Source organism: Mustela lutreola, chromosome 8, assembly GCF_030435805.1.
Source record: "Mustela lutreola isolate mMusLut2 chromosome 8, mMusLut2.pri, whole genome shotgun sequence".
In the NCBI taxonomy this organism is placed as follows: domain Eukaryota; kingdom Metazoa; phylum Chordata; class Mammalia; order Carnivora; family Mustelidae; genus Mustela; species Mustela lutreola.
Window position 1 is genome coordinate 124,741,352 of NC_081297.1, and position 67,076 is coordinate 124,808,427.

General features: G+C 40.2%; 2 protein-coding genes across 8 annotated transcripts; one reads left to right on the forward strand and one right to left on the reverse strand.

Annotated features, from left to right (window-relative positions):
• The first annotated feature begins 251 nt into the window (after positions 1–251).
• On the forward strand, positions 252–14,877 carry NUDT4 (nudix hydrolase 4). 6 transcript variants are annotated; one of them, XM_059186513.1, is made up of 5 exons: positions 252–364; positions 8,637–8,747; positions 9,896–9,940; positions 11,606–11,693; positions 11,982–14,877. In XM_059186513.1, exons 1-5 carry the CDS (start codon positions 266–268, stop codon positions 12,182–12,184), a joined length of 546 nt encoding a protein of 181 aa, XP_059042496.1. In that variant the 5' UTR covers positions 252–265; the 3' UTR covers positions 12,185–14,877. The 6 variants fall into 6 exon arrangements, with proteins under 6 accessions (XP_059042496.1, XP_059042497.1, XP_059042498.1 ...); XM_059186514.1 differs by having other exon boundaries at positions 11,609–11,693; XM_059186515.1 differs by lacking the exon at positions 9,896–9,940.
• Positions 14,878–18,212: 3,335 nt separating this feature from the next.
• UBE2N (ubiquitin conjugating enzyme E2 N) lies at positions 18,213–57,983 on the reverse strand. 2 transcript variants are annotated; one of them, XM_059186517.1, is made up of 4 exons: positions 57,618–57,983; positions 22,869–23,115; positions 22,549–22,689; positions 18,213–21,913 (listed from the first exon to the last, which is right to left on the reverse strand). In XM_059186517.1, exons 1-4 carry the CDS (start codon positions 57,645–57,647, stop codon positions 21,873–21,875), a joined length of 459 nt encoding a protein of 152 aa, XP_059042500.1. In that variant the 5' UTR covers positions 57,648–57,983; the 3' UTR covers positions 18,213–21,872. The 2 variants fall into 2 exon arrangements, with proteins under 2 accessions (XP_059042500.1, XP_059042501.1); XM_059186518.1 differs by lacking the exon at positions 57,618–57,983 and adding an exon at positions 24,431–24,463.
• Positions 57,984–67,076: the final 9,093 nt, after the last annotated feature.

A 67,076-nucleotide genomic window follows, 5' to 3' on the forward strand; every position in this document is an offset into this window, starting at 1 on the left:
GGAGAGCGGCGGACGCCCGGGCAGAGGCGGCGTTTCCTCTCCGGCACCCGGGCTGCAGTGACCCGCGCTTGTTCCCTGCCCCGCGTCGAAGCGGCCGCCGACTCCGGGACTGACCGGCCTCGCTGCCACTCCCCGCGCCGCCGTCTCGCCTCCCGGCGCCCCCCTGTGCCCCGACTCGCCCGCGCCCCAACTCCCCGGCGGGGTGGCGGCGGCCGGGCCCCCGCGGCGGCGGCCGGAGCAGCAGCGGCAGCAAGAGCCCGCCTCTATGATGAAGTTCAAGCCCAACCAGACGCGGACCTATGACCGCGAGGGCTTCAAGAAGCGGGCGGCGTGCCTGTGCTTCCGGAGCGAGCAGGAGGACGAGGTGAGGGCCGCCGGCGCGCTGGGTACCCTCCGCGGCTGGGGTGCCGGAGCAGGGCGGGGGCGTGGGGGGCGCGGCCGGCCGGGGTGGGGGTCCTCGCCTTCTCCCTTCCCTGCCCGACTCCTCGTCTGGCCCCGGGGCTGGGAGGGATTAGCCCCCCTCCCTCCTTCCCTCCTGCTCGCCCTCCCTCCTTCCTTCCTTTCTCTGGGTTGATGGAGGAGACAAAGGGGTTGGCCCAGCCCAGTGTTCTGGTGGGCGGCGTGAGGACCTGAGGCCCAGACGTCTCCTGGCCCGCGGGAAGGTCCCGGGCGGAATAGGTCGCTTCTGGCGGGAGTCACCGTCTTAACAGGCGAATTGAGTGTAAAGCCAGATAAACCTCGAGTGTTAACAGAGGCGGCAGAAATGGCGTGAGTGTTGCAACCCAAGCTCTCCTGCCGCTGCCACTGTTACATTTTCCTTTAACGTTACAGCAGTTTGCGTTTTCTGATTAAACCTAGGGATGTTTGTGGACTGGCCAAACAGACCCCGTGCTTTAAAATAAAGCCCCATTCAGTCTGGTTTTTCAAATCGGACTCGGATGTGGACCCTTTAACCCGTAAGCACCTGGCATAATTACCCGTGATATATGTATTTTTTAAGGCCACCTTTTTTTAAAGTTTTCTGACAGCAGGAAGATGGCTAGTGAAAAATGTGGAATAAGGCCAGAGGGAGATGGGCAAAGTTGCCATTTTCAGAGCGTAGTCTCTAGTTCTCAGCGTTATTTACCAAGGCTCCTTTACTTTGCTGTTTGGTTTGACATCTGGAGAGGAGCATCCTTCCTTGTTCTAAGCGTAAGCAGTCAGTCTTCTGTAATTCATACTCCTGCGTTGGGTTGATAGGAGGCCCTTGAGGTTTTTCCTGGAAAGCAGTTTTTCCTTATTTCAATGTTACATTTATTTAATTTTAAAATGGTTCACTGTTCTAAATTTGCTTAAGGCAATACTAGTTGATTGGTAGCCATGAAAATCTTTTATAAAGCATTGCCATTCCTATAATGATTAGGCAGAGAAAAAACTAAGAGTTCTGCTTCCATAACCAACTGTGTCCAATAAAATACCAGGCTAAAGCTGGAGATAGGAAATGTAACGGCTTCCTTACTGCTGATCCCTGTAGTTAGGCTGAGTATGACACAGTGTATACAGTTAGTAGCATAGTTCTTACTATGCTGAGGAAAATCAAAGTGCTTCAAATGATGCTCTTCAAACTCTTGTTTTGCCTTTATTTATTTATTTTAAGAAACCAAGCCTTTTAGTGCTGATTGGTGCTTAGTTTGGGGCCTGTAAGTGTTTTTAGCCTAAATTTTCTTGAGTTTTCAGAAGAAAACTATGACCTGGGCCCAGTTAGGAAAGCTAGAAGGTGGGAGGGGAAAGATTTTTTAACATTCACAGAATAAATAGTCAATAAGCATTAAGTATATTCCATTATTTAAAAAGATTAGAACATTGTTGAGGGAGGGCCATGTTAGGAAAAAAGCAAGCTTTGAATATAAAAGAAGAGCCCAAAGTGATCAAGAAAGGTCGAGGATCTTGTCTGATTTGCTCACTATTGTGTAATCACATTCTTAGTTGAGTGCTTAGGATACGTGGGGCTTGCTTGCCTGAAGACCTGTAGGTTTGTTACATTTCATCCTCTGAGTGCTGGTTCATAGGTGAGGAGACAGTTGAGATTGTTAGTACTTTCCCCAAACGACATAACTAGGAAGTGGTAGATTCACAATTCAGGATCCAGCCCTTCCTTGCTCCTGATGCTGGGCTCTTGGCACAGGGTTCTTTAGCAGTTGGGTGCACACTATTTGCTGAATGAGAGATTTTGTGAGGCTAAGCTTGGAAGACTCTCTGGAAGTGATAACTTTGAAGTCTTGCCATAACCTGAACTTGGAATTCATGCTTTGGAAAAAAAATAAAACAGTTCCCAGGACAAAATACAGGAAATGGGAGGAAATTGAAATGATCTGTATTGTGTGAGTAGTAAAAGCAAAGCTTGAAGAATGCTTCAGAGATAACCTTAGTAGATCAATGAATTATTTTTGTGCTTGGAAATTGTTCCCTACTGTAATAAATGCTAAATTTCTAGCCTCTAGTTGAGTGAAGGTGCTACGGCCATTACATAAAATGAAGTAAGGAGCAAGCTCTGGAGTATTAGAGAAATCTGTTATGTAAAACTTGGCAAATCTGGTACAGTGCAGATGAAGAAACCAAGTCAGAATTTATGTTCTAAGGGAAGGCTCTAGAATTTTCTAAGTGAAATGCACAGCCAACTTTCACATGTATCTCTCTAGGATCTTCATTTCTGGAGTTGTGAGTTTTGGGGGCTCTTTCCATTATATGATAGTTACAAAATGACCCCTGTTAGCTTTCCAGGACATCTTGCTGTTTTCCTATTAATTTATTCCCACGTTACTAAAATTACACTGGTAGCCTTCCAAGGATAGAATACAAAACAGCCTGAATCCACCTCTTTAGCTAACAGGTGAGAATTCCCCACCACACACACTGGGTTAACACCACTTAGGTCCTGGTTGGGAGATTTAAATGTATGCCTTTATTTTAGGATGAAATGTTACAGAGTGTCAATTGAAATAAAATAATAGTAATTGCTCTTTGACCACAAAAAGTTACAGTGTTCCAGTATGGTTCTTCTCCTGGAGTTCTCAGCCCATAGTTGAGAACAGGTTGTTTTAGGATTTAGGAAAGAAGGTTGTCCTAACAGCAGTCTTTATTTGGGGGGGGGGGGGGTATATATTTGCCCATTTTATCATCCCTGTGAGGTAAAAAGCATTAGCTCTTGTACAGGAGGAAATAAGTCAGCAGACATAACTTATCCCAAGGTCCCAAAAGCTGGCAGATAATTTTGAGCCCAGGTGCTTTATTTCTAAATCTTCTGTTCATTTGATTCTTGGTCAACTAGTTATTTCTATAGGGAACGACCCTATAGAAGTTTTGGCAGTTGGGCTTACACAGAATCCCACAAAATAAGCTTCCCGTTGATTAGCTGGGATACTGTGCTTGTACAGTGAAAAAGAACAATACATTCACAAAAGGTAACCAAAAATAGATTATTTTGAACTTATTGGTATATGAGAGTTTGAACAGGGCTGCAGAGATGGAAAGTGTCAACTCCTAAGAAACATACCCTCCAGTGGGAGGGTAGACAAATGACCTACATAAAGGGAAATAAAGTAAGGGAAGAGTAACTTAACATGCTCCAGGGTTAAGATCCACTGGAGCTCGATTTCAGTGAGAGAGGAAGGACCAAACATCACAGACAGCAAAACTTGGGGCTGTGGGTTAGTTGAGCTGCAGCTTAGGATGGCATAGGACAGAGAACTGCTGGGAAAAAAAGCACCTTAAATGTAAGGCTAAGGAGTTGCTAGGCAAGAAAGGAACACTTAGGGGCGCCTGGGTGGCTCAGTGGGTTGAGCCGCTGCCTTCGGCTCGGGTCATGATCTCAGGGTCCTGGGATCGAGTCCCGCATCGGGCTCTCTGCTCAGCAGGGAGCCTGTTTCCTCCTCCTCTCTCTCTCTGCCTGCCTCTCTACCTACTTGTGATCTCTCTCCGTCAAATAAATAAATAAAATCTTTTAAAAAAAAAAAAAAAAAAAAAAAAAAAAAAAAAAAAAAAAAAGAAAGGAACACTTAGTTTTGAACAAGGAACATTTACATTTTAAATGTATGCAAGCTCGTGGATGATCTGGCAGCAAAATAGGATAGAATGCTAAAAAGAGAAATAGAAAGGACTTGATTTTGGGTGGAATCCAGGCACAGTTGTGAGGGAGAAACACTAACAAAACAGCCTTAAAGACTACCCACTACTCCCCTAATTAGCTTTTAAGCTCCTTGAGCCAGGGGCTGCATTCTACAGTCTGCTAAATGCCAAATGTGTATTAACTAAATGTCTGAATTCTACAAAATCATGCACTAAAACTAAGCCTTGAGGGAAAGCAGAGTTCTAAAAAGAATTGGTAGGGAAAGCAGAATTCCAAAACCAGAGCCCTAATAAAAACAAGTCTTAATAAGAAAGAGACTTCTAGTACAGGTTAAGTCTCTACCTACCACATTTGTCTGCTTGGATCAGTAGGTAGTCTGACTTATCAGATGTAAACTCTGGGGCTTAAGCTTTGCAGAAATCCTTTTAGATTTTAAGTCCTACAAGATAACTTGCCTCAAATGGAGACCACTTTTATTAAAATTAACTCTCCAAAGGCAGCTTTTTCTAAACATCGGAAATGTCACCTATGCCTAAAGCTCTCCCAAACCTAAAGGGCTTCTTAGGCCACTCAGCCAGCCACTTTCCAAAGGAAAGGCACTTCTGCAAAATTTGCATCTGTTTCAGGCTCTTGGTATGTATTACTAAGGCTTTCTGTAAATGGTGAAAGAAAGCTTACCTAGAGCTTCAGAACATTGACATACTAGGAGAAAATGTCATTAGCGCAACTTGGCATTCATCCATCTACCAATCTCATACAGATGGTCCCTGACTTCACTGGTTTCAGCCTGTGGTTTTTTGACTTTCTGGTGGTGCAAAAATGCATTCAGTAGAACCCACACCTCAGATTTTGAATTTTGATCTTTTTCCAGGCTTAACAGTAATCTCATTGGGTTAAGCACATTTTCCCAAAATGAGCCCATATTTCTGATCCTCCTCTAGCACTGTGCCTCTGTAGTGCACTGTAGTATAGTCCAAAAAGTAGTACTAATTTGTTTATTAATAACAGTTAATGGATACAGTAATCATTGATCTTTTAAAATGTCTGTGTGTACACTGGTGTTCCTAATGTGCTGCTTGCTGGCCTAATTTTGGCTAAATACCTACAACATAGTTACTACAGTAGAGATGGTTTAATCATTCATGCATCGTGGTTCATGATAATGTGGGAAGAAAGTACAAAAACCCCAATACAGCTTCTAAATAACTATAATTCACAAAATATAACTCTTCATTCTTCCATTTAGGGATCACCGAGTTTCTCCAGATAGCTTGCCCCCACTAGAAGTAGTCATTTGTAATGACTAGTTGTTCCCAGAAGCTGACTGTGACCAAGAACAGTTAATAAGGGTAAAAGCTGAAACACAAATGACATTTGGGGGCCACGTGGTGTATAGGAATTTCAAGTACCTGCATCTTCTGAGGGCATAACTGCATTACATAAACCTTACACAGCATATCCCCCGCCCCCCGCCATTTATAAGCTCTTACACACCCCCAGTGAGGAGGACTTACACTAGGTGATACAGAGTATAGAGATACTCCCAATTCATTGACAGACCTTTGTCCAGTAAGACTAAGGGCTGGTTCCAAGTAGACCATTATAATTACTACTTACATTCCAAATGCTTAAAACGTTGTCTAACAAAAAGACAAGTGTGAGAATTGACTTCTTAACTGTGATAAGGAAATGGTGGTGTGTTCTGATAATTGTTCAATACATGGAAGGAGGGGTTGAGGTTTGATAGTACAGCAGCAGGAATGCTTATATGAAGGTGAGCGGGTTGAATCAAGGAAATGTCTTCACTTTTCACAATCTAACAGCACTGGCTTTGAGGTTGAGTTTGATTCAAGTCTAATTCTGCAGCCTGGTGGGTTGGCTAACCTCTTTTTTATAAATCTTGCCTTTGGTCTCAACTCTGGCTTATCTGGAAGGCTGAATGTCCTCTTCACAGCTGTCACCTTGTCACTAATGTGGCAGACTATTACCTTGTTGGATACCCAAAATGTAATAATGCCCAGAAAAGTATTTGAAAAGGAATTTAAAACCTATGAACAACCAGGGATGGATTTGCCAGCTGTTGGTGTTTTGGTGTATACTCCTAACTGAATGAGATATCAAAACCTCTGTTACTTCAGTAATAATGTTTTCAGAGCATCAGTGAGCATGCTAAACCTATATTACAGATCTAGTAGATTGGGGATGTTGTAGAAATGTTAAGATGGCTTTTTCTTTTTTTTTTTTGAGGATATTGAGTAATTTGTAATGGGAGTTCAGTTGCCTTGGCCAGGACTTAGGGTGTTTCATTCTCATTAACACTAAACAGCCCTACAAGGACAGACGCTTGATTTTAGAGAGGATGGTACTGGTGTACTGAATGGTAGATCAGCAGCCTTCATTGTGTGCATCCAGAAATGAAACACCTTGGTTGTGATCTGTACAGTTGGAAAAAACATCTTCAAGTTCAAACCAGTGTTTTCTACTTGCTGGATTTGCTTATTCTGGCTCTGTAATTTCTAATTTTGGTATGTAAGCCCTGTTTGCTAATATTTAAGAAAGCTTAAATTTAAGGCTTACATTTCATTTTACAAGAATTGCGATATTTGGACTTGGTGGTGTGGTACCTTCAGTGTCAGCCATTAATATTTTCTTTTTAAAGATTTTATTTATTTGACAGCACAAGCAGGAGGAGCAGCAGGGAGAAGGAGAAGCAGGCTTCAATGAGGGGCTCCATCCCTGGGCCCCAGGACCATGACCTGAGCTGCTTAACCAACTGAGCCACCTAGGCGTCCCAGCCATAACTATTCTCTAAGGTTTTACCAGCTGTTATCTGGTAGTGCTTCCTCTGGATTTGCACTGTTTTGCCAGTTAATTTCAAGTCCCAGTAGAAGCAATAGAGTCCTCTCCAGATGAGGAATGAGGGAAACAATGCTCAGGCCCCTTGAATGTTGATCGATCATTTTGCAATGATGGTGTGTCCATAGGCCAAAATTTGCTGCTTAGTTTTCAGATTGAGGGAATATGTGCCTGGATACGTGTTCCCTGAACTCCCAACTCCGAACTTTAGAGTTTTTTTGGGGAAAGGTGGGAGTTGCTGAACTGTTTACTGTCAGCCTGGCACTTCAAGTTGGGGAAGGTTGCGTTCCTGGTGGCCTCCTCGAGTAGGAGGCAACTCCCATCCTGGCTGTGAGCTCTCTACTCCAGCAGCTGCTAGCAGTAGGGATGGAGCTGAGCAGATAGAACTACTGGCATGCATGTGGGACAACCAGTACACACCTCACAGATTGAACTTGGCTCTGAATTGATTGATGTATCTGGTGAGAATGGTTTACGTTCTGAAGGCAGTATACCAAGGTAATTTGGTGAACATTTTTGTTCAAGTTGATTAAGGCACCTGTTACTTCACAAATACCTTTGGTTATTTATCATAGCTTTTGTGTTTTAATTAGGGTGAATTTTAACCTACCCTAGCTCACAAATTTTCATTCATAAGATAAATACATAATTCTTATTTCAGGCACTGTTAAAATAATGATCCTCTAGGATAATCTGATAATGCCATCCTTTTTTTTAAAAAAGTGCTTGCATATTTCAAGGTTAATGCTACTCTTGATTGAGGTCTGCAGACTTTCCCTTTAGAGCCAGATATTTTGGGGCTTTGTGGGCCACACTTTCTGTCACAGCTACCCAGGTCTACTGTTGGGAGTATGAAAGCAGTCATAGACAACATGTAAAAATGAATGAGTGTGGCTAGATTTTTCTAATTTATGAACATTGGAATTTGAACTTCATATAATTGAAAATGCAAAACCATTTTTAGCTCCCAGACTGTACAGAAACAAGCTGTACACACACTGTAGCTTGCCAGCCCTCTTCTAGATTGTAAGTTACAGCTGCCTGTTAGAAAAGAAGTGACTTTTGTTCGTTTATACTTAGTTCGGAATATGAAGGTTACTTCTTTCCACCCAATTGTAAGCGTAAATACAATAGGAACTCTCTATATACTGAGCATTGGCTTTACCTGAATCTCCCTACTCCTTTCTCAGTCTTAGATACCTTTTAAGTATTCATACATTCCATAGGTGAGGGAACAGAGTGATGAGCCTGGGGTCACATACTCTTAAAATTTGGGAGAATGATAAGATTTTGTAATTTAAAAAACAGATATTATGACCACAAACCTAAGCGCATACAGCTCTGAGGCTAGTAAACCAAGTCTTGGCTTCTATCTTTTGTTAGTCTCCAAGAATTGGAATGTCACGAATTGAATCTGGTAGTTAAAGTGATTTCATTAGGTTCATTCAGATGGTGTAGTAATGTGAGCACAATATTGTTGAATTCTGAAAAACTGTGTGTACAAAAGCTGTCATTGCTTGTTTGTGATAGACTCTGCACTCCTCTTATTTGAATGACTCTGAAAGGTGTGTTAATGTGGAAGGGCTTCCCAGCCCAGTGGAGGTTTGAGGGTGGTGTTGGGGGGCTGCGGTGCTCCCTGGGCAGCAGGAGTGTACGGTGGTGGTCCTCCTTGCAGGTGCTGCTGGTGAGCAGCAGCCGGTACCCTGACCAGTGGATTGTCCCTGGAGGAGGCATGGAGCCAGAGGAGGAACCTGGTGGCGCTGCCGTGAGGGAGGTGTACGAAGAGGTGAGATAAACTGCAGTAGCTTATTGGCTGTCCTTGCACACAGGCTGTGCTTGGGAAGTTTTACAGTGTCTGTGGGGCGCTTGGGCTACATGTGCACTGAGAAGACAACAAGGCAGGTCACATGGGTTCTCTCTTTGTTCAACATTTTTAAGCAGGCAACTAAGGTAGCATTTTGCTAAGAAGATACATTTGCTAACTGGTAAAACAGAGCTAAAAGCAATGTAGACATCCCCCAGAATTGTTTAACAGACGACAAGCTTGATGAGTGATCAGTAGATAATATGGGGACCTTGTCTCTGAGCAGCTAGTAGTACACTGGAATGCACAGAGACATTCATGTGCTAGACTTGTCAGAGGAATAAGCAGACTGCTTTTGTTTTATCCTAAAGCTGAATAAAATGAGGCACGCACAATACACAAAAGCATACATGGCCTGCTTATCTTCTTAAAGTTGCTCATAGATAGAATTTTCTTTGTTAAATTACTGAGCAGCAGTTAGGGTATAAACGGGAAGCAAATTCTAATGCTCTCATTGGGTCTTGGTTATCTAGTTAGAAAGGTTTCATAGAGATGGGTCTTAAAGGATGAACGCTTCCTGAGAGAGGAACATTTCCTAGATAGAGGATATAGCAGGTATCAATGTGTTAGTTGTGGTGCGGATATGATGTTCCAGTCGGTCTGTTACAGTAATGGGTAAAAGTAATGAGGACTCTGAATTCGAAGAGTAACATTAGAAAAAGAATTGTACCTCCTGAGCCATGTGAAGAAAAAAGGAGGTGGGGCAGAAAGAAAGTCCTTAAAGTAAGAAGGGTCATACTTGTACAGAAAAGTCGTCTTTTCATTCATTAAATTTGTCCCACATTGGTAGAAAGTCTAACTTTTGGTCAGTCCCTGTCATTTCTTTAAAAAAAAAAAAATGACAGTCAATCTGGTCAGTCTGAACTTGCATATGGAATAAATTAAGCCATGTTTTATAGCAGACCACAGGTCGTGAATCTTGCCATTGCTCAAAAAAAACCTTCACAGAAGCAGGCTTAGTATAGGAGGGCCTGTTGTGCTTAAATCCAAAAGTTGAAATAGTCAGAAAATAACTTCAGTATAAATTTTCTTAGGAAAGGTAACAATTTTACTTCATCCTTTTTTAATAGGCTGGAGTCAAAGGAAAGTTAGGCAGACTCCTGGGCATATTTGAGGTGAGTAGCTAAAGTAATCCTTTCAAATAATAGAATTATAACCATTCTTTCCTAACCAGCCAAATAATCTGGCACAACCTGAGCAGACTAAAACTATCAGTAAGCAAGTAAGTTAAAAGGATTAAGAGGGAGGGAATTAAGCTTTTTTTTCCTTCAAGGTACTACTTAAGGGTTAGTTTTGTCCTTCTGGTAGAACCGTAAACATTTTATTTTTAAGGGGGTGCCTGGGTGGCTTTGTCAGTACATCAGCCCACTCTTGATTGTGGCTCAGGTCTTGATCTCAGGGTCCTTGGTGCTTAGCAGGGAGGTCTGCTTGGGATTTTTCTTTAAGCCTCTGCCCCTGCTCACGCTTGCATGGGCAGGCCTCCCTTCCTCCCTCTCAATTAAAAAAAAAAAATAATGGAAAAGGCTTTCCACGGAAGTCAGAAATTGTGCAGTAGTTGGTAGAATTGATGACTCCTGTAAAGTTCTCAAATTTTAGTATTCAGTCTTTCCCAGAATTCAGCACTTGCTTTACCCAATTGAAGAGCACCATCTCCTGGTTAAAGTGAAAAATGTATTGAGGGTTTTCTAGAATTCAGAGTAGCCAAGGTACAAATAGCAAGCACATTTCAGTATGTTGACAGGATTTTTGAAGGGAACTTCTCACAGTATAAATAAAGCTTCTGTAACACAGGTAGGTGGTAATAGTAGTATTGGCATTACAAATGCTAAATTTCATAGAATCTGAGCAGAAAAAAGTAACCAATGTATCTTTCTCCTTAGAATATGTAAGGGAAAGTTAGAATTGTCCTCCTTGTTCACCCTGGTGATTTCAGTGAATTTGTGAACATAGCATAATAAATGTATTGATTTTCCAGGCATAGAAGTAAAACAATAAGTTCTTAAAAATAATGAACAGTAATGTTTTATGTGAGAGATGCCTCTCATTTTTTGTTGTTTCTGTTACTTCCCAAAGACGTAATGTGCTATTTGGATTGAGTGAATTAGGTTGTTTGTGGTAGAAAAAATTCTGGCAACTATCAGGCTGCCAGGCTGGCTCAGTTCATACAGCAAGCAGCTTTAGATCTCAGGGTTTTGAGTTCAAGCCCCGGGTCAGGCATAGAGTCCACTTAAAAAAAAAAATCAATAAAAAATTTTCAAATCCGTCAGTTACCTGAAGTCCTGGACTATAGTGGACAGGGCTAACTTTTAATTGAGATGAAGATGAGCCCCTTCATTTTAAAACCAAAGTATGTTTAATTTTGAATCTGGAAACAAGACAAGGTGGCAGTTTTAATGTGGGTAAAAAATCGAGTTTGAGCACATGGGACTAAAAGGTTAATACTTCAGAAATGAGTAACCCATTCTTAACTTTGGCCACGCATAGTTCACCTGGAAGCTTTTTAAACTATCGGTACTTCATGTCTCTTAAAAACATGTGTTGAAATCAAAGTGCCAAAAGTTTACTTGGGGGAGTTAATTTCCTCATTGTACATGTTTTTTTTTCCCCCCACATAAAATTCACTTCTGTGCCGGGTTATATGACTGGATTATACTTGCCTATGCCAAGCATAGTATGCGTAATATTGCTAAGCAGTAGTATGCCACAACTGACTTTTTTCCCTCAAAAATGTGTAATAGCTAGCTCCTGGAGATTAAAATGCTTTTCTTTTTATATTCAAGCAGAACCAAGACAGAAAGCATAGAACGTATGTTTATGTTCTTACTGTCACTGAAATATTAGAAGATTGGGAAGATTCTGTTAATATAGGTAAGTTCCTTTTCCCTTTGTCATCTGGATTCTCTTAATTCAAGTATTTCGTACTTGTATAGTTTTCATCTTGAATTACTTTTGGTTCCCTTTTTCAAAGAGGATCAGTATATGTATGTCCACACTTGAATTATCTTAAAATTCTTCCACCAGCATATTGTCCCAAGTCATTCCAAAAAAAACGGTAAAGTTATTTGGGGGGAGGGCGTGAAGGGCATTATAAAAGCATTGGCCTACTTTTTAAAATTGACTTTACTGTATAATGACCAATGTCCTGCTATTTTCTAGGAAGGAAGAGAGAATGGTTCAAAGTAGAAGATGCCATCAAAGTTCTCCAGTGTCATAAGCCTGTACATGCAGAGTACCTGGAAAAACTAAAGCTGGGTTGTTCTCCAACCAATGGAAATTCCACAGTCCCTTCCCTTCCAGATAACAACACCTTGTTTGTGACTGCCGCACAGACCTCTGGGTTGCCATCCAGTAGAAGATAGAACTGGGAGGACCTCCCATGTGCAGTCTTGTGGGGAGAGGTCTCTTTATTTTTCTTGGTAAACATCCGAATGATGCTTGCAAACTGTCTGAATTTGCCATGCAGGATTTTCAAACAATTTGCAAGTTTTTCAGATGTTTTCAGATCTTCTTTAAAAAAAAAAAATGTAAAATATTTTAATAAGCCAAAGCCATGTGGAATTTTTTTTAGATGCCTTAATTGTGCCCCTGCCCCAACCCACACTCCCATTCTAGTTGTCAATTTTTCACACATTTTGTTCAGTTTTTCGTCCATTTGACATCAGTCTGTGGTTTTTGTCAGATCAGCTTATGGGTAGATCTTTTCTCTAAAATTATTTCCTCATCACAGCATTAACATAGTCAACAAATTCTTATGTTGTAGAAATTTATAAAAATCTTGATATTAAAGAAATCTGTCTATCTGAAAACGTGTATCACAGGATCACAGTTCTAATTTCTAAATTCCAGATTTTGACTATTTCTGTATGGTCCAGTAACTACTTTGACAAAGGACTTAATTTGCTATTTTCAGGAATTTGTCAACTCATTTGTCTAAATTTTCACAACTGGTACGTCTCTAGCTACCTGATAGGGCCAGTTTCCCTCTATAACCCGAACTTTCTGTTAAAGGACTATTAACTGTATACAGTTGGTGATTTTTAGAGAGGTATGTTAAGAAAGATGCATGTAATAAATACATCATCATGAAAAACTGTATTCATGAGATTTAAGTTAAGCATGCTAGATTGCCAATTCCCTTTATCCATAATCTCTCTACACAGAATACTTGAGAACCATAATTCTCTTGAGGTAAATGTTTCCTGTTTTTTAATTTACCGACCCCTCTAGTTAAACTTACTGGTTACCAGTAGTGACCCACAGAATTAAGAGTCTAACCTCAAATGCTAGTCAATGGTGACGACATCACAGTTGAGAAATGGCCTCCTTGCTGTTCCACTGTTACAGACTTAGATTATTAAGACACCTAAGAATGTCTCATCTTTCATAGGTTGCTAGTAAGGTACTACTTATCCTATAACTATTGGGGCACTGGAACATACCTGAACCAAGAATTACTTTGTCTTATCTTTACACTCACTTGGAATCAAGAATCCACTGACACACACACAGGTACCTTGTCTGAAGCCCCTGTGCTCCCTTTCCCCACCAAAACAAAACAAAAATAACAGAAATGAGACGGGAGGACAGAAACATTTGAATAAGAAAAACATGGGGCGGGAGGAGTGAAAGATGATTCTGTATGTAGGCGTTAGCCTTGTAAATATTATAACTGGTGAGTATAGAGTAGAAAGTTAGTATAGTTGTACATTCTACAAATTGCTAACCTTTAAAAATATACTTGCTGCTAAAAAATAGAGTGCTGTTACACCTAAGGAAAACCGGTGCAGCTGTTTTGAAAAAGATTTGTGCCATAAATGCAGCTGAACTAAATACAAATATTAGTTCACAAATTAATGCTGTCAGAGGAATGAGTAAAATAGAAAGACTTTTAACCAATGACATTTCATTCTAAATTACGTAGTGTGATCAAACATGATCATCCAGAATTTTTGTATTTTTCTTTGTATAGGTTATGTTTCCTGGGTGTTTTTTAAAAAGGAAACATTTTAAATCCACAGATTGACACTTTCAATCTTTAATGGACTTAAGATTTTTTTCTCAGTAATCGCTGAAGTCTTTAAATTATATACCTTAACACAGCAGAGGAACTGGATTTTGTATATAAAACTGTCCACCTGAAATGCTGTCACAAGTACTGGGGGTGGGGGGGGATCTTGTACATGATATTCTTAGAGGTAATAATGCATGAACTTACTTTATAAACTCCTAGACTGTGTATTTGATATGTAAAATATGTACAGTATTGTCAGCCATCTCTTAAAAGTTGAGCCTATAAATATTGTTGTATAATTTTTTTTGGTCAAGAACATTTGGACTAAGTAGTGCCACTAGGGTCAGGATTTTCTTCAGTGCCATTTAGCAAACCAACGGTCTTCAGGTCTATGCAACTAGCAAAAATTGGTATGATGCAGAAGAATACTTCACAGTTGTCGCACTTTGAATTTCACATGAGGGATTCTTCACTATTCCTCTGGAACCCAGGCTAGCAAAATTAGAGGAAAGGCCCTAAAGAGATTTCCATTTCTGTTGAGGAGGAAAAGCCTTCCTTTCCAGGCTCAATAGTTGAATCTACTATGGATGACAGTGTCTACTATCTCAACCCTTGAAACTTCACAAAGTGTTGGGACCCATTCTGCTTTCTGTGGTGTAGATGGATAAAAATTGGGCAGCTAAATTTTTCAGTCCCATGTGCCTCCTAAATAAAAGAAGTTAACTAGGTTATAAGTTGACATGCAGACACAAAGTAGCAAACTATCCTGAATATTTGTTGTTGGGGGTTGTGTGTGTGTGGGTATGTGTGTGTGTTTCAATAAACAGGTGAAATTTGCCCACCAGGCATGTGCCATTCAACTTTCTGTCAAACAGTTGTATAAAGCGGCAAAACAAGGGGGGTGTGTGTGTGGAATGATTGTTGTATACACTCTAAATTGCTTTGCATGGTCTCAGAGATAATTGGTGTAAGAATCTTTACTTTTTTTATATTTGGAAACCAAATAAAAATGGAAATAATTTTTTTTAAACCATAACTGAACATCGAGTGGAAAATGTGTCTGGCATTCCACAGTAAATAATTTACTTTTCTCCCATGGGTGGTCATACACATCATTTCATAGTATATTTATATACTTTCTTTCATGATCTCTTACTAGTGGGATTAGCTGGTTTAAAAGGGATTGTCCACCAGTGAAGTGTTCCTGTTACTCTCGGAAATAGACATTTCTCTGTTAAGATACCAGTCTCAAGGTGGCCCACTATGGCTATCTTATTTCTGCTTCTCAATGGGTTGTGTTAATAATTACCAAGAGCTCTTCTATTCTGTAATTACAGTGTAACTGGCTAAGTTACCTTCCCCTACAATTTCTATTTCCCCAAAATACTGCCTACTGAAGACCAACTTACGAATTCTTACATAAAAATTCCATTCAAATCTCATCTGGTTTTTGACTGTTGGAGCAAAAACAAAAGCCTGGCATTTCCCAATGTTGTCTTCACACTGGAATGGAAGAATTCCTGTAGGTCCCCTTAAAATGAACTTCGTAGAAAAACGACGGGACTAAACACAATAAAATAAGTTTGTTGTTTCTAGTAAACTGGGTTGTAGCAGGAATGTTGTCATGTAGTTGATTGTGCCTCAAAGTTTCAGGCTAACACTTGTTTCCTATATTTCTAAGGTTTACCAGAAGCTGCACAGTAATCCTCCGCTTTATGCCCAGCATTGTTGCTCATAGCACACAGTAGGTTTCTGCCCTCAAGACAGAGTCTAAGAAAAAAAAAAAAAACAGTCTAAGAGCATCTGTGTGACTGAGTTGGTTAAGCAGGACTTAAGCTCAGGTAGTGATATCAGGGCCCCAGGATTTCAAGGTGTTGAACAACTTATTTGACAACAGTGAGAGGGGGAACCCAGGTGGAGTGGAGAGAGGGAGAAGCAGGCTTCTGCTGAGCAGGGCTTAATAACCAAGATCCAAAGCAGACCATTACTAGCCACCAAGAACCCTTTTTTTTTTTTTAATAGACTTAAGTGATCTTTTCTCTGGTACTATTTCCCACCCACCTTTTAAAAAAATCTTCCTGACCAGGGCCATTGGCTGAATTCTAACAGTCAAGTGAGAAGGCCTCTCGGCATTGCGTTATAGCAAAGACCCAAATTTATCCAAAGGCTTAGTTCTTTTTGCAAGAAGCCAGTCTTAAGTGACTCTGCTTTGTATGATTGAAATGACTTATGATCCCCCAAGTTACTCTTTAACAGTATATGGAAATACTACCTGCACATCACATTTCCTGGTTCTTAATAAATACCAGTGACACTACTGTAACTCCCACTGTTACTCTTAATTTTTAATCAAATTCATTCCTTAAAAGAATACTTTGACCATTAATGTGTATCAAGAACCTTAAAAAAACACATCTTTTGATCAAATTATACTGGGAATTCCAAACCCTCTCCAGGGATGTGGATAAAGATTTATGTACCAAGATAAGGCAACTAAAGGGGTAATAGTCAACTAATAACATATCCATATAAAGGAATATTATGCAGACACAAATGACATTCAAGTCAGGTAAGGATTTCTGCATGTAAATCAGTATAGCCTTTTGGAAAATAAGTACTACTTAGCAAAATTTTACAGCTCCACTTCTGGGAATCTAGTAAACTGAAATAGACAAACTGCACAATCAAAATATGGTTAAAAGATGTATAATGTAGACTTCATAAAACGGTAACAATTTAAATGTAATGGGGATTATGATAAATAGATATTACAGGGATAACAAATAAATGCCCCAAGGTAAACTTTCAGTAACATTTTTAAAAAGCATTAAATGCTAAGTCACTTTTTAAAAAGGAACCTGTATGGATTTCTTTAAAACCTGTATAATTTTAAAAATTTAAAATAAATACTCCCAGAAATTTTCAATGTGAAAATGTTCAGTAATCTTGCATGAAAAAAACTGAGCTTGATAAATGCTCAATCTCTGCATATTATCAAGATATGTATGTATTAACAGCAAAGGGGAAAAAGGAAACCTACACCATCTTTGTTACTGGAGTAACAGTAATGTATCACTTTTTTTAAGGAGGAGCGGGGAAGAGAGATCTGTTCCAATACAAGAGCAGTGAATAATCAATCACAGCCAAGGAGGCTACAGGCTACACCTTAGCCCCCACCCGTCTTTGCAATGCTCACAAACTTAACATTTTCTTAAATGGTTGAAAATACTTTGTGGCCTGTGAAAAAGTTTTATAGCACAGCACTTCCAGCCATTTAAAATTGTCTATGGATGCGTTCTCACCAACAAGTGCAGAGGTGAGTAATAGCACGGACAACAGAGCCCCAAATATTTTGTTTTGGGGGAGGGGGACCAGTTTAAGACTTTCACCCTATTCATTCCCTAGGCTACTCACAAACCAACCACCCAGTTCAAATCTAGTGCAACCAACCTACCTTATCTAAAATGTTTTTTTTTTTTTTAAGATTTTTATTTATTTGTCAGAGACAGGGAGAGAGTGAGCGAGGACAGGCAGACAGAGAGGCAGACAGAGGCAGAGGGAGAAGCAGGCTCCTGCCGAGCAAGGAGCCCGATGTGGGACTCGATCCCAGGACCCTGGGATCATGACCTGAGCCGAAGGCAGCTGCTTAACCAACTGAGCCACCCAGGTGTCCCTCTAAAATGCTTTTGACAAGTCTTTCAACTTGCTAGATTATACTGAAATTTAATTGGGATTTACTAACTTAGATCATAGAACTATTTCAAAAGAGTCATGGTGGGTGAGAATGGATCAGATGTAAAAAGGAAGCCTGCTAGGTACTCTCTACAAAGGTGGTGAGGTTACTAGTCTAAGACCTGTTTTGTCCCACAAATAACATTAGAAGGAAAATGGTAAAAAGCTCCTTAATGAGCAATACAAAATGTATTTTTAAATGATATTTCAGTTGTGACTCTGCTAGGAGACACAGTAAGCAAGGGTGAAAAATACTCTGGCAATTATTCTGCTTCTACAACCAAGTCAGAAACTGAAACAATTACATCAAGTCAGTAGAGGCTTGGCTGTGTACCAAGTCTCCATTCCCACAACTGAAATGCCACACCAACAGGCACAGATGAAATGAGACCAAATGAAAGATGTCCAGATGTAACTGGGGAGAAAAAGGAGTACTGGAACTCTTCATGTGGAGTTTCATACTCAAAAGGAAACTGTGGCCCAAATCCTAGTTTTGCAGCCAATGGGAACTTACCCAATTTGTAACAAAGCTGTAGCAAAGCTAACCCTTGAAACAAATCCTCCCAATTTCCAACATCAATGAGAAATGGAAATTAACACAGGGGCATATAGTTAAGGAAACAAAAGTATCACCAGGCTGGGTGGAAGATTACAGATTTTTATTCTTTATATTTCTTTTAAGTTAATACATTCAACATGTTTTGCTTTTGTGATCATTAAATCATTTAAAAAATAAACCCCTGATATAATTCCTTAAACTAAGCAGCATGCTAAATGAAATGTTACCCCCCCAGCCCAAAAATACATTATTCCAATGAGATAATTACATTTTTCTTAAATCAACTGATAAATTAGCTGCCATGAATAATGGCATTTTATTTAATTTAATTACTTGGGTTTTGGCCAGCTTTTCCAGATAAGGTTACCTTTTTAAAACCTTTGCAACTAACAAAATGTGATATGGCTAGAAGAGCTTAAAAAAAAATCCTGAATTGCCAAATAGAAAAATAAAGACAATTTCTATCATTCCTAGGACACCAACAGTTCTATCTCACTAACGTTGTGTTTATGGTGTCTTGCAGGATACTGGATTTCTTCCCGTACCCTCTCTGAACAGTGCTAAACCACAGCACCTGTGGCTTGTTCAAATACCAGTTCGCATTTTAAGCTTATTCTTAAATGCTTCTGAAATTTTGTATTTAAGTATATTCTTGGTCTAGAGCAGGGTTTAAGTTCTACACACTGCGGAGCCAAGATTTTATTAGGCATGACCAAGAATAACTAGTGTGTAAAAAAAAATCAAAACAAAGTAGACTGCAACAAAACAGAAAATCAAATCAAATAAAGCCCCAATCAATGCCTCTGGATTTCAGAAAAGCTCCTAAAGGGGGCAGAACAGATTTTCAAGAAGCCACTTACATACTCAGATTTTTTGCCTCTCCCCCAGGGCTTTGTACATGGTATTCCTCCAGCTTGGAGATGTTCATCTGGCTGGAACTCAGGAGAGCAGCCCTTTCCAAGTATTCCTTCCCTTCTCCATACAGAGCGGCAACTGCGGTTCTCGGTGCCCCTCCCCCATAAGAAGGTCCACAGGAAAAGCCGCATGCCAATCTCATTCACTTAATCATCCACAAGTGGTACAGTGCTGCGTACATAAAATACTTCTGTCGAATTCACTGTTCCCTTAAGCTTAGGAGTTAAAAATCAAAGGCTAGAGAGAGAGGACTACATAAAGGAGCAAGCAGGCTGGAGGGTCCGGGACTCACAGCCCACTGCGGAGTCTCTGAAGGAGGAGAGAGGGATGCGCGGCTCCGGAGGCGGCTACTCCACTCCTCCCAGAAGGTGCTCTGCACGAAGGCAGGCTGCACTTGCCTGATCTTCATACCATTCATGTTACCAGAATCGGAGATTTTTTTTTTTCATGTGAATTTCCTGATTTTTAAAAGTGCTGGCACGGAATTCAAAATATTTTAACCAACCACACACTGTGCGGGGCCAAGGAAAAGAGGCCTGAAAGCCAGAGGTGGCTGACAAGTTTTTGCAATCTACCTGGCCTCTCCCAGAGCCCCTTTTAATCCTAAACAAATTCAATCAACAGACTGACTCCTTTCATTCCACTGGTTGAGAAAGAGTCTTAATGAAACAATGGGGGCTCTTAACAAATTACAAAGGAAAAAATGCCATGAAGTCGGGAATTCATATATTTGAAACAAAAACAGTGTATTATTCCATTTTAGTACTTCTGCAACTCAGATCAGTAGTAGACATGAGTCCCATTCTAGACATATTCTTGTGGTACAATGGATTTAAATCTGGAATTTTAGAACTTACAAATCACTATGTGATACTAGCTACCATCATGAGTAGTGCCACCACCTACACTAAATAAAGCTCACTGCTTGAGTGTTCATTTTGGCCCCAGAATGTGATTCTGTTTCCTTAGTTGCAAAACACCCTCTACAGCACAAGAATTGTTATAAATGTCAACCCCTCTTCAAGAGCTTAAATTTACAACGTTAAGGTTATGAACAATTTTATTCTGAATTAAACTAACATTTGTTTCCAAGCAATGCATTTATTTGGAAGGATACCAGTTACCAGTCATCAAAAACTTTCATATGTTGAAAATGTAATTTTAATAGATAATTCTTCATCTTACATAGGAGCACAATAAAATACACCACATTCTGAAGAAACTCCAGAAGTTATGAGAATCAAAAGTGGGGGAAATTCAGATGGGCTACAATATCCATTACCTTAAATTGCAAGAGACAAAGGTTCCAACCCAGGGGGTGAGGAGGGTGTGGGGAGGGGGTTAACATTTACATACTTGGGACTGGCTATACTGATGACTTACAAAGAACAAGGATGGGGAATTTGATGCGGAGAAGGGTGGGAAAGAACAGTTTTTTGAGGGGAGGAACTCTGTCAATGCAGAAGAAAATTACTGAAGAGCAAACAATAGGAGCTCCCATAGCAAATCCTGAAGGATGAAAGAATCATTAACTGAGGATCTGATACTCAAAGGAAGAAACCTTTCAGATGACACTTATGCAAGCTGGTTGCTTGAGATCTGCTCATCAGGTCTATAAGGAAGACTCATAAATGCTTTAGCAACCCCAAACAATTATCAGATTGGTGTTTCCTAACAGCACACACCAGTGGTTACACGTGGTTTCCAGACAAGAACTAAGAAAAGGGTCATATCCCAAATGCCAGATACAAACAAATGTGGCACAACATGTGAGTCCTACACAAAGTCAGTCACAATGCTGCTTTGCTGTGACTCTCCTGTACATGGCAAGACACCAATGATCATCTACCTAATCAGACAACACCAACACATTTATTCAAATTTCTAGGAGGTTAAAAAAAAAAAAAAAAAAAAAAAAACAATGCTTTATGCATGCTCAGGGCCAGCTTATAAATACTCCATTCAGTGGTATCTTAACACAAGTTTGCATCAGTGAAAAGAAACTGGCAAAATCCACCTCTTGCCAGATCAACTTGTCAGATGGTGAAGACCAAAAGAGAATGTTCCATCAGTTTTAATTTTTAAATACGATTGTCACATTGGGAAAATGAAATAAACACAGTAAAATAAACTGTACAAAGGCAAAGTAGAATAACAAAAAATATTTTACTAAAACATAAGATTTACAGAAGTTTCCAGACAAGCCATACAAAATGGTCACAAGCTTTTTCTTGAAGGAAGGATTCTACACTTGACAGCAAAGTCACAATGTTATTAGTGAGGGCTGTGATGTTTGTTTAATGTTCCCATTTTGGTTCAAACAATCAAGCTTGTCCATCTACAGTGTCTAAATAAAGTTAGACTTGGCTAGAGAGCATATTCTAAAGAACTGGTTAGCTGCTTTTAACCAATGCAATTAGATCACCATAAAAAGGGGGAAAGGAGCCCATAAAATTAAAATAAAACTACCTCTCCCCCTCAAAAAAGTAATAAAGAAAAACACCCAAACCCCTGCAGCTAACCCTGACAACTACCTTCATTCACAGTGCTTAACCATGATGGGGGAAATGAATAAAAGCAGAGAAGGGCCGCTGCTTTTAAACGTTTCACAATAATCCAGATGGTACTTCTAGCCTCTGCTCATGCTTTACAACAGTGAATCAGGACAAGACATAGATTTGCTAATGTGCATTTAATCACCAAAGGACTGAAGATGTCTGGGCTTTTATTCTGTAATATTTCTAAGACTGTGTCCATTAAATGCAAACAAAAAAGGAAGAAGTCTTGGCAGAACAGGATAAGTGATGCACACTTGATGATCAGATCGATTTTAAATATTATTCATGGCATATAGCCTAGTCCATGCTCTAGCTGTAGACAAAAACAAACGTGCAATTATTATTTTACTTAGTTCAATATGTTACTTTCCAAACTCTATAAACATAAAGCAGTATTATGTTGAATGCATGCTATTTTCTATCATCTGGATCAGACAGAAAGACTGTGTGTATATCTAATTACCAAAACACTACAACTAAATCCAGAAATTCTACAAAATTCAGCAGGATGGAAAGAGTTGTCTCCTTCATTTCTAGATATGCTCTCCACTAATTTTGTTAAAATCTGTAACAGGAAGAAGCTTACTGATTTTCAAACTCCCTAGCTATAAACTGGCGTAGTTTTACTGATCAGATGAATTACAAAAGCAGCTCAAAACGTTTCAAAAGTTTTCTAGCATCTTCATGTACTGCTAGGTGAATGGTACACAAGGAGTATTTGATAAACCAATTATAGGCTGTCTTTACATTTGGGATCATGCAGCAGGCCCTAAGACAGAGTTTAAACATCTGCTGTTGAGAGGTGTTTACATAGTACAAACAGGATATGACTTATTCCTCTTAATGTATCTTTTCCTTTTTGTTAAGACTCGAAAAGAAGTTTTTATAACGGTAGTATATATTGTTTGAAAAAGTGGAGTGGTGTGAAGGAGAGTGGGTATTAAATACCTGTTTCTATGGCTTGGGCCTCGTTGGTCTTCCACTGCTCTGCTACATCGTTTGCTAACGGATCATCCGGATTGGGAGCACTTAACAAAGCCTGGATCGATAGCAGAACTGTGCGGATCTGCAGTGCTGGGGACCACTTATCTATGAAGGCAACAGGCCCAGAATGATCAAGCATGAAACAAAAGCCCCAGAACTACTGCATGGCATTCCCACAGACCTTTGTGGTCTTTATATAAGGCAATGTTCAGATTCTCAAAACAGAATGCTTAAGAGAAAAAGGAGAAATCTTAATAGCATATATTAATAAAGGTAACACTTACCTTTCAAAATATCTAAACATATTCTTCCCAACTTGTCTACATTAGGATGATAAATTTTGGTCATGAAACGTACTTTAGGGGCTGCCATCGGGTATTCTTCTGGTAGGAATAGTTCAAGCTTAAAAGTCCCTCCCTCAAAGGGGGAATCCTGAGGGCCAGCAATGACCACATGAAAATAACGGGCGTTGCTCTCATCTGGTTCTGCTTTAATGCCAGGAACTGGTTCTGCCAGCAAACGCTGGGTTTCCTACAACAGAAAAACATGACACATTTATGAAACAAATGTCACTTTGCTAAACACCAAATTAAAAATTAAGAAGTTCGTTTCTTGTGGGGCACCTGGGTGGCTCAGTGGGTTAAAGCCTCTGCCTTTGGCTCAGGTCATGATCCCAGGGTCCTGGGATGGAGCGGGCTTTCTGGGCTTTCTGCTTGGCAGGGAGCCTGCTTCCTCCTCTCTCTCTCCCTGCCTGCCTCTCTGCCTACTTGTGATCTCTATCTGTCAAATAAAATAAATAAAATCTTTAAAAAAAAAAAAAAGAAAGAAAGAAAAAAGAAGTTCGTCTCTTGTGACTGGACACAACAGAATTTCTCCACTCTCCCGAAGGGTTTATATTTATTTTTTTAAACTCGAAGTTCAAAGAAAACACTATTTAAATAATCCCAATCACCTGAATACAACTGCAAGTGAAGAGTAATGACATTTGCAGCTGCAAATGTCTGAGCCTATGCTGGTAATAAAAATTAGGATAATGAAACTGATTTTATACTAAGGAGAGAAGTGAGTGGAGTGGAAGAGAGGAGGCAAGAGAGAAGAGAAAAAAGAGAGGAGAAAAAAGAAAATAACACTGGGATTTTCACACAGGTAAAGGCCACTTACACTGTTTAAACTCTACCAAAACCTTTAAAAAGTAAAATTTAGGGCACCTGACTGGCTCAGTCAGTACATGAACTCTTGGTCTTGGTGTTGAGTTCCAGCTCCATGCTGGGTGTGGAGATTACTTAAAAATAAAATCTCCTAGAGAGCGCCTGGGTGGCTCAGTGGATTAAAGCCTCTGCCTTGGGTGCAGGTCATGATCCCAGGGTCCTGGGATCAAGACCCGCATCTGGCTCTCTACTCAGTGGGGAGCCTGTTTCCTCCAATCTCTCTTTCTGTTTGCCTGTCTACTTGTGGTCTCTGTCAAATAAATAAATAAAAATCTTTAAAAAAAAAAAAAAACTAATAAAAAATAATAAAATCTCTTAATTTTTTTAAAAGTAAAATGAGTTCTAAAAGTCACTGAAAAATCTTCCCTCTAAAAAACAGAAGGGAATGTAGGAGGGCCAAGTGCCTAGGCACCTAGACAGGGCTAGAGAATATATACAACCTTGACACTGAACCCTTATGCTGCTCCCCAACAATCATTAGTTCTCTTTCCCATCTTTCTCCCTCTCTCCTAAATATCTAGAACACTCTTCTCTCTCTTCAAACCTCCAGTATCTCTATCCTCACCCTCATTTTTGGCTGACGACTCTCCTGTCTATGTCACAAGAAAACAGATACTTCTTAAAGTTTGCACACCCACCTTCAACTGTGTGCCCATATGCTTTGTCTGTCCTCTTGTCACTGTGGATAAAAAGGCTGTCACTCTTGGCTAAAACTGACCTCTCCTCTAAAGCATTAAATCTTCTCTCCTTTCCACTTATTCAAGGACATTGCCGTAGGATCTCTTTCTTCTCCTGAACCAGCAGCCCCCCCCCTCCATTGGCTCTTTCCCCAAACTGTACAAACTTGCTGTAATTTTCCCAGTAAGAGGAGAAAATAACCTTGACCTAACTCTCCCACCACCTCCTCACCAGCTAATGCACCACTGCTTAGCTGCTTTTTCAAAGTTCTCTGTATCTGATTGTTTCCAATTTTCCTCCTCCCCTCCTATCTTGAACACAACTCTCCAATCAGGGTCTAGCCACTAACATGCCTGTTGAGGTCACCAGTGATTCCCACACAGTTCAATCAAATGGCCAATGCTTAATCTTCATCTTACTTGGCCTAAATGTAACATCTTACCCAGCTGCTCTGCCCTCCTCCTTGCCAAACATCACCCAGCTTCCTACAGCCGAGCTCTCCGGATTCTCTTCCTACTTGTCTAGCTGCAACCTCCTTGCTGGTTCCTTCCCTGACTCCCCAACACAGAAGTGCACCAGGGCTCTGTCCTAAGGCTTCTTTGACATACTTCTATAGTGATCCCATGTTGTCCAATGAATCTAAATACTAAATACACCCTGTATACGATGTCTCCCTAAACTCATATTCAGCACAGATCTCTCCCCTGGATTACACCTCTTCTATCCATAACAATTTGTTCAACAGCTCCTCTTGTGTGTCTTAATGAGCATCCCAACTTAGCATGACTTTCCCCACCTCCAATATGCTCTTCCCACAAAGCCATCTTCACTTTAGTTAACCATCCATCCACCCTTCCAACTGATCAAATCTTTCCCTTCATCTCTACCATATCTAAACTGATTGGCATATTTTGTTCCCTTGAATTTCGAAATCTACTGGACTGCTTCTTACTGCCCTGCAGCTACACTTCTGATCCAAGCCACCATCAGCTCTCGGCTGGCACACTGTAATAGCCAAGTTTTGTTTTTCCTGCTTCTGACCTTGTTCCCCACTCGCTCCTGGGTCTGTGTTCCATGGACCCCCCGCCAAGAAGAGGTTTTATATGATCCCCTTACTCTGGCTACGCTTAACTCATCTTCAGCTGTGTTTCCCCCAATACTCTTACCTGGCACTTTGCCCCAGCAAGATTAGCGGCTTTCTAATTTTCCAACCTGCTGGACATACTCCTCCCTCAAAAGCTTTGCCCTTGCTTTTTTTTTCCCCTGAAATTTTTACGTGGTTTGCTCCCTGAGAGCTCCTAAGATCTCCATTCAAATGTGTTTTCTTGGGTAAGGCCTCCATAATTGAAATTGCAAAAGCCCGTTCCACCTAATCCCACACCCTCCCTATCCCTGTTGCCCGATATCTCCAGAGCTCTACTAACACATTACATATCTCACTTATTTTGTTCAGAATGGAAGCGCCATAAAAGGAGATTTGTGCCTGTTTTATTTACTGCTATATCCTCAGCATTTGGAACAGTGCCCAGCACCACAGATGTTCAATAAATACTTGCTGAATTATGAATCTATTTGATGTTACAAAGAACAAAGAATAAACTATCAGAACTGCATCTTCAACATTAAAGCAGTGTTATTCAAAGCAGGATATGCACATCACAGGAGGATAACAAAAGGATCCATTCACGCATGGGAAAAAATAACCTAACTTTATAAACTTACTTATTTATAAACTTACTTTTTTAGCCAAAAATCGTTAACACTCAATAAAAGAAACTGGCAATTCCATGTGTAATTTTATATGTTAGCAATATATATTCAACATTTTGAATAGGCATGTGCAGTTGAAGTTTTAGAACACTGCTATATCTGAAGTGTTAGATATGAAAAACAATGAGAATACTGTATTTACGCCACCTTCACTTATGAAAAATCCTACACCTTACACCATTTCATTCTACAGCCTACAGGGTACATACTTAAAGAGATTTCCCTGTCTTATACTGAAATAATCATAAGATGCAGATAAAAAATTAAACCCTTTTCCAAACTGTGTTAAACCCATAGCCATTTAAAGCAATGCCTTTGGTACTTTAATTAACTAGAGACTGGGTTTTTTTGCTTTGTTTTAATCATAGCAGTGCAAGGGAAATGAGAACTGAAATGCTGTGAACTACTTTTAGCAAAATATTCTTTGGGTTCAAAGTAAAACATTTTCACTGCATAAAAAATCTCAGAGGGGCACCTGGGTGGCTCAGTTGATTGTCTGCCTTCAGCTCTAGCCGGGCACTGGGCTCCCTGCTTAGTGGGGAGTCTGCTTCTCCCTCCCTCTCTGCCCCTCCTCGCCCCAGCTTGTGCATGCACTCTCTCTTCCTCTCTCAAGTAAAAACAAATCTAAAAAGAAACAAACAAAAAAAAAAAACCTCAAGAGGCAATAATGAAGCCTCCCACTGTAGGAAGTCCACCAACATGGAATTAGAACAAAAGAGGCAGGTCTTCATTTTTAGCAAAAAAATAAAAATAAAATAAAATAAAGATACTAAGGATCAGGATCAACAGTAAGAGTAAAGAAATGAGAAAAAAACTAGATGATAAAATTCCTTGAATTCTGACCCTCACTTCGACCATCCTTTTGTTTTGCCCCAGGTCTTCCTATTTTTAGAAATCCAGAAGTTGGAAGATTGGGGGAAAAAGAAAAGGCTGGGGTCTAAGGGCCCCCAAATCCCACTCCCTGATTACACAAAGTAGTAGAAGCTCTATTCTAGGCTATAAAACGCTGCCAGAAGGGCCTCCAAGATCATATCCCAAAATAGTCTCAAAATCACACTTAGAACACATTGTCAGATTCATCATTCCTTCCTCATCCTCAGTTCCTCCTCAAAATAAGACTCTTTCTAAAGAATGTACATATTAAACATACCACATGGCCTGACCAATTAAATTTAATCAGAACACATTCTAGCATAATCCTTTACGTATGGAAAACATTTTGAAAGTTTTTATATGCTCTCAAGTTCTCATGGATTTTGATATAATGAAGAGATGCATAATTATTTGACTACATGGGACTGATTTCCCAACAAACCCACAGCATAAATTATGGGAGGAAAAAAGAATAAAATCCAAACCAAATGGAACAAGTCTCACCCACAGAACTTAGAGTCCATTTTTTTTCCCAAAAAAGGCAAAAGTGGGTCAGAAATAAAATCCTTCCTGCTAGTACTCACACATGGGTAACTATGAAACACATTCTAGTTTTATATTATTCTTTGGTAAAAAGACGGTGAAGTACAGTATGATTTCTTCAAGTCTAGAAATAACAGGTTCAAATTCCTTCTGCATTGCTTATGTAACTATTACTTTTGAGCAAATAATCTGCACTGCTCTGAGTCTCAGCTGACTTATCTATATCATAATTAAGATGACCTCTCTTGTAGAGTTGCTATGAAGATCAAAAGAGGAATACTGCAGAAAGACTTAACAGATGAGATCACATAGGAAGGTCATAGCCATACACAACTCAAAAAGAATTAAGAACAAAGCACAGTAACAAATCTTAAGATTTATTAAACAACAGTACTTGTTTATTTATTTTTTTAAGATTTTATTTATTGGGGCCCCTGGGTGGCTCAGTGGGTTACTCTGCCTTCAGCTCAGGTCATAATCTCAGGGTCCTGGGATCGAGCCCCACATCGGAATCTCTGCTCAGCAAGGAGCCTGCTTCCCCCTCTAAATCTTTGGTGGGGGAGGTTTTATTTATTTATTTGACGGAGAGAGAGAGATCACAAGTAGGCAGAGAGGCAGGCAGAAGGTGGGGGGAGGAAGCAGGCTCCCTGCTGAGCAGAGAGCCTGATGCAGTGCTTGATCCCAAGACCCTGAGATCATGGCCAAGGCCAGAGGATTATTAACACACTGAGCCACCCAGGTGCCCCCAGTACTTGTTTTTAAAGAAAACAGAATAACCATTAGTTGCATTATAATCCTACTTGTTTAAAAGCTAATCCTTGGACCCAATCCCAGGCAGAACTGAGTTTAGGCCATACAGAACAAAAAGTATTATAGACTATTTAGGGAATTAGTTACTAAAAAACAGAAAAGGAAGTACATAAAAATAGAGTATAAATTTAAGTGGCAGGAAGATGAAGTCTCAAGGAAACTATCTTACAGAGTATACCTTAAAAAGGAATTAAGTATCAAACTGATCTGGTCATCAATAGATCTACTGGGACTTGAAGAGCAAATTTTAGGATTATACTACAGTAAACTGCAACACTTGACAGTCTGTCAACTAAATTCCATTATCTAGGTCTTGTCCCTCTGTAAAGATCAATAACAACTTGTGCTCACTATCAAGAAATGTTAAGGTCTATTATACATCTATTTAAGGCAGTGAATGAGGTATGTACAGTAAAATTTTAGATAATAAACAGTATTCTTAGAAAAAAAGTGGCAGGGATGCCTGGTGGCTCAGTCAATTAAGTGTGTTGATTCTGGTTCAGGTCATGATCTCAGGGTCCTGAGATCTAGCTCCAGGTCCAGCTTCATGCTCAGCAGGGACTCGGCTTGAGATTCACTCACCCCTTTGCCCCTCCCCCCCCCAAGGAAGGAAGGAAGAAAGAGGGAAGAAGGGAGGGAAAAAGTGGCAATCTGCATATGAGAAAAGTTGCTCCATTTAATAACTTTCTATACACACCTCCAACTTTCTATATACTTCACATTACATTATATACATATATACATGATTACACTACATACATTATATACTTTACATTAATATACTAGGTATATATAGTTGGAGGTGTACATAGAAAGATATTAATGTAAAGTATATAATGTATGTAGTATAATATATATATACATATATATGTATGTGTATACGTGTATATCTATATACTACCTCCAACATATACCTACAGCCATTAAGTTTTTTTTCCTATTTTGAATATCCTCTGGTGGCACCTGGATGGCACAGTCAGCTAAGCACCCGACTTTTGGTTTCAGCTCAGGTCACGATCCAGGGTCCTGATATTGAGCCCTGCTTCTCACTCAGCACAGAGTCTGCTTAAGACTCATTTTCCCTCTCCCTTTGCCCCTTACCAGGACCTCTCTCACTCTCTAAAATTAAAAAAGAATTATTCTCTGAAACACAAAGATGTTTACTAATGTATTACTAATAATGTCAATTGTGGATCTTTAGATCATCTCACCCAAGAGCCATCTGATTACACTCGGTTAACACCATCAATTCTGTTACCACACTAGTCTTATCAAACTGAGAGGTGCCTCAATGATGTCTGCTCTGTGTACTCCAGCCTCTTTAACCACATCTACAAGCAATTTAAAAATATTACCAAGCAGGGGCTCCTTTGTCTGGGATTACTGATAAAGCAAAAGCCTATTTTTCAATTGTAAACTACTTCAAGGGCATCTACAATTTCACCATCTAAGATAAGTGGGAATTTTTTTAAAAACATTACCAACATTTTGAGTGTCATGTCCCTAACATTTTATCCATGAGGCTTGTCGTTTTTACTACACAATTTTGGTCTGTGAACACAATGAATTTTAGGAACGCATAGATCTCATCATTATAGTAGAACTGACCTGTATTTATTCTGGCTGGGATTAGAAACAGAGCCAAAATTGTGCTCAATTTAACTACTGCACCACTTCCTTACAAATCATTAGGGTGAGCTAGAGGTGCATACAGCATGATAAAAATGGTTGATGAATGCTTTCTCTACAGCAGTGCTGCCCAACAGAAATATAAGCTGCAAATATAATACTAAATTTTCCACTAGCCACATTAAAAAGTAAAAAGCAGTTAAAATTAGTATTGTATTTAACAGTATATTCAAACAGTATCATTTCAACATGTAATCAACATAGAAGTTATTAATATAACCTTTATTCATACAAAGTCTTCAAAATCCAGTAATTTATACTTATATACTTACAACACATATCAATTCAAACTAGTCACACTGCAACTGCTCAATAGCCACATGGGGCTAAGCAGCTACCATACAGGACAGTGAAACACAGGACAATACTGTTATAATGTTACTTACACATTACCAATATAATTTACTTTATATAGTGAGTAAAAACTGGTAGAGAAACTTTAAAGTATCACTTTTTTCCCCTCAAAAGTTCTATGCAACAGTAATGTCAGAATATCTGAATCACTAGGATTAGGAATGTTGCTGTTAACGTTTGGTACAGTCACAAGCCTGTGCTCGAAAATAATGACTCGTAGCCATTTCAAAAAAACACAGCATGGACAAAAATTAACTGAAACAAGGCAACTGCATGAAAAAATAAGGGTTAATCCCTCAGAGATCATTTTAATTTTTACAGTCCACACTACCCCCTAGTGGATAAAAGACATAACTTACTCATTTGAACCCCTTTTTCCTCCTCAAATAGGGGATCAACTATTTTACTCTAATTCACTAAGTTTTTAAAAAATGTTTACCCTAAAGTCAGAGGAGACTAACAATTCTCAAGGCACACTCTCCACCTTCCATTTTTCCCTCTACTCCCACACACATAAACCTCACATTTTCCTTTGCTGAAAATAAGAAAAAATGGAAGAAGCCCTTTCAAAGGCTCTAGGCAGGGGCGCCTGGGTGGCTCAGTGGGTTAAAGCCTCTGCCTTCGGCTCAGGTCATGATCCCAGGGTCCTGGGATCGAGCCCCACATCGGGCTCTCTGCTTGGCAGAGAGCCTGCTTCTTCCTCTCTCTCTCTCTGCCTGCCTCTCTGCCTACTTGTAATCTCTGCCTGTCAAATAAATAAATAAATAATCTTTTAAAAAAAAAAAAAAGGCTCTAGGCACCAAGGACTAAATCTTAAGATCTTAGACCAAGGTATCCCTGTGATGAAAAGCTTTATTTCTAGTGGACCAATAAGTAGTAAGAAAGTACAGCTGGCCCATGAACATACAGGTTAGGCGAACCAACCCCCGCCCCCCGCACAGGTGAAAATCCACATACAAATACTGACCCCCCAGAATTTAACTACTAAGAGTCTACTGTTGACCAAACACCTTACCTTTAAGTCAATTAGTACATACTGTATGTATGTATTATACACTGTATTCCTGTAATAAAGTAAGCTAGAGAAAAGACCATGTTAACAAAATGAGGGGCACCTAGGTAGCTCAGTCAGTTAAGCATCTGCCTTCAGCTCAGGGTCATGATCTCCCCATCTTGGGAATGAGCCCCATGTCTGGCTCCCTGCTCAGCAGGGAGTGCTTCTCACTCTCCCTCTGCCCCTGCTTGCACATGCTCGCTCTCTCTCTCTCTCTCAAATAAATAAATAAATAAATAAATAAATAAATTTTTTAAAAAAGAATCACAAGGAAGAGAAAATGTATTTAATAGTTCTATACTGCATTTTAAAAGATTTTATTTATTTATCTGACAGAGAGATCATAAGCAGGCAGAGAGGCAGGCAGAGAGAGAGAAGAAAGCAGGCTCCCTGCTGAGCAGAGAGCCTGATGAGGGGCTCGATCCCAGGACCCTAAGATCATGATCTGAGCCTAAGGCAGGCACTTAACTCACTGAGCCACCCATGCGCTCCAGTTCTGCATTGCATTTATCAAAACTAAAAAATCCACGTACAAGTGGACTCACATATAAACACACCAGTGAGCACAGTTCAAACCCATGTTCTTCAAGGGTCAGCTGTACGCTGTATTCCATTTTGTAGTAATATCCAAGAGATGGAATGGAATAACCTAGTCTAGAACTCTCTGTTTTTTTTCTCTCAAACCAAGACCAAATCAGTACCTCCGTTAAGTTCAGTGAAAAGGAAGAGAGACCTGGAAGCCAGGGAAGGACTTCTGAAAAGCTAAGTATCTTCAACTGATTTGTTTCTCAGGTCTGAATTAGTCTGGAGTTTAGACCTTAACACCACCCCTCTTACTACAGCTGGGACAATAATTATTTGAAGATGAGAACCCCAACTAGCAAATGGTGGTGGTGAAGTGCTAAATACATGCTTGCTCAATGAATGAATAAATGCATGTGTGCTTAGGCACCACACAGTGCCGATAAGAAGAATTACTATACTTAACTATTAGTAGAGGGTAACTTCTATCCCAGGAATGGCATTTACAATTATTCCAATCACTGGCAACAGACAAAATCTGAAAATCCTACTAACAAAGTATGCCTCCAACAGGGAAAACCATTAGGCTGAATTCCTTGTCTACCACCCCCAAATTCTTTTGTTCCACTAAGCACCTCAAGTTATACTGCAGTCTGTCTCTTTTCCTGCCCCCACTAGTCTGTAAATTCCCTAAAGGCAGGGACTCTATGCGATTATTAAGCACTACACCCAGATGGGCAGAAAAGCAATAAAAAAAATCAAGTAACAATAACTGTGCCAAACAGTGATTTAAGTGCTCTACATGTATTATTAACTCAATCTTCATACCCATTTTACAAATGAGGGAAATGAGAAACTAAAACTAACCACTTATATTATAACCAAAGTTATAGCAAGTGGCAGAGCCAAGACTGAAATCCAGGTAACTGGGCTCTACTCAGACTGGCTTCAGAGCCTGATTTCTTAATCTCAGTGACCTATAGAAAGACAATTAACAATATGAACAGTAAATCTCAAATGTTTGTCAGGACAGTAAATAGCACAGAAGTTAAGGAAGGGCTCCTTTCAGTCCTTCATAATCACGAAAAAGTGCTTCATCAAAGAGATAAATTAATTTAAGCCATAATGTCACTTTTTTCCTTTTTTTCCTTTGGGACTGGCAACTGAAGAAGTATACAGTCTTAGTAACATAAATGAAGTAGAAAAAACTCTGCTTTATTTAATGGAAAAATCAGTATATGTCATTTTGACGAATTATCCATTATATGATAAGCCACTTTGCCTATCTCTGTTATTACATGAAACTACTATGATCTAAAATGTTGTGACTCTGAAATATGAATTTACAAACAAATGTTTATTTTGTACATGGCATTGTGGTACCAACTACTTCAAAGGAAGAATTTTTTAAAAGTCCCTTTATCCTTCAAGAATTTCACTGTGAGTATAAAATATATTTATAAAAGTCAGTTTTTGAAAGATGCATTTTCAAATACGGTATGTCAAGGTCTTAGAGAAGGTACAAGCAATTAGGGATACTAACTACAAGACCAACAGGACTACACTGGGAGTACATTATGGTCTTGCTTATTTCTAAAGACATTCCAAAAGTTTTCTCGGGAGATAACTTTACATCTCCATCTTTTTCTGTTTTTTTGAAAGACTTCTAAATACTGGCATCACTCATGAAAGTTAACATCTCCATTTTTTCTTAGATTCTGATTCCATGGATAATATAAACACTTTGTTGCCTGGACTTTCTTTAGCACCAGCTCAAAAATTTAATATATGCCTTTACTGATCTAAATAATGTAACTGTCCTTTGGTCTTAATGAATTCTGTGTCTTAGGAATTATGTCTTGGAACTCTGAATGAAGAGACTATCTAGCTTAGTAACACTTCACTGAGATTGCTGCTGTAATAAGGTCATTAAGGCACCATTAGCAAACCCATCAAAAAGCATTTTTTTAAAACCTGAATGCTTCAAATTCTGGGAAGAAGTATATAACTTAGTAGGTGAGGGAGGAAAGGTCTTCTGTATTCATCCTGAATGAAAATAGACAATTTTTTAAATGCCTGTTTCTGTATAGTGAAAAATAAAAGTATGATTGATGCCTTAGCAAAAACCAGTAAACCTGTACTTTAAAAAAAAATTCAGCATTTAAAAGTTAGAAATCATCTAGACTGTGGGTTTCTTTCTTAAAATTTCAAGTGGTTGAAGTTGGTAATTCATTTTAAGGCCTTTACATGTTAATTTAAGCCATTCATCTACACATTTGACTACAATGAAACAATAGTAAAATTCCACCATTCATTCATACCTTCTCTTCCTTAGTATAATGCTGGAATTGGGAGCTTAAGAATGTGAAAGTTTGAAGTAACTGTTGTTTGAAAACAGAAAAAGTTATCCATAGTCACACAGGATTATGTCGGTGGCATAAGAAAAATTAGGTTCATAATGGGTGTTCATCATTCCTTTAGACCACCTAACAGGCTGAACAGCGTTGATGGGGAATAATACCCCCAATCTTTATAGATCCCCACCTCCCTCAACAGAAGCTTTAGTCTTGGGAAATTTCCTAATTCCTAAGCATGTGTGAGATTTAGGTTCAGTCAAAACCTGTGCATCAAAGGTAAAATACAACAGAAGGATCCATTCTGGAGATAATAGCAGTAGTTACCTCTAGACAGCACGGAGGAGGTTCTAGTGCAGCATTCTGTACTTGGCATTAGCAGTCGAACTGCAGAGTAGGAAGCATACAATGTCAGCAGTAAAGCCTCCACCATGTTGTGATTCTGAGCCCTGTTTCCTGAATGCCTCTTTCTTTGGCACCCCTGAAGATTATGTGCGAGACTTTTAACTCAATAATACTATTTCTACTTAAACTAGCCAAAGTTGAACTCCATTGCTTGCTAAAAATACAAAGCTTAATCTAGATAGAAAAGAAAGTGAAAAAAAGGAAAGAGTTAATAGACCCGGGGTTGGGGGAAATGAAAAGGTTAAGAAGCGAAGTATCTCTTTGGGATTAAATAAGGTCAAAGGAGAGCAGGCTAACCTCACTATCAAAGAACTTCTATCTAGTTTAACTGCCTTTAAAGAGGGAGCTAACTGAAAGAGCTAACTTCTAACTAATCAGTCTGGTATACCTCCTAGGGAAAAAACCTGGAGCTAAAACATCTCTATTTAATCCCAATCTTAACTGTACCAATTTGTCATACAATCACACAAATTCACTTAACCTCCCCAACTTCTAAAATTTAGTCCCTCCAACATTTCAAAGATTCCCTCTAACACTAAAACTAATTATTTAACATTGAAATCGGTTAAGTCTTACTGTTTTATGCTCCCTTCTGCTAAAACGTCCCCTTTTATAATACTCTTGTTTTTTAAGATTTATTGTGTTTGAGAAAGAGCAGGGGGGAGGGGAAGAGGGGGAAGAGAGTCCCAAGCAGGCTGTGCTTATTAGAGCAGAGCTCCAGACACAGGGCTCAATCTCAAGACCCTGAGATCACGACGTGAGCTAAAACCAAGAGCAGTGTGCTTTAACCAGCTGCACCACCTAGGCACCCCTATAATACTCTTTAACGCTGTTATTACTGCTCACTGTTTCGCCCTATTGAGGGAAGAGGTATTATGGACTATATCCCCAGCATCTATGCCAATGCTTAATATCTAAAGAAATTTGTTGCTAATGGTACCTGCTTTTTTACCCCCAATTCTTTCCTACCTGCTCATTAACGAAAAATACCATGTTGACTTAAATAGCTATACTCCTAATAACCAAAATCTGGTTAACATCTTAGTATGTTTGTATTTATTCTGATAAATACAAAGCCCTTTTTAAAAACAGTTTAATATTTTTACAATTTTTTCAATTACTGTGTCAGTCTACCCCACTTTCCTGGTTGTTTTACATGTAAATTAATCAGTATTCCTTGCCCAACTATGGTATAAATAGGCACTTTTACTGCCCTGCAAGCTAGTGGCTTCTCTCGTACAACTACTACCATGGTATACCTTTTTTTTTTTTTTTTAAATTTTATTTATTTATTTGTCAGAGAGAGAGCGAGCGAGAGCGAGCATAGGCAGACAGAGTGGAAGGCAGTCAGAGGGAGAAGCAGGCTCCCTGCTGAGCAAGGAGCCCGATGTGGGACTCGATCCCAGGACGCTGGGATCATGACCTGAGCCGAAGGCAGCTGCTTAACCAACTGAGCCACTCAGGCGTCCTCATGGTATACCTTATAACCATGTATTACTTATCCAATCCTTGATCACTAGTTACTTCAGGTTTCAAATGTGGTAATCAAAACAAAATTTAAGCACTAAATGCCTGAGGTCTTCATTAATAAGAAAGGCCTCTGCTTATATTAACAGACAAGACAGAAGCAGAGCAGATTAAATTTTCAGTGAGGGAAACAAAAACAAGTTACAGTTAAACCAGATTTGCATTCTCAATCCAATTGTGCCACTGACATAATTCTGTCCAAAATCCAAACCACAAGAAGAAAAAATACTGCACACTAAACACTGAGACAACCTAGGAAGCAATCAGATATTAGGGATCCTGTCTCCCCCAAAATAAGTACCCTTTAACAAGGCTGCCATACTGCACCACTCCAAGAAAGGCCCATTCACATCACAGTCTATATGAATGGCACCCCCTGAAGTTGTACAGTGCAAGATCCCAAATACTTTGGATTCAAGAATAAAACTTCAGTTTAGCAGCAATACAAATCAACTTCATTATTGTTTAACTCATGGAAAACTTATATATGGTAATTCTAATAAAATCAAAACAATAATTTCAATAAAATCAGATTACTGACCCCAAACATCCCATTTTCCTGCCCACTGTTGGTAAATGGGCATCCACTATGCTTTAAAAAAAAAATCTATCCCCCATTAAAGATGGCTGTGTTTAAGGTTATCCATTTTGTGGGACTAATGCATAAATGATGAACCAAGTACACTTACACTGAGAAGGAATTCGTTTTTTCCAGATTTACAGTGAAGCAGCATCTTTGCAAAATCAGAAAACAGTAAGAACATTATAAGGCTCACTGTATTATGGTAAGCTCTATTCTCTGCACTATAACCCTCCCAACCACCTTAGAACTAGATTAGTGCATTAAACAGATGAAGTAGAGGTCAAGTGGGCTGTACAAGCTAGTACTTGGCATAGCTGCAAGTTGAGTCCAGAAAGCCAACCCCCACATTCTGTGCTCCTGCCACACAGAACTCACACAAGCTCCACATATCCAAAATCTTTTGGCTCTTCAGAATTAGGAAGTAGATCTAAGACATTTAAGATACTAAACATTATTTTGCCCACAAAGCAGCATTTCTACCATTTTGAGAAGTTGATTGTCATTTAAGAGGTAGGCAAGTGGGGCACCTGGGTGGCTCAGTGGGTTAAGCCTCTGCCTTCAGCTTGGGTCGTGGTCTCAGGGTCCTGGGATCGAGCCCCACATGGGGCTCTCTGCTCAGCAGGGAGCCTGCTTCCCCCCCCCCCTGCCTGCCTCTCTGCCTACTTGTGATCTCTCTCTGTAAAATAAATAAAATAAAATATTTAAAAAAAAAAAGAGGTAAGCAACTGAGTAAATGTTACTGGCTAAGAGTATTACTGGGCGGTAGGGGTGCACCTTCTGCAGAAAACTACCTCCCCCCTACAGTCTAACTCCCCAGCTACACTAGTCCCTATAGGTCAGGGTCCAGGTGTAGTGTTTGCAGCCTCAATACTGAGCACCACAGACTGTCACATTCCATATGGGCTTGAATGAACAGACCTAACTATTACAGAAAGAAAAATACAGAAAGGGTAAAGGGGGATTCAAGAACTTCCAAAACTGGTAGGTTCAAGGTTTTAAGGAGCCAGATAGTGGCCATAAAGGGCAAGAATATGGGGGGAAAAAAAGAAGAAGAATTTTTTTTCTTAAAGTTTTAAACCCAACATGAACTATTTCATACTTCTGCTCAAACGCTTTACCCTTGCTATTCTCCTTACAAGTTATGCACTTAAAGGACCAAATGCTAAGCACCAGAATATCACGCTTAAGTTTCTTTTGCCCCTTTAGTAGTTTTGATAATTTCTTAAGTTTAATAATGATCATTTGCTGGGGACGCCTGGGTGGCTCAGTGGTTTAAAGTTTCTGCCTTCGGCTCAGGTCATGATCCCAGGGTCCTGGGATCAGGCCCCACATCGGGCTCTCTGCTCCGCGGGGAGCCTGCTTCCTCCTCTCTCTGCCTGCATCTCTGCCTATTTGTAATCTCTCCCTCTCAAATAAATAAATAAAAATCTTAAAAAAAAAAAATAAAAAATAATGATCATTTGCTAATAAGAACTGGCTGCCATATTAAAGATTCAGTCTTCTACTTCAAGGTTTTGGAAGAATTTGAAATTAATCTCATTTTCTTGAGTACTTTCGAGATTTTTAATATTTTACACATTATCAGACTGGTTTGAAAGTTAAAATTTTTTTTTAAGATTTTATTTATTTATTTGAGAGAGAGTAGAAAAGAGAGAAAGAGAGCACAAACTGGAGGGGAGGCAGAGGGAGAGGGAGATGCAGACTCCCCAGCCAAGCAGGGAGCCCCCACGTGGGACTTGACCCCAGGGCCCTGAGATCATGACCTGAGCCAAAGACAGATGCTTAACTGACTGAGCTACCCCAGCTGTCCCGAAAGTTAAATAATCTTAAGAGATCCAGCTGGATGGAGTATATAACTCAGCAGATATTTCATTTTTCTGTAATTTTAGATGATTATTTTATCCTGTGCCACTGAACCAGACAGAGAAATGACCCACACAACTGAGATTTTAATATAACTGAAATTAAGCACAAATTTACATACTGAGGCTAACATATGAGAGAGCATCTGTGTACAACAGTACTGGGTCAAATTCAGCCTCTTCATGTGGGACAGCCAGTCTCTGCACAACATAATATAAATGCTGGACTTAGGGCCTGCTAGCAGTATGAACTAATATGATATGATGTAAAACTCTAAACAAAAATAATAAAATTTAAAAAAAAAGATTATAAAAGCTTACAAGATTATAAAATAGCAGATATAAATGATCCAATTTAGTGGTTTCCTTGAGGAAAGTGACTAGATGGTTGAGAGGTGGGAGACACTTCAGCTGAATAACTTTTTGCTGAATTCTGTAACATGTCCAAGTACCACTTACCCAAAAAAGCAAGAAAAAAATGTTTTTAAATAAAGTCACCCAAGGAAACAGAATAAGTATTGTGAAAGTAACTCTATTTTGAAAGTGACAATGTCTCATTTTCAAGACAATCCTTAAAACTCAGAATAGACAAAGACTAAAAAAAATAAATAATAATGCTATTTACTGTTACGGAGAAAACTGGCTCTCATAATCACGGTTGGTGGGATTACAAGTTAACCCAACCCTTAAAATTTCATGTCTTGGAATATATCCCAAGGAAAAACTGCGAATATGTTCAAAAGTACAGCTCCAAGAGAAAAAGATGTTGTAAAGGTAATGTGTAACAGTACAGAAAAACACCCTTCTACACAAGTGAAAACACACACTTCAAAACAGTATAAACAGTGCTGGGATGGAATATTCCAAATCTTAACAAGATGGTGGTTTCATAATTATTGTCAAAATGTAAATGATACATTTAAAATGGCTGCATTACTTGTATGTTGATTACACCTTAAAAGAGTTTATTTAAAAAGAGGGGGAAAAAAAAGCCTAGTGTAATGTCTTGAGCTTACAGAGGGCAGGAAGTGGGTCTTAATTTGTGTAGACAAGACCCCCATTCACCTGAGCTTATGACCATTAGCTGCTATACTCTCCAATAAACATCCGTAAACTTGCAAAATGCTTGCAACTACGTAGTGGACTCTTTTTTTTTGTTTGTTTTTTTAGATTTTTATTTATTTATTGAGAGAGAGGTAGTGAGAGAGAGTATGAGCGAGGAGAAATCAAAGGGAGAAGCAGACTCCCCATGGAGCTGGGAGCCTGATGCGGGACTCGATCCCAGGACTCCGGGATCTGACCTGAGCCGAAGGCAGTCGTCCAACCAACTGAGCCACCCAGGCATCCCCGTAGTGGACTCTTTATGGAAACCGCTTAAAGGGCTGAACTGTGTGTTTGGGTTAAAAGCATATACAATCCCAGAACCAGAGACAAAAAAAAACCTCAAGACATTGATAAATGGTAAAACCCTGGGAAGGACTTTTTCAGAAGCTAATGAATTAGAAAGCTAGATAAATTTAGCTAGAACTTCAAGGTGTAGGGATGACACAAGAATTAATCCTTAAAACTGACCTGGATGTTCACGTATGTTGTTTCAGTTTACCTCAGATCCACCTCTGGAAAGATAACATAAGTGGCAGAACACTTGGACTAGTGGATTAGAAGCTCACTGCAGTCAAGGGCTCTTTTACACTTACGAGCTGGTACCTGGACTCCTCAGTCTTCTGCTTAACATCAATATGCTCACGATAGGTAAATGACGGAGTTGCAACTGTAAGGTGTATCTGAGCTAAAAATTGAAAATGGGGCGCCTGGGTGGCTCAGTGGGTTAAGCCGCTGCCTTCGGCTCGGGTCATGATCTCAGGGTCCTGGGATCGAGTCCCGCATCGGGCTCTCTGCTCGGTGGGGAGCCTGCTTCCTCCTCTCTCTCTCTCTCTCTGCCTGCCTCTCTGCCTACTTGTGGTCTCTCTCTGTCAAATAAATAAATAAAATCTTTAAAAAAAAAATAAAAAATAAAAAAAAATAAAAAAAAAATAAATAAAAATTGAAAATGTTTCTTAATTTGTTCTAATAGTATATGAAGAAGTGTCCTCAGAGTTGAGGCAGTCACCAAGGATAGGGGCAAGAGTGAACCCCCAAGGTACCACTCGCCTGTATCCTCTGGCACTTTCTCTAAGCCTACTTTCTTCTCTAAAACCCTAGTTTGAATGCACACAGCTCTGGTCTGTCCTGAGATTTGAGCACTGGTTCAAAAAAAAGGGGGGGGGGGGATTCAACTCACTTAAACAAAGGCATTTATATGTTACTTACTTAAAAAAAAAAATTGTGACAAATGGTATGTATGGGGGGGGCAGTGGTTCCCTTATCCTAAGCTTAGCCAAAACAAAAATATTTTTAAAAGATCTCAAAATCCCTAATTCTGCAGGACTGAAGTCAAGCCAAACACTGCCACATCTTCAGGATTTTTTGCTCTTCCCTATCTATCATGGGCTGAGCTAAAAGGTCAGGCAGCTTTCTCTCTCTGAAACCTCTACACCAGGAAATTTGTATCTGTGTCACAAGTAAGATAATGGTTTCTCACTTATCCTTCTATACTTTGTAATTCCGGAGGTGGGACTCTGCAAACCACACTGCTGCTCTGCCACAGACTGAGCACTAAACTCTGCAGATGAGAAGTGCTGAAGGGGAACTACAAGATAGAACTTGCCTCTTCGAGGTTTCTGTGAGCATCACCCAACAGCCTGCAGCACATTCACTGAGTCTGCAGTTTACCCCACCGGACAGCACCAGCTTAATCGCCATGTGTGCCTGCAGAGAGGGTGGGACTCCCTTTAGAGTTCTGCATCCCAGATAGGGCTCTGCATCCCAAGTTCCTCAATTTTAATAACCTCTATCTTTTCTTGGTTTTCTTCCCAAACCTGGAAATGGTAGCTGCTTCCTATTCTACCTCCACAATACTTTAAAGCTCTCTTTTCACCCTTTCAGTCACCCACGGAACAACTTTATACATGTGACAGCTCCCAAATGTTCACAGAATTGCCACGGTAAGGATAAGCCTAGGTGCTACTAATACTAGTACCAGAACCTAGTGCTACCCCAAACCTCACTGCCCTTCACTCTGCAAAGGATAAAAGGACAGCTGGGAAGTAGAAGGGCAGTTATGCCAGTTAAGGAAATGCCAAACCCAGAAGGTGCCCATGCAAGCACCTCAGGTCCCTAGATGTCTGGGAATCTTTCCACTTGAACAAGTAGAAGGCACAATGCCCACATCTAGCAACTAAAATCAAATAATCAAATTCAGGATTCAAAGGGTGGCTTACACAAAAGCAGTAATTCAAAAAGATATATACATCCCTATGTTCACTGCAGCATTAAATAAAATAGCCAAGATATAAAAGCAACCCAAGTGTCCATCAACAGATGAATGGATAGAGGATATGGCATGTGTCTGTGTGTGTGTATGTACTGGAATATTACTCAGTTACAAAAAAAGGTGAGATCCTGCCATTTGAGACAACATGGATCAACCTAAAGGGCATAATGTTAAGTGAAATCAGACAAAGACAAATACCATATAATTTCACTCGTGTGGAATTTAAAAAGCAAAACAAAAAGCAGAAACAGACCCATAAATACAGAGAATAAAATGATGGCTGCCAGAGGGGATGAGAAAAATGGGTGAAGAGGAATGGGAAATACAGGCTTCCAGTTACGGAATGAGTCAGTCACGGGAATAAAAGGTACAGCATAGCGAACATAGTCAACAGTACTATAATAATGCTAGCACTTGTGAGCATTGCATAAGCTATAAACCTGTCCAATTCACTATGTTGTAACATCTGAAACTAATACAACACACTGTCAAAAATACTTCCATTTTTTTTAAAAAGTAGTTTTACTGGTATTCATAATGTTTCACAGGTATCAAGACCAATACTATACCAACTAAGATCCACTCTTCCTCACTTTACAATGCAGCAGACTACAGCTAGATGCTCTTCAGAGAACTATTTGATAATATGCTCACATTCCAAGTGTGAATGACCCAAACAGAATTTCATAATCTGGGAAAATTTTTGAGATTCCCAATCACCTTCTCCCAAACCAACTTCTCCCAAACCACACTTCTCCAGTACCCCTGACAGAAGATATAGGGTCCAGCAATTTTGCACACAGCTTAGGTAATACTTTGAGGCAACACTTTCACATACATGAGAATCAAATGATTCTAAAAAGAAAGGTAACCAACAGAAAACAAGATTAAGGAAGGGGACAATCCCTGGGACCTCCCTGCCTGAAGATACAAATACCCCTTCTCAATCCTTCTCACCCCCATGATAAAGCTCACTCTTCAGAGATAAGAATAAGGCTCTTGTTACTGAGGGAAATGGGTAACATTTCTATACTTTGCAACTAATCATATTTTTTCAAGATATTTCTATTTTCTAACAGAAGTTGTATCACTGACTTTATGATATAAAAGTGGCTGATATATACCAACCAGAAAGAATTATTTTTTTCAGTCTGCCATAGACAGAGGAACTGTCTATAATCAGTATAAAGAACAAAACAGATAATTCAACATACTAATACTTGTAATCTTTAAGAAACTAACATACATAGGGGCGCCTGGGTGGCTCAGTGGGTTAAGCCACTGCCTTCAGCTCGGGTCATGATCTCGGGGTCCTGGGATCGAGTCCCACATCGGGCTCTCTGCTCAGCAGGGAGCCTGCTTCCTCCTCTCTCTCTCTCTGCCTGCCTTTCTGCCTACTTGTGATCTCTCTCTGTCAAATATATAAATAAAATCTTAAAAAAAAAAAAGAAACTAACATACATAAATCATAACCATAACTGGCCTGATGATTCAACTCAAGAAATAAAGCAACATTTTGGAGTGTGTGTGTGTGCACATGTGTGCACACTCTGAAAGTATTAAAACTGCTGTAACTTGATTACTCCTAAGAGGGGACATATGCTAGTTTTACTTTCTCTTTTCATTGACAGGAGACCTAAATAGCTGCATTTTTTAAATACACACCTGTGGGGCAAAGGTACCAAAAGCCTGCTCACCAACTAGGACTAGGATCTTGGTTGTCAGGGTCCTGCTGCATCCTATCACAGGAAAATCTGCTTAAGTAATCCCTAAAATGAAGGAAGCCAGCACTGGAATTCTCCAACACCTTTGTTTATAGCCCTGTTATGGTTAATCCACTATTATCAATTAAACAGTAGAAAACAGAAAGGCTAGTACATATATGTGTGAACCATCAGAGCAAAGGTCTATAGACCTTTTTAAAAGTATATATGGTATTCAAAACTTTGACCCAGGCAGTGCCAAATATTTTATTTTCCAACAGTTACAAAGAGCAAATTAAAATATTCCTTCATCTGCTTTAAAAAATTAGGAAATCCTGCCATTCACAACAAGGAAATTATGCTAAGTAAGCCAAACACAGAAAGACAAATATGCACGATCTCACTTATGCATGGAATCTTTAAAAACAAACAAAGTAGAACACTATTAGGTGGAGGAAAAGGTAAGATACTGATCAAAAAGTAAAATCTTTCAGTTATACGTTATACAGTTACACATTCTGTATACCTGACGTAGCAGATGTGACAGATAATAATAATACCACAAACTTACATTACTGTCCATATTTCATATGTGACAGTTAATAATAATACCACAAACTTTTACCTGTTACTTTCCATTGTGATTTTTTTTTTGTTGCAAGGACACTTCAGATCTACTCAGCAAGTTTTAAGTATGTATGCTCCCTCTCTTTCTGGCCCTTTCCACCTTCTGAGCCCTGGCATGTTCTCTCTCTCTCAAAGGTGTGCTCCCCCTCTCAAATAAAACTTAAAAAAAAAAAAAAGGCAAATTACTTAAATTTTATCCCTGATTTTCTTTTTATGGAACCTGTAAAATAACAAAAAAAAAGTATTTCTAATTCTAAACCACCACCTACTTGTTATTAAGAACATAAACAAGAGGGGCACCTGGGTGGCTCAGTAGGTTACGCATCTTCCTTCAGCTCAGGTCATGATCTCAGGGTCCCAGGGTCAACCCTGTGTCAGGCTCCCGCAGGGAGCCTGCTTCTCCCTCTCCCCTGGTTCATGCACTTCTCTTTTCTCTCAAATTAATTAATTAATTAATTAATTATTAAAAAGACAAAAAAAACATAAACAAGATGATTTCTGCCTGTCAAGATTTTTCCCAGGAGAGTAGAGGAAACAAACCCAAAATACAGAATGCTGGACCATCATGTTTGATGAGGGCTGCTTTCCTGCAAACATGGCATAATTTGGAAGTTGGAAAATACATCATTTTGGCTGGTAAGCAGTAACACTATCAGAAGTTATATAAGAAATAGGAAACGGGTGCCTGAGTGGCTCAGTGGGTTAAGCCTCTGCCTTCAGCTCAGGTCATTATCTCAGGGTCCCAGGATCGAGCCCCACGTGGGCTCTCTGCTCACTGCTCAGCGGGGAGCCTGCTTCCCGCTCTCTCTCTGCCTGCCTCTCTGCCTACTTGTGGTCTCTCTCTCTCTCTGTCAAATAAATAAATAAAATCTTAAAAAAAAAAAAAAAAAGAAAAGAAATAGGAAACAGGAAGAGATGTCAATTAAGTAAGATGAAAAGACCAGCATGTATGCCAAGTTTTAAAAGTCTGAACCTTACCCTATATACAGTGGAGAGCAACATGATCACATCAGTGTTTTAGAATAATGTGATGGATGGGGAGAGAGGGATATAGGTGGGCAGTAAGTGAAGACAGAGAGATGAGTTCTGAGATTATTGCAGAAACAATCAGGAGAGGATGATTAAGGGCCTACATACAAAGACAACTGGAAGGAGAAGACAGGAACGGGTTAAGAAAAGTCAGAAACATTCCTGAGGCTGAATCCATCATGGGTTTATTAGCAAACTCAATGTGGAAGAGAAACACTGGGAGGGAAGAGAAGGAATAAATCTCAGACAACTGGGTTAATGTTGACATAACAAGGAAGAAACACTAAAAGTGCTGACACACATGAAGGGAGATCGCAAAATACATTCTATTGTTAAAAAAAAAAAAAAACAAACAGTTGACTTTAAAATGTCAGTAAGACAGCTAAATGAAGAAAAAAGGAGGCATTTGGAGACCTGAAATTCAGCACTAAATTTTGGAATCACTGATCAATGTGGACTGAAGCCAGGTAAAAGTAAATAAAGGTTTTCTTAAGACTATATAATGAGAAAAGGCTCAAGGTCTGAACCTCAGGACATAATATACATTTAAAGGTTTTGAAACTGTCAAAGCTGATAGGATACAGGCCTACCTACCAGTTATACTGGAAAACTATACATTTATTTTAGAATACTGCTACTCCAGCCTTTGTGGGTTTTGTTACTTGGTTTTGGGTTTTTTTAATTGCTTAACAGCCAATTTAAAAGCCAAAAGGGAAAATCAGTTCCAGGACAAGGCGACTTGGGTTTTTTTCTCACTGTTTAAAATTCTGCCCAAAGGGATCATATAATCATCAAGTTTTCAAATACGAATTAGAATAACTGAGGCCCAGGGTAAGTGAGTAATTTGGCCAAGGTCACAAAGTTCCTTAATCTTTGAGATAAGAATAAAAGTCAGGGCTGATCCTTAACATTATTCACCAGCATTAGCTTAATTTTCTCAGTGTCTAGCAACCAAGTCTAATCTTCAAAGACAAAGATTTACTACCACTTTAAAAAAAAAAAAAAAAGATTTACTACCACTGACTTTTTTTTTTAAAATAATGGCTCACAAGGCTGAAGAATATTTTTTTTTTAAGATTTTATTTATTTATTTGACAGAAAGAGTCACAAGTAGGCAGAGAGAGGAGGAAGCAGGCTCCCTGCTGAGCAGAGAGCCTGATGTGGGATTTGATCCCAGAACCCTGAGATCATGACCTGAGCCGAAGGCAGCGGCTTAACCCACTGAGCCACCCAGGTGCCCTGAAGAATATTTCTTAAATGTTCTAAAGCAATGTAGGTTTCAAATATAACTAGTTTTGGGGAACCAATACAGATTATTTACCTTATAAAAGTACCACTATGGGAGCTGCCTGGGTGGCTCACTGGGTTAGGCCTCTGCCTTCAGCTCAGGTCATGACTTTGGGGTCCTGGGATCGAGTCCCACCAACATCGGGCTCTCTCCTAGGTGGGGAGCCTGCTTCCTCCTCCCTCTCTCTCTGCTTGCCTCTCTGCCTACTTGTGATCTCTCTCTGTCAAATAAAATCTTTAAAAAAAAAAAAAAAAAGTACCACTATGCTTCAGCACTGTCATTTCTTAAAAGTTATTTACTCAGAAAACTTCAGCTAAGAAATTTTAAAGGGAATCAAGTACCAACACATGCTAAAATGTGAACCTTGAAAACACGCTAAGTGAAAGACGCCAGACACAAAAGTCCTGTATTATGTGATTACATTTATAAGAAAAATCCCAAACAGACAAAACCAGAGAGACAGAAAAATAAGCAGTTCTCAAGGGTTGAGGAACTAAGAGGGTGGACAGTGACTACTAATGGACATAGGATTTCTTTTTGGGATGATGAAAATGTACTGGAATTAGTGGTGATGGTTGCACAACTTTTTAAATTTTTAAAACCCACTGAACAGTACATTTTAAATAGATGAATCTTATGGTATATGAGTTATATTTCAAAAAAATAAATCAAGCATTTAGGTTTTCCTTCCATATTCAGTAAGATGTTAGCCACTTTATGAACTGAAGACCGAAATAGCAAAAGAAAATGAAGGGGAAAAATCATATTACTTAATTATTTGGGTATATAATATACTTAGTATATTAACTGAATTTTCAAAATGAAGACCCATTCATAAACTAAATTTTGGAAGAAAAAAAACTTTTTTAAATTAAGACTGCCTTTCAAGTGCCTATAGTCCAAGCAAAGAAGTGCTGACTCATGCTACAGCTTTAGCACTGCTCAAATATATTCTTGGAGTTGATATGTGTAACCTGGAATGACATCCTACTCCCAACTCCCCATGCCCGCCACCTCACTTTTCTACTCACCCTTCAAATTTTAGCTCAAAAATCTAAAAATCTCTAAAAATCTCTCTCCCTAAACCAATCTTGATGGGTCTCCTCATCCTGGACTGTCTGTCATGTCTTCAGTGTTCCCATTGATGCCTTTGCTCTCTATTATGAGAAGGTACTGGCTATGTGATTTATTAATTTTTTTTATTAACATACAATGAAAGACAAATAGCTGCTCTTTAGTTCCTTCTCACCCGAACCCCAAACTTTTCCAAGTGAAAGGATCCAGGAGGGCAAGAGAGGAATATATCACCCCAGACCAAAGTCATCCCATCTTAATAATTGCACACTCACTTGTGCAAAAGCCTCTAAACTATAAATAAAAAGACTTTGATGAAAAACACGAAAGCTGGGGCACCTGGGTGGCTCAGTGAGTTAAACCTCTGCCTTCAGCTCGGGTCATGATCGAGCCCTGCATCAGGCTCTCTGCTCAGCAGGAAGGCTACTTCCCTCTCTCTGCCTGCCTCTCTGCCTACTTGTGATTGATCTCTCTCTCTCTCTCTGTCAAATAAATAAATAAAAACACAAAAGCTAAGCACTTAGATCTTGCAATGAACATGTTTTTCCACTTCATTTGCCCAAATGATAAAATATAAAATACAAACACTGCCAGTTATTATCTAGCGGCAGATAAGCTCTGGTGCATTTCATCTACAGCACCTATGATGCATAGATTTAGATTGCCTAAGTTCATATCACAGCTCCACCAACCACTTAACCCCTCTGTGCAGGCTTCCTTATCTGTAATTCAGGGTTTAAACTAATATTCGTATCATGGGCCTGCTCTTAGAATTAAGCAAATTAATGCATGTAACGTGCTTAGAACAGTACCTAGCACATAGTAAGTGTTCAATTAAAGATGTCTTACTTACACAGTAAAAACTGTATGACCAATCTCACTTCAGGAACAGTTGTCACACTACACTCTGGTAAATAATTCATACACTAAGTCTTAATTTAACAATTTAAAATTCTTTGCCAACAGTTGATTCCAACTCACTAAACTTAGTAATTAGACAGTAATACTTCTTAATGGGACCCTAAAAATTACTTAAGATACTATCCATCACACATACTAGATTCTTGGAATACAGTATACTTTTGTGTACTCTTTCTCTTCTGCTTTTTCTCCTTCAAGCTTTCATACCTGCTATTCCATCTACCCAAAACTCACTTTCCCTCCTTCAACTTTACCTTTTAAAGATTTTATGTATTTACTTGACAGAGAAGAGAAAGAACACAAGGAGAAGATGCAGGCTCCCCATGGAGCAGGGACCCCAATGCCAGACTCCATTCCAGGACCCTGGAATGTGACCCGAGCCAAAGGCAGACACAACCAAATGAGCCACCCAGGCACCCCTCCGTCCTTCAACTTTAAAAACATTCTCTCAGAGTGCCCAAGTGCCTCAGTAGGTTAAGCATCTGCTTTCAGCTCAGGTCATGATCCCAGGGTCCTGGGTTCAAGCCAGGACTTGAACCTGCTCTCTGCTGCGCAGAGAGCCTACTTCCCACCCCCCCTCCACCACCGCCTACCACTCTGCCTACTTGTGATCTCTCTCTCTCTCTCTCTCTCTGTCAAATAAATAAATAAAAATTTTAAAAAATTCTCTCATCCTTACTTTCCTTCATCCTCAGTCTATGGTAAATCCCAGGTCTATCTTTTCTCACAACACACCTCACTTTAATTTCTTGTTTCATGACTGAGTTTTCCATTAGACAGTGATGCATTCATTTTTTTATTCATCTGGCTTAGTGCTAAATACATATTATGCATCCAGTAAATGTCCATTTATCTGAACTGAAAATGTCTCAAGAATGGATTAAAAAAAAAAAGAAGGGACATTAAAAAGGCAGAAAAATCACAATTTCACAGATGAATGAAATTTGGCCTTGGGCTCTTACTAGCTGAGTACATCATTTGTGTCCCTGCCCTATAGTAAGAGGGGAAGGGGATGGTAATTCCAATTTTGATAAGAACACAAAGACTTTATGGGAATAATATTTTCCTTAGTATAAATTATTTTTAAAAATCTTCAAAAGTTGTAAATAAAGGCACCCATAGTCTCAAGACACAAAGGTAACAACTGTTATACTTCTTTCTAGTATTGTCCTGACTACAATGCCTTTAGTTGCTAGACTGTAAAGACTGAAAATAAAAACAGATTTGCCCAAAACAGACCAAATTACTGATCAAGACATAATGAAAACTAAGGAGTTTGGAAATCTGAACAGATTAGCCAAAAAGCAAAATATGTCAACATTAGATTCTGAAAACAATATCTAAAAGCACTTAAGGGCCCTTAGCTAGATCAGTCAGCAGGGCATGTGACTCTTTGATCTCAAGGTCGTGAGTTCCAGCCCCATGTTGGGTACAGAGATTATTTATCAATAAATAAAATAAAATCATTTAAATTATAGCTAAATCCTAACCATTTAGAAACATCTGAGTTGTAGGCCAAATCAGAATAATAAAAATTTTGATTTTTATGTATCCCTTTCTAAGTACCCTTAAGGGATTCTAGAATAGCTACAACCAGGATTTTAAAAAAACAAAATAGTGTGATATCTATTAGTGTTGTATCGCTAAGCTATATCACACTACAGCTCTTAAAAAGAATAGCTAATAGAGAAGTCTCTATTGATTCTGAGGGCTCTTTACCAGTTATCTAGTTCTTTCAATTATACAATAATGGTTTCTGCCACCAGAGATGCTAGCGCCAGTTTTCAGACTATGGTGATCCTATATCCTATCTAATCCACAAAATAAAGAGAACTACTTAGCATTTAAAAACAAAACAAAAAATACTTCATGTAGGAAACATTTTTAGAAGTTGCTAAGACTTCAGAAGTTAACTAATTCCCTATTACTCCATCTCCTAATTTACATATCCATGTAACATTCATATACATTTGCAAAGAAAATTTCAACTGTGTAATAAAATACCAGTCTAACACATCTTTCATACAAAGGAATATTTCTTGATATAAAATTACTACACATATTATGCCTTTCAGATCTATTTTGTTTTTATAAAGTAAAATTATATAAAAATTAGGCACCTACATCAAAACTGATGACTACAACTGTAATGCCCAAAACCCCTAGTGGATGGTCTCCTCATTCCCCTGTTTCTGATATTTATTTCTCTAGTGCATACACATTCATAACTCACAATAACAGATTTAAATGTATGTTCACAATCCGTACTACCTGAATCTGTAGTACAACTTAACTGCTTCTTAAAACCATTTACACACAAGTAAACCATCCTATGGGATATAGGGAAAAAAGCAAAGTTATCAACTTTCAGCAGAATCCTAGTCATCCAACTTCTCTGGCCTACAAACTCATCAGAGAAGGAAAACAATGGGCATCCTCTTAGGTAAAACTCTATAGCTATAAGTGGTCAAACTGTTTAAAAAATTTAGAACTTCCACAAAGCAAAAGCATAGTATTTCTGATGCCATAATTACTTAGCATGATAGACAAAAGTGCAAGCTATTTTGACAAAATTCAATTTCTATTGTGAAAGTCAATCAACCTCAATAAAAGAAAATGCTTGAAATAGAGAAGCTTAAAAAATAACACTCAACTGATATTTTTAATTTACTTTCAATTAAGCCCACATTTCATAATCAAAACATCAGGCAGTAAATTAAAAAGTATCCTTACAACCTGAAAATTTAATCACTACCAAAAGTAGTCCAGGGATTCTTAACTTGGAATCCACCAAGACCAAGATTCACAAATAAACTTGTCAAGAATCTGAAACTCCAGAACTCATATACAAAAATATGGTTTATTATCCTAGAATGGTCCAAAAAAAATTTTTTTAAGATTTTATTTATTTATCTGTCAGAGAGAGAGAGAGTGTGCACAAGCAGACAGAGTGGCAGGCAGGGGCAGAGAGAGAAGCAGGCTCCCCACTGAGCAAAGAGCCTGATGCAGAACTCAATCCCAGGACCCTGTGATCATGAACGGAGCCCAAGGGAGCAGCTTAACTCACTGAGCCACCCAGGCGTCCCGGTCGAAAAATTTTTTTAAAAAAGATTTATTTATTGAGAGAGAGACAGACCATGAATGGAGGCAGGGGGAGTGGGAAAGACAAAATGTCAAGCAGACTCCCCACTGAGCACAGAGCTGGCAGCGGGGCATGATCTCAGAACCCTAAGATTATGACCTGAGCCAAGATCAAGAGTCAAAGACGCTTAACCAACTGAGCCATCCAGGCGCCCCTGAAAATTCTTAACAGAAAATTCTTAAACTGGGACAACCAAAAGAGCCAAGCACCATACTGTTTCTGGTCAAGATTTTACCGTAAGAGTTGATCAGTTTCCTAAGGATGTTTTAATTACATATAACAAGTCCATCCTCATCATGTTAGACTTTCATGCCTTTTTTTAAATGGAAAAAAAAAATATTATCAGTCAGACTCTGAAGGCTCAAAAACAGGGCCAGTTATCTGACTTTTCTCACTAAAAACTACCATATGTACTAGAACAGATATCAAATGAATGGGCTTTTAAATAGTGATAGGAAAAAAGAAATATCTGTATTTTAAAAAATCAAAATTATGAAAGTAAAAAGTATATAGAACTCAAGTTCAATGCAGAGTCAGACCTAATTAAGTTTTTAAGAATCTGACTAAACCTCACAAACAGAAAAATAAATTCTAGGAAAGACTGGTGAAAATCTAATCTGAATAGGTTGGTTTTCCAGGTTTTAATCAAGTAAGTCAACTCCTTGAGTAATTTAACTACTATTCTTTAGGCTGTATTTTAGCATCTTTGTGATTAACTTTGGGAAGACCAAGGCCATAATTACAGATCTGATTTATCTGCTCCCAAAGTAACTCTAATTTTTTATGAGGAACAGATTAGGAAGGATCTCTTATTTTAGTTTTGTTTTGTTTTGTTTAATGGAGAGAGGGTGGGGGAAGGGAGGATGAACAAGCCAAGCTCGGAGGAGGGTCAGAGAAAGGGAGGGAGAAGCAGACTCTGCTGAGCAGGGAGCCCGATGGGGAGCTAGATCCCAAGACCCTCAGATCACAACCTGAGCCGAAGGCAGACATTTAACTGACTGAGCCACCCAGGCACCCCTAGTAATCTTTTAACTTACATGATTTTAAGCTGTAACTGCTCAGTCACTTTTTTTTTTTAAGATTTTATTTATTTATTTGACACAGAGAGAGCTCACAAGTAGGCAGAGAGGCAGGCAGAGGGAGAGGGGGAAGCAGGCTCCCCGCTGAGCGCGATTCGGGCTTGATCCCAGGACCCTGAGATCATGACCTGAGCCAAAGGCAGAGGCTTAACCCACTGAGCTACCCAGGTGCCCCTGCTCAGTCACTTTTAAAGACTAAAAGAGCTCTGGCCGAGAAGAGAGAAAAAAGCAAATTCTTGAAGTTCTCAATAAAACACAGAACTGTCAAAATTCAGTATAATTCACCATGTGTGCAAAATACTACTAACTGCAGGACTATATTGATCATAGCACTGTTTGTATAGCAAATTTTGGAGACAATCTAAAAGTCAGCAATAAGCAATCGGTTAAATTAAGGTCTAATACCACAGTTTCACAAAGAACCCCTCTAAAAAAATGAGTCACCTCAAAGATAAAATGGGGGAGATTAAGGTATCTGCATTGGGCGGAGGGGACTAGGCCTATACATACATACTAAATCTCTCTGGTCTTTCTGGAAGAATACACAATAAAAATAAGGATTGTCTAGCAGGCACCTGGAATGCTGAAGGGCAGATGAGAGAGTCTTTAACTTTCTCTATGTACTCAGTAGAACCGTTCAAAGGCTGCACTCATGTACTTCCTATTAGACAAAATTAAAAACTGATTTTTTTTTAGTGAATTAGAGATTAACTTCTAGCTCAGAAATTGACTTTTAGCTCAATGATTTAGACAGAATCTACTAAGCAATAACAATGTCAAATTATGACATAGAATAACTCTGCTAAAACTTTCTTCCAGAGATTGAAGCACACTCATTCATTCATTATTTCAGTGCCCATTACATCCTCTGGGTATTAGAGCAATGCCTAAGTCATCTAAGAATCCCTGCTTTTGTGGAGCTTTAGTAGGAGCAGAGATAAAGAGTAAATAATTTAACTTCAAATACTGTTAAATGGTACAGAAAAGGAGAGGAGGAAATATGGGAATGAAGAAGAACTATAAGGGAGGGGAAGAGGAAAACTGTTTTGGGATAATTAAGATAGACTTATCTGAGGATGACATGTGAGCCAAGAACTGAACGATATGCCAAAACAAGCAATGTAGTAAACAGAAGTTTGTCCCCTGTCACTGGAACAAACTTAGCCTCTTACTCTTCAGACAGAGCAAATCAACAATGTGGTTGCAGAAGAGTGTCCCAAGGACAGACATGCAGGAGACGATCACAGATGCAAGCAGATGCAAGGAAGGCCTTGTAACCACAGGAGAAAAAGTCAAGATTGTATTCTAAGTGTGATGGAGAACCTCTGTACAGTTCTGAGAATGGGAGTGACATGATCTGTATTTTTAAAAAGTAACACTGGGCGCCTGGGTGGCTCAGTGGGTTAAGCCGCTGCCTTCGGCTCAGGTCGTGATCTCAGGGTCCTGGGATCGAGTCCCGCATTGGGCTCTCTGCTCAGCAGGGAGCCTGCTTCCTCCTCTCTCTCTCTGCCTGCCTCTCTGCCTACTTGTGATCTCTCTCTCTGTCAAATAAATAAATAAAATCTTTAAAAAAAAAAAAAAAAAAGTAACACTAGCTGCTATATTAGAAGACTATTGTATTAGGAGACTAATACAGTAGGCTAGGCAACAAATGATGGAACTGAAGAGTAGTTTCAGAGAGATGGGTAAACGTCGCTGATTAAGGGTATATTTTGAAAGCTGACGCCCTAGGGGATTTGCTAGTGGATTGTATATGGGAATCTGAGTGAGACAGTAAATGAGTGAATAGAAATTTTTAAAAAATCATTTTATATTATTTTATATTTGTATAGTTATTCACAGTTATCAAAGTATATTTACATACATTGTCATTTCATAATAACAAGAAGCAGGGAAAGGTCACACCTGACCAAGATCTGAGTTCTGTCCCTTGCCAGTTTTAAGACCCTAGGAAAGTCATCTGAATGGGTTTCTAGACTATGTAAGGTAGTCTACTTCACAAGATCAAGAGCTACAAGTACCAAATAATGTAAGACTTTTGTAAAGGCAAGAGGAGCACTTGGCTGGCTCTGTCGGTGAAGTATGCAGTTATTGAAGTCAGGGTTGTGGATTCAAGTCCCACACTGGGTATAGCCATTACTTAAAAATAAAATCTTGGGCACCTGCGTGGCTCAGTGGGTTAAAGCCTCTGCCTTCAGCTCAAGTCATGATCCCAGGGTCCTGGGATCAAGGCTCAGATTGGGCTCTCTGCACAGCAGGGAGCCTGCTTCCCCCCTCTCTCTGCCTGCCTCTCCACCTACTTGTGATCTCTGTCGAATAAATAAAAATCTTTAAAAAATAAAAATAAATAAAGCCCTAAAATTTTTTTCTGCAAATACAAATAATGACCAGTTGGCAGTGAACAGCATCCTATCAATAGCTGTCCAACGAAAGAGGTGTGTTCATTCAATTCCGGACAGCACAGCTACCTACCCAGCACCACCATGACCACCTATTCTACATGGAATCCTGTATTGCAGATGACCAAAAAAAGGCAAATCTTAAAAAAAAACTCTGATTGCATGCCTGGGTTGCTCAGTCAGTTGAATGTCCAACTCTTGGTTTCGGCTCAGGTGATAATCTTTTGGGTCTTAGGAACCAGCCCAGCCTGGGACTCCGTACTCAGTGGGGAAACTGCCTGAGTCTCTCCCTCTGCCCCTCCCCACCCTCACTCAATCCACACACATTTTCTCAAATAAATAATCTTTAAAAATTATCACTGTCTTGGTTAAAATACTAAAATGAAATACCTAGTGTAAACTAAATTGTGTGCCAAAACTGAATTATGAGGACTTCAAATCACTGCCATAAATCATTTCTGTAACTTTATTAAAGTTTCACAGGATTATTTGTTCATCCAAGGCTTTCATATTACTGCAGATTATGTCCAGAATCAAGAAAAACTGGAAAAAATGTTAAACCTATTTCATTATGTATTCTGGAGAAGTATTAACAATGTCAATTTGTATTATGTGGTCAATAAATAACCTGAAAACAGGAAACAAAAATTTGAAGACATCTGGTGTACATCTAGATCCCCCATGTCTCATTTTCAACTGAGGCTTCAATAAATACGACTGGGGTCATATGAGGAAAACCACACTGTAAGGACCATTCAACGCATACAGCAATTTAACTGCCTTGGACAGAGTCTGAGACAAATCCTTAATACAATAAATTTTGCACTATGAAAATTCACATTAGACTACAGCACGAAATGACAATGTACGCTACTTCTCTAATTTCTAAGAATTTCTACCTTATAAAAAGTCTTATTTCTCCAAATCAAGCAACTCTAGGTCAGAGACATCTGCCCAACTCAGGTATATGTAAGCTGCAGAAAGCACGGCATAATACATCACCCATTAAAAGACCTTGGACTTTTATGCATCTCCCCCCAAACTTTAGAACAAGCTAGATTAAATACACGTTCACCAGGTTTTATCAAGGAAATGATGCTGCAATTTAGTCACTTTAACTCGCATATTAAGCAACACAGAGGTTCAACTAAAATCTTCATTAAAAACGTCAAGAAATTTCAAGGTTCTGTTTTCATGTACTGCAAGAAATACCGCACGTCTGAGGACCCGATATTACATAAAGAATTTACAAAACCAGTTATGTCCATTTTTCACAGTTCCACATATATTCGCCAAAGTACAGTATTCATAAAGAGCCAAGGAACAGTTTAAACATTAAAGTGCATAAAATCGAGAGGCAAAGTATTTCACCAAGTCCCCCTAATATGCTCTGCCGCTCTCCCAATGCTGTGTTAAACTATTTCCTCTTGAGCAGAAACCGCTCTCAAGGAGTTTGCCAACCAGAGTAAAATCACTTCACCCAGATAACGCGCGGAAACCTATTTAGAAGAGAGGAGATCACGAAAGCGAGGGCAGCAGGGAGCGCAGCCCCACGTCTCCGGACCCCGGCAGCCTGCGGCGAACATGTGCCTACGGCGGCAGGACGCGCGGCCCTCCCGGAGCCGCCTCCCGGGGCTCCGGGCCCCGCCCGGCCTCACTCTCCTGGTTCATTCATTCTGAACCCGGGGCTTCCGCACCCGCGCGCTCACGCCCGGCCCGAGAGGAGGCTCCAGGGCCGAGGACCTATGACCGGCCACAATTCCCGCCCGGAGTCCCGGCCCCGCCGCGATTCGCGCGCGCCCGCGGCCTCCTCCCCGGTGGTCTGAGGCCGCGGAGGCCCGCGCCGGCCCGCGCCCAAGACTAAAGCCCCGCAACCCCGCGGCCCCACCCTCCGCCAGGGTGCAAGCCAGGCCTTCCCCGCCCGCCGGGCGGCCAACGGGAAGCCCCCGGTCCCCGCCGCCCCGTTGCCCCACCGCGGCCGGAAGTCTCTCCGGAGCCCCCTCCCCAGAGCCTGACTTCCCTCGCCGACACGGCCAGACCCTCTCTGCGCTGGCCTGGGGCCTCCCAGTGCGGGCCGCGGGCCTGAGGAGGCGAGGAGCCGCGCTGCCGGTTCCGCCGAGCGGTGAAGAGCAGAGCGCAGAGCCGGGGATTGGCCTGGGCGGTTACCTTGATAATCCTGCGGGGCAGCCCGGCCATCTTGTCAGATCCCGAGTTCGGCCTCTGGTCTCGACTCTGGCTCCGCTCGCCTCACGCACGAGTGGAAGTCCAGGGCTCCACTTCCGGGGGACGTTGCCGCGCCCGCCGCCGCCGCCGCCGAGGCCCCTTGGGAAATGTAGTCCCTGCTCGTGCGCGGGCGGGCTTCTTCAGGACCTGGCCCCCTCCCCCGCGTTCCCCGCCCCAGCCCCGGCCTGGGGTTGGCGGAAGTGACGAGCCCCGGCGGGGCCGGGACTTGGGGGAGGAGGCGCGAGGCGGCGCGGAGCTCGGGCGCTCGTGGCCGAGCCGGCCGCGCGACGGTGGGATTACGCGGCCGGCGCCTCGCAGGCCTCTTACCGCGGCCACGCCTGCGCCAGTGGGCGACGTAACAGAGGCCCAGCGGCGGGCGCAGCCCATTCATTCATCAGTTCGTTTGTTCGTTCATTCAACGTTTCTACGTTGCGCGCGGGCCGCAGCGGGGAGCAGCTCCGGTTAAGTGGAGCCGGGGCTCCTTCCTCAAAGGGAAATAAAAGACTGAAACTCAGGAGCCATACTTCTGAATGCGGATCTCGGAAGTTATCCAGGGAAACCCTAGTCATCGAGTTATGATATTTAAATGTTGACTTTTAAATTTTATGTAAATCGGGCTCCTTAAGCCCAGGGAAGGCTGAAAGAAAGGATCTGGAGAGAGTTGGGAGGCAGGGAATTGGCTTCTGAACGCAGAGCTGCTAGCTGGAGGAATGACCGAGGACAGGATTAGAAAGCCCAGAGAAATCCCTGAGAGAGGGATTACCCGTGGCACGCAGGGCCCTAAAAGAAGATTAGAGTGGCGGTGCTTGAAAATGGGATTGTTGGAGAAGCATTTTGTCACATTTGTCACTGCTTGCTTGCTCTGGGATAGGCTTTTCGCAGGCATTATTCTATTTCATAGCAATCTTAAGAAGGTATCTCTACAAATGAGGCTCAGAAATGTCAACTAGCTTTTTCCAAGATTATCCAGGAGAAAATGGAGCTGTTTTGACCCTGAGGAAGTCTCAAAACATGAACCCCTTAACTGCTTAACCACAGTGTTTCCTAGCAGAGGACACATAGTAGATTGAGTAAGGATGTGCCAGGTGCTGTGTTGGTGGGTGAGGATGCAGAGACAACACTGATTGCTTTCCAGTCCAATGGAGAAGAGAGAGAAGGAATTAACTAAATAATTAACCCAGTGTGTTAAGGGCTGTAGTAGAGGTTCCTCCAAGGCGCTTCTGGAACCCAGAGCCCAGGCATTAGTTGATAGAGAAGTCAGAAAAGTCTTTCCCAAAGGAGAAGAGTTGCCCTCAAGGATTAATAAGAGTCCTACTGACCTGGTAGGGAAGAGCATGTCCGATACAGGAAATAGCCCATAAAATGGCATTGGACTACAAGAAAACAAAGAAAAATTATGTGTCTCTCCCTTTATATATATTGTATCTGTATATATATATGTATGTGTGTGTCTATATATGTATGTATATTGTGTCTGTGTGTGTATATGTGTGTGTATATTTGTATACATGTTGCATTAAAGAAATGGAGACTATGAATGCAAGAAACCTAATAAAAATGATAATTATTTTGTGCTTGGCACAATGCTAAATGATTACATGGATTGTCTCAACTACCTATAAAGTTCATGAGGTAAGTTCTCTTATTACCAGTGCATTTGAGATGAGAAACCAAGCCTCAGAGGTAATAATGAGAACCTCACATAACCAAGAGTCTGAAATAAGTGGCTCTGTGAATGAAGAATCTGAGAAAATAAATGACATTGGACAAGGATGCTTTCAGAATATTTTCCAGGAGAATTCGCCGTAATAAGAAGAGGAAAGGCAGAGTAACTATTAGGTTAAAAGTGTGCTATTGTTGCCTAACCAGCTCATACTATTTAAAGCAACAACAGTCATTTACTGAGCTCTTGAATCTTCATTTTGGGCAGGGCTTGGCAGGAAGGCACATCTTTGCTCCGTGCTGTGCTGTGTCAGCCTGGGCAGCCTGACTGGGCCCAGATCCACTTCCAAGATGGCTCACATAGCTGGCAAAGTTGGTGCTGGCTATTAGTCTCTCTCTTAGTGGACCTCTCCCTGGAGCAGCTTTGGCTTTCTCTCTACCTGGTGGCTGGGTTCCAAGAGTGAGTGAGTGTTCTAGCTAGCAAAACCAGAAGCTGAATGGTCTTTTTGACCTAGCCCAGGAAGTTACATAGCATCACTCCCACTATAATCTATTGGTTGACTAATCACAAAAACTCACCCAGTTTCAAAGGTATGGGGCATAGAATCTGCCTCTTGAAAGGGGAGTGGAGAGATTGTAGAAACTGGCATAGTTTGTGTGTGATGGAAGATACGGTTGTGGCCAACTTTGGAAAACAAACTGTCACAAGTATGACATTTGTCACTGTGCTTACAGCCAACTGGCTTAGTGTCACCTGCCTGTGACACTTAAGCACTGGTTAAAATAAACATGCCTGGCTGGAGCCCTTCTCTCAGAGATTTTCTTTAAGTCAGCGCTGAGGCCTGGGAGTCTGCATTAAAATATGTGTACTTTTGGGTGCCTGGGTGGCTCAGTGGATTAAGCTGCTGCCTTGGGCTCAGGTCATGATCTCGGGGACTTGGGATCGAGTCCCACATCGGGCTCTCTGCTCAGCAGGGAGCCTGCTTCCCTTCCTCTCTCTCTGCCTGCCTCTCTGCCTACTTGTGATCTCTGTCAAATAAATAAATAAAATCTTTTTTAAAAAATGTGTACTTTTGATGGATCCTAAAATTTGAGAACAAAGATTTTGAGTAAACAATAATGTATTTTAAAAAAATGTTGCCACATGCCTTCTCTTGACTCTTAGGATCTATTGCCACATGCTTTCTCTTGGCTCTATTAGGATCTCATCTATTAGGATAGATGGGTATCAGGCAAATTAAGAGTGAGGGAGTCCTAGTCTAGGTTTGAGAACTTAAACATTTGCTGTCCTTTATTTTCTTCACCTATGAAATGTATATACTTCATGTGATTGTTGTGAAGTTTAAATGAACACCACATACTTAGCACGGACTATTATTTTCATAATCTTCATAGAACCAGGTATAGTTTTCCTTAGGAAATCAGATTTTCAAAACATGACAGTATAACTTTATTTGGTGGAGACTATTTGATGGCATGAAACACTCAAGAATATTAATGATAAAATATATTTTTGCAAGTCTCTTCTAGTTGTTTTTCCCATTCTTTTCCCCCTTGAGAACAACTCACACTATACTCATCTGGAAAACAAAATCCCAACTTCTGATTCATGTAAGTTCTGTAAAACAGGATATCGTCTTAGAAGGACAGGTTGCCACAGGATCAAGATGAAGACTATTCTCAAGTTAGAAATCTAGTTAAGAATCCTTACTCTAGAAAAAAAAAAAAAAAAATCCTTACTCTAGGGATGCCTGGGTGGCTCAGTCGTTAAACATCTGTCTGCCTTGGGCTCAGGTCATGGTCGCAGAGTCCTGGGATCGATCCCCATGTGGGCTCCCTGATTGATAGGAACCCTGCTTCTCCCTCTCCCACTCTCCCTGCTTGTGTTCCCTCTCTGTGTCTCTCTCTGTCAAATAAATCTTTTAAAAAAAAAAATTCTTACTCTAAAATATGGATAAAAAAAGGAAACCCACCAAACCGGTTCCCTCAGGGAGGGGTGTTGGGTATTGGAGAACAGAGGTAAAAGACATTTCACTCACACTCTTGTACCTGTTAGATTTTGGACTATGTGAATGCATTACCCATTTAAAACATTAAATAATCTAATTCACTAATTTCAACAGCCTTAAGAAATTCTCAGATTTCTTTCAATGCTGATCAAGGATGATACTACACACTCAAAACTCAGCAAGAAGATGCTGGTCCATGATATCGAATAAATGATAGTGACCAGATAACTCTATTAAGTTGAATAGTGCTAGGCAGAATTCTTAGCTAATTGACATTTGGCTTTTCGTCAGGCCTCACAACTATGTTTTTGTTTTTTCCCAGTCTCTGCTCCTTCCAGAACTCACACTGCAAGTGCCTTTCCATTATGATATAGGGAGGGAATCAGCAAGAATGCTGTGCTGGAGGAATTAGAAGAATTCAATTCCACAACAAGCTCTTACTCCCAGAACACTGGTTTATTTCATCTTGTTCCTTCCCTACCTCCAACCCCATCCCCAAATATTCCAGGTTTGTTATTGTGATCTTAAACTAGCAGATTCATATGTACTATTTACCCTGCAGGTAATATCTTAGGACATTCATACCTGAGCTCCTCCACATTATGGATGTCTTCCATTTTGGTCCCCAGTGTACTCCTGAGGCCTAGCTCAGGGCCTGCTCTATGATAGTTCTCAAAAAAATATTTGTCAAGGGAATGAGCCCATAACTGCAGGGGGAAAATAAACACCTCTTTGAGAATAGATTACACAGGTTCACGATCGATAAGTGAATGCTTACAGAAACCACAGGATGTTCACGTTCATCCCTAAACATCTCAACTTCCTGAAGGGCAACTGTTTTTTTTTGTTTTTTTTTTTGTTTTTTTCAGCAACTGTCTTATGCTTTGCAGAGACAAAATAGAGTAGATGAGTTTGGAAAATCCTAGCTCAGTCATCTCAAAAAGAGGCCCTGTTTCAATTCAGGGGGGTAGTCATGCGGCAGAACTATTTGTTTGCAAGTACCCTTATTGTTTCTTGCAGCATGAGAAAACCATTTTGTGGGTGATCAAGACAGGAGTACCTGTGAAAAGAGAGTTCATGAACACTGACTCAGGGAGGAAGTGGGTAGGGAAAGAAGAAAAGGCGCACGCTGATTTGAAAGAAGAAAGGAGGGGTGCCTCGGTGGATCAATCGGTTAAGGTTAAGTGTCTGCCTTTGACTCAGGGCATAATCCCAGGGACCTGAGCCCCAAGTCAGGATCCTGGGGTCCTGGGATTGAGCCCTGCGTCAGGCTCTCTGCTCAGTGGGGAGCCTGCTTCTCCTCCCTCTGCCTGCCTCTGCCTACTTGTGCTCTCTTTCTCTGCCAAATAATTTTTTTTTAAGATTTTATTTATTTGTCAGAGAGAGCGAGCACAGGCAGACAGAGCGGCAGCAGAGGCAGAGGGAGAAGCAGGCTCCCCGCTGAGCAAGGAGCCTGATGTGGGACTCCATCCCAGGATGCTGGGATCATGACCTGAGCTGAAGGCAGCCGCTTAACCAACTGAGCCACCAAGGCCGTCCCTGCATCTGTGTTTTTAACACACTCCCCAGACACTACTGAAGGGCCCAAAGTTTGAGAGTTGCTGTCCCACATTGTCTGATCTGCTGGAAAAAACAAAACAGTTGCAACAGCAACCTTGACTTTTACTGTTCTTGTTCCTGTTTTGCCAGATCCTTTTTGACCCCAAACCCATAATTTTCCTCCTGCTTGCTCCAATTTTCTTGGTCCGGGTATTAGATATTTCACATTGTTCCTGTTTAAGTTGGCCCAGGTGTTCAGTATTCCAGACTGTAGGGTTTTGAGGAGGCCAAGAAACAAAACCCACTTTCCCCTCCTGAAACTACAACCAGATTGAAAGAGATGGAGATCAGCACATTCATTGCTCTCATTACTAATAAAGCTGATTGGAGAACATAGCTCTAAGTCTGTAGTAACTTGGATTTACTCACACTCCCCCCAATCTGCTCCCCAGTCACTTAGCACAGCCAAACAACGGCAGGCCCCATAACCCCAGCTAGAGCAGAGCTCTGCTGGAGAACAGAAAACAAACTGCTAAAGAAGAAAGAGAAGGAGAGGGAGGAAGTGGAGGAGGAGAAAGAGGAGGAAGAGGAGGAAAAGAAGAAGAAAGAGGAAAAAGGACATAAAGAAAGGAAGAAGACAGGGAGAGAAAGAACAGAAAAGAAAGGGAAAAAGGAGGAAGGGAAAGAAAAGAGAGAAGGAGACAAGGCTGAGACAACCCAGCTCATTATTTTAAATTCACCCATCAGAGAACTTATTCCTCGTAGCTTCAATTTACAAAACCTCTTGACATTTTCTTAACCTACTGCTTACTATCTGTCTCCACTCCCCAGATGCAACCACAGCCCAGAGGCCAGACAATTTCATCGAAGCTCTAAATATCCCACGATTCATCATACCTACACTCTAACACCCCGATTTTCACATCTGGGTGCCTTTTTGCTCACGTTCCTCACCCCAACAGCCCGCTCGTCTCACCCTCCTCTCCAAAACACCTGTCACAGTGTGTTCTAGCAAGTGCTCACTCTGATCATCTGTTTACAAATGTCCCTCACCACGCTGTGTGCCCTTGTAAGGCATATATGCAACTGGTTCTGTGTGTTCAGCAGGAACCTAATGCCTGACACACATTCCCCCTTCCTGCCTTTCTGCCTTCCTTCTTTCTCTGTCTGTCATGTACAATACCCTCTCTAGCAACCGGTATTTTTTTTTTCTTACTTAAATTCAATTACCCAACATAGAGTACATCGTTAGTTTTTGATATAATGATCAATGATTCATTAGTTACAAATAACACTCAGTGCTCATCATATCACGTGCCCTCCTTAATGCCAACAAATATTTTAAAAGGAACTGAGTAGGATCTCCAATCTGGAACATACTTTCTAGTATGGGAAACAGATGTTGAAACAAATTAATAGGGGTGCCTGGGTGGCTCAGTGGGTTAAAGCCTCTGCCTTCAGCTCAGGTCATGATCCCAGGGTCCTGGGATCAAGCCCCTGATCTGGCTCTCTGCTCAGCAGGGAGTCGGCTTCCCTTCCTCCCGCTCTCTGCCTACTTGTGATCTCTGTCTGTCAAATAAATAAATAAAACCTTTAAAAAAAACAAACAAAAAAAATTAATATATTTTATGTGGTAAGTCCTATAATTAAGATATAGAAGATACAGTGAAGAGTATACATAAGATACAGCAAAGATTTCATTCACTCAATTATTTAATAAATATTTAGTGAGTTCCTATCAAGTACCAGGCACAACATTAGTTTCTACAGGTAAATGATGATCCAGATCAGACATGGAATTGCCCTCTAATGGAATACTACTCAGCCATCAAAAAAAAGAAATCTTGCCATTTACAACAATGTGGATGGAACTAGAGGGTATTATGCTAAACAAAATAAGTCAATCAAAGAAAGATAATTATCATATGATCTCTTTGATATGAGGAATTTGAGAGGCTGGGTGGGAGGTTGAGGGGGAAGGGAGGGAAAAATGAAACAAGATGGAACAGGGAAGGGAGACAAACCATAAGAGACTCTTAATCTCAGGAAACGAACTGAAGGTTACTAGAGTGGAAAGGGGTGGGAGAGATAGAGTGGCTGGGTGATGGACATTGGGGAGAGTATGTGCTGTAGTGAGTACTTTGTATTGTGTAAGACTGATGATTCACAGACCTGTACCCCTGAAACAAATAATACATTATGTGTTAATAAAAAAGAAAAAATAAATAAAATGGTGCTCCTTAAAAAAAAAATTAAGGAACACCAAGTAAACTGAGATTACTTACACAAGCAATTTAGGGGTGCCTTCTAGATAGGTTGTAAGGCTGAAATCTGGAAGGACAGACTTCCAGGATCATCTTCTGAATGACCTGGAGGGAGAAGCAGAGCCCTCTTTTAAGGTTGTGGTGCCAATAGGAATTCCAAGTCAATGTCCACCAAATAGGGTCATCTCACTGCCCTTGTCACTTGAACTCACATTACACATTTACTTAATTCTTAGTGTGATTGGAGCCCCTAATCTTTTACCAAGGTTGTTTCACTATTTGATTTACCAACATATTCAATAAAGCTACTTGTTGCTTGAAACTATTCAGAATTCTTTCCACATCCTATCAGTATGGGAGAGTTGCATTGCTTATACGTAAGTGACATCCAATTGAATTTTGCACCAATCTCTGGCTTTATAGTTACAACACTAGAGGCATGCTAACAATACTTATTCTGATAGGATGTCACTTATCTTCCTTTTACTCCTCCAGATCGACTCTTTACTTTGTCCATCCTGCTCTCTGCCCAGGAAGTTGATCTGAATGTACTACCCTGTGTGGAGGGGGCTCCCTGCCCTCTGGGTTGGGGAAGGATGTGGAGATCAGAGTAATTATTAACCTGGATTGGTCCCGGCAAGGTCACCTTAGGCTGGCTATGCCTTTCGACAAAAGATTATTATTCGTCTTAAGGGAACCAACTATAGGATTCTCTCTGAGCTGCAGTTAGTAACCACTACCTCTCTTTGTCCCTTCTGGTCTGGAAGGAACAGCCAGTGCTACTAAGCCTGAGTTACACTACTGTTACTCCATGTAATTCCACTCACACTTCTGTAAAAAATCCCTCTGTAGATAAACTCTTCTGGAATTATACCAGTTTGAGTATGACATGTCTTTTTCCTGTCACCCTAAGTGATATACCAATTTAAAGCTAGAAACTATTATTGTCCATTTTAGACTAATTATATTCTTCACTTTTAATTCCATTCATTAGATTATTTCTTACAGTCAAAAGGGAAGGATTGGGGCACCTGGGTGGCTCAGTGGGTTAAGCCTCTGCCTTCGGCTCAGGTCATGGTCTCAGGGTACTGGGATTGAACCCCACATTGGGCTCTCTGCAGGTTCCCAGGGAACCTGCTTCCTCCTCTCTCTCTGCCTGCCTCTCTGCCTACTTGTGATCTCTGTCTATCAAAGAAATAAATAAAAATCTTTTTAAAGAAAACTTTAAAAAAAAGGATTATATTTTCATGCCTAAGAAGTAAGTAATCTCCTTGGGCAAGATATTCATGAAAATTTATTATACAAATATTTACTAAGTACCTACAAGGTATAATTATTGCTAGCATTGAATGAGTGATAATTACATTTGCTAAGCATTTTACTTACTTTCTTTTTTTAACCCACCCACTCAACAATTCTATAAAGTAGGGAAGATCATTCTTGTACTCCTTTTATAAAGAATAAGCTAAGACTCAAAAATATTAAGAAAATACATTTTTCCAAATAACAGAGTTAGGAAATAAGGGAATCAAGATACAAATTTGGGCAGAAAGGTGCACCTGGGTGGCTCAGTCAGTTAAGCCTCTACCTTCAGCTCAGCTCATGATCCTGGGGTCTTGGGATGGAGTCCTGCATCAAGCTCCTTGCTCAACAGGAAGCCTGGTCCCCCTCTGCCTGCCACTCCCCCTGCCTGTGCTCACTCTCTCTCTGACAAGTAAATAAATAAAATCTTTCAAGAAAACTCCGGACGTTATTTAAGCTATTCACAGGAAAGATGTTCATGATACATTGTTGAGTTATTCGTCTATTATACATATACATGTAGGTTTTGTTTTTTTTTAAGATTTTATTTATTTGACAGAGAGAGATCACAAGTAGGCAGAGAGGGAGGAGGAAGCAGGCTCCCCGCCTAGCAGAGAGCCTGATGC

Bases quoted from the DNA above. Each gene is read 5' to 3' on its own strand.
- UBE2N (XM_059186517.1), bottom strand. From the start codon at position 57,647: ATGGCCGGGCTGCCCCGCAGGATTATCAAG. The intron at 23,116-57,617 runs GTAACCGCCCAG...TTTCTGTTGTAG, and splicing joins TGCCCCGCAGGATTATCAAG to GAAACCCAGCGTTTGCTGGC. The intron at 22,690-22,868 runs GTAAGTGTTACC...TTGCCTTCATAG, and splicing joins ATGTTTAGATATTTTGAAAG to ATAAGTGGTCCCCAGCACTG.
- NUDT4 (XM_059186511.1), top strand. From the start codon at position 8,514: ATGACTCTGAAAGGTGTGTTAATGTGGAAGGGCTTCCCAGCCCAGTGG. The intron at 9,941-11,605 runs GTGAGTAGCTAA...TTTATATTCAAG, and splicing joins GACTCCTGGGCATATTTGAG to CAGAACCAAGACAGAAAGCA. The intron at 11,694-11,981 runs GTAAGTTCCTTT...GCTATTTTCTAG, and splicing joins GGAAGATTCTGTTAATATAG to GAAGGAAGAGAGAATGGTTC.